Genomic DNA, 72,089 nt, shown 5'->3' on the forward strand with positions numbered 1-72,089 from the left:
GGCAAATGGAAGCGGTACCTGTGCTTTGTCTCCATAGCAGCAACTCAGAAAAGCCTTGATGGCATCCAGCTGAGACAGACCGAACCATTGTCATCCCCCCCCACCCCCCGCAAGATGAGGAGGCCATAAAGAGAAGCGTGGCTGTCATTTCAAGAGACTGCCGGGATCAGGGAGCCGGGGGTCCTGAGGCCCAGTGGCAAGAAGGACTCAGTGTATCGTTGATGGCTAGTTGGATGCACTTCCTTCATCCTCTCCCAGCTCAAAGCCAAAGAGAACTTGGCACGAGGGAGAAGGGTCCCAGAACGTTCAGAAAAAGACCTCAAGAAATCACTACAGATGTGGAATCTAATTCAGTCCCCCCAAACTTCCTACCTGCCACTTAATCTCTTTAAATTCTGTCTGCTCATCTATAAAAGAGAGATAACAGTATTACCTACTGCATCCATAGGGTTGTTTTGAGAATTTGGTGAGTTCTGCACAAACAAGGTTTACAGAGTGGCTTATAAAAGTTCTCAGTAACTGTTAGGGACTGTTATTCTAGCTGATGTTTTGTTATTCTATCCTTCCCAGCTTTCTCATATGTTTGCTTGTCACAAAGCACATAACAGAGTAGCAGGTGGTAAAATTATTGTTTTCTCTTAGATTTAGTTCATTTTTAAAGGCTTGGAATGACCCACAAGAGCTTTGACACTTGAATGTCTCTGGGTTTTAGAATGTCAGAAAACATTTCTCCCCACTTCTCTGATCTCTCCCTTCTTCTTTCCTTTCTTCAGCAAATACATTTTGGTGCTATCTCTGGGGCAGGCACTTTGTTCGACATTTCTAGCATTTCTGGGCTCTGGACATGAAGGCCTAAACAAGGCTGACAATGCATTCTTGGTTTCTGGGGGGGGGGCAGTAAATGATCACACGCAGGTGTGAATTAAGAGAAAGTTCTCTCAGCAGATAGAAAAAGATTTCACTTTAAGAAGGAAGAAGACGAAAATATGTGGCAAATGTGTACAGTTTGGAAGTGAATTCCAGTTGTGTGTCTGGAGCGGCAGGGGGGCAGCTGCGGGAGTCCAGGGGCGGCTGGCTGGCAGGCAGGCAGCACAGGGCTTGGGACCAAGGCCCCCTGACGCAGGGCAGACATGTAGGCAGCAAACAGCACCTCAGTGCCACAGCCAGGGACCTCATTTCTGCACCTGGTCTGGCCTCTCAACCCCATGGGCTCCTAAGTTTTAGGGGGGAGGGTGCTGCAATGGCAATGGGGCCCATCTTCTTCTAATTATTATTCTGTGGTATTATGGGCACGACTCCTATTTAATGTATTCTGACTGGCAACAATGTGCTAAGTGTTCTGCAGACCACAGGATTAAGCATGGCTATTGGCTGTGATGCAATGGGCTGAAATCTTAGTTCTATAGACACAAGATCCTCAGAGGGCAAAGAGAAGGCTCGAAAGGCCCAAGGGTAAACAGCAGGATGGTAGCAACTGAGTCTAGGACTGAGTGGCCTTGGCCTCGGGCTCTGTCCAGAGGTCCCTCTCTCAGGGTGCCCTGAAGGACACTGATTTCTCACACCTCAGGAAAGTCCTCTCGCATGAGTGAACATCCAGAAGTTACCCAAAAGATTTTAAGGAGTTAATATGTTTCAGATAGCCAAGCTGGGCAGACTGCAGGGAGAAGGGACCCCACAACAAATCATGACCAATAATAACTGGAAATATCGCCTTCCCTATTTTGCTAATAAGCAAGTGACTGGGAGGCTAACAGCTGACATGAACTCGGTTCAGACTTCCTTGGCATTTTTGGCATTTCAAATTAGCAACAAGTGTCATCTAATATATTAAATGGTAGGAATTCCAGAGGAACCAAGTCATTGCTCTCCAAATAGATGGAGAGAGGATGTAGTGAGGGGTCAGAAGTGGAGAGGACAGGCACAGGAAACCTTTGTGGTGTCATTTCTGTCCCAGAACAGGATGCCGGAAGGAGAGGGGTCAAAGCAAAGGGAAGTCTAGCATCACAGTACAGAACGTTATCAGGACTGATTGGATTTTAATTGTTTCATTCTTTAGGGCAAGTGCTGCGTGATCACTTAGCCATTGAATCTCTATTGTGTTAAATTTTTTAAAGTTTATTTTTAATTTAGCGTCAATAAATGGAAAGGTTGAACAAACAAAGGTAGATGTGGGGGTGAAGTTGAGGAGGGGCTTGGTAAAGTAAACGATCCAAAACAGCTACAAAAACTGAGGGACTTTTCGGTAGGGCTCTCTCAAGCGAATTCTCCCACTGGACATCTGGCTTATAACTCAGAGCCGCAGTTTCTGGATTTGGCCCTACTCAGATTCTCTGGGCCTCCAGTCTCACCAAGTCATCTTGCCCAGAGGAGCTTATTTAATAAGCTCTACCCACTCTCTGGTGGTACATAAAGAGGAAGGACCTTTCAGTCAGCCAAAAGGAGGGAGTTGAAACTCCCAGCATTCTCTGGACTGCCTGAAATTCCCCTCACCACTGATTCTTAGCACCAAGGGACAATTGATAGCGTCACCCCTCAAATCTACGAAGAAACCACAGAATGATACACCCCTTTAGAAAATGAATTTCCCATGGAAGATCCCAGTCTATATAGACTAGGCAGAAAGAGCTTATGGTTCAGACAATACCACCCAGAATCCTGTGACCCCATGCGCAAGAGTGCTGGGGATTAGAAAGAACAGTTCACAAATGTGTCCTTGGAAAATGGAAAGTTCTTAGAACCTGAAAGTGTTCTCCTCGGTTAATGCAGCAGAGTGTTCCAAATTCTTCCAGTAGCTCCCAAACTCAGTCTGAGGAGTTCAGGGGTGTACCCACCTACCATTGTTCTGACTGTTTGCATTTGAGTTGTTGAACTTTAGTCCAGAGAACCTACTCTAAACCACCCTCCACTCCCTCATGGAGCACGGGAAACTCCACCTCAGGCCTATCCTGTCCTCACTTTCTCCCATTACTTCCGGACTATGTTGAGAGCAGGACAACAAAGAGTTGAGTGTAGTTATGACACAAGATGGGACATGATGGACTCGATGTATTTGTTGGGACCCTCACCTCCTCCTTTGGGAAAACAGATCTAACCATTCAGCCCCAGAAGCGAGCATGGGCATTTTCTGAATATAAGAAAGATAAAGATATCTAGACTATCTTTGGAAAATTCATCTATTGCATCCTCAGCTTTCAGATTGGTTGATGGCAAAGATTTGAGAAGGGAAAATGTCATTTATTCATTCAGCAAATACTTGTTGGATACCTACTGAGGGCCAGGCACCCTGTTAGATTCTGGGAATATAAAAATCAACAAGACAGACATTTGTCAGCCCCTCTAGATAAAACACAATAAACCAAAAGAATAATTACAAATTGTGATAAGTGTCATGAAGGTAACCAGCAAGGGACTGAGGTGTGGGGAGGTAATCCTTTAGCTAGGTGGTCATGTCCTTTTTGAAGAGGTGACATTTAAGTTGAAAAGGATGAAAAAGAATGTTCTAGGCAAAAAGAAGGGAGGGATGGGAGAGAGCATTGCAGGGAGAGCAAACAGCATTACCACTGCCTTGAGGTGAGGAAGAGCATGTGTTTTAGGAACTGAATGAAAGAAACCCAGGGGAAGAGGAACAGGGGTCAGATGAAGGATGGATTTAAAAGCCAGAGTGGGAAGTTCAAGTTTTTATTCTTAAGACGGTGGGAAGCTACTGGAGAGTTGTGATTAGGACTTATTAAATGCATGAAGGGGAGTGATGTGATACAATTAATATCTCTTCATTTGTGCTTCTTTGTTGAGAATAGATTGGAGGAGTGAGAGGAGAAGCAGATAAACCAGATGGAAGTATCCAGGTGATGGGAATGGGAGCCTAGACTAGTACTTGGCAGTGGATTGGAGACAAGTGATATAACTGGTTTAAATCAACCAGGTGCTTGATCCAAATAATGCCAAATTCATTTTACTGTCATCTCTTCACATATTACATTCAAATCATTACTGCATAAAACCACATGGAAAAGTTAGAATAAATAATTAAGGGGTAAAATTTGATAAAAAAGTAAAATTCTCTATCAATTGGATTTCCAAATATATCCTGAAATCCATCAAGAATTTTTGCAGATTAATTTTGTATGTAGAAATATCTCCGGACTGAAACGACCAGTATTTGTCTTTGGGGAGGTGCTGCTTCAGTCAAAGTGGTCAACAGGCTACGCAAGAATCTGAGGGTTAAGTTGACCAAATGTGGAGAAAATCTGGAGCCCTGATATAGACATCTTTCCAAAATGTTACTAGTTTGATTACAAATTGATTTACAAATGACATTGTGTAGTATGGTAGTTTAAAAGAATCATCATTTTTAAAACATCTGCCAAATTTTAAATGATATTTTTCATGAACGTACAAAGACAGTTTCATCTGTGATCATAAAATTGTCCAATTCACATATCCTGATGCAGACCGGGGCACCTGTTGGACTGCACCTGACCTTGGTTCTTGTGCTGTTTGCCCTTCTCTAGTTTGGCTTCTCTGTCACTAAGATATGCAGAATATTATTACAAAATGTTGTCACAGATCCTTCAGTGAATTTGAAAATATTACTGAAAATATTGAAGACTTTTATAAATATCTGTCATGATGTGTGCCTTGCCTGGGAAGGAAAGGTGTCTTTGATTAAAGTTTGAAACCCTTGATAAAATGGAACATAACACAAATCACACTTTTCTAAATTAGAAATTTTAAGATATAAGGATATCTACTGGTTTATGTTTCTAGACATTTTTTGATGTTATTCTTTCTTTGTTGAGATATCTGGACCAAAGCTTTAAGATAATGTATTTCAAGTTTACGGCTCCATGTTTTTTATGACCCTGTTGTATGTTTCCACTCATATCACCATCATCATGGCTAATGAAGTAACGACTCTTTTTTTGTTTTCAAAAAAACAAAAAACTTGTTTTTTCAGCTTTCATATAGAATAGTCTAGCACTTGTTAGCAACTAATCGGTTCTTCTTCCCCCTGAAACAGAATAATTGGTTCCATTATTCTTCATCTTTTTTGGTTAAAACATCCATCACAGGCCCCTTTATAGGATGCTGACAAACCAATGAATTGTTTGCCTTTGGTCAGGTGGTCCACCCTTTGTCCAATGAGCTGAGGCCAGGATGTAGTAGAGAACCACGGCCAGAGAATGAGTAAAGAATCTCCCAGGGCAGCCTTGCTCAGGAGAGGTTATAGACATGAATCCTTAGAAGAGTTTGTGGTTGTGATAGGTGTTGGAAGTCTTGGTCCATGCCGAGGATGATCTAAGAATAGTTTATTGCAAAAGTATCTATTGCAAATAATCTGACACATGTGTTTTCATTGGCATATATGCTGAAGATAGCAGCACAATGAAGCTCCAAGAACTGAAAGGATTCAATGAATTAGTAATAAAAAGTTCAAACAAAAGATTTTTAGGACTGTCTTACAAATAATTTTAGGCAAAGTAGCCTTGAAATAAGTTCTGCTGATTAATAGAAGAAACCATTAAATATTGTTTCATGGAGAGATCTCTGGTCTGGGAATTGGGGACATGATTGGTTTTGGCTCTGAGATTCTCCATGTGATCTTGGGAAAAGCCCTTCAGTTTTCTGGCCCCCAGTGTCTTCCCTAGTCTATAAAATAAGTGTCGTAATAGATTATTTCCACCACTGAACCATCTTTTATCTGAAATTTGAGTAACAGAGAATGAAAATTAGATAGCAGATGAGTTCATAGAAAAAAAGTTAAAGGGAAATTAACAGTTATTACGAAGTATTTATTATGATCTTCCATGTGATATATATATCACATCGGAGTCTCTGACAACAGACCCCCGATGGGGAGCTTGAACTCATGAACTGTAAGATCATGACCTGAGCCGAAGCCAGACACTTAATGGACTGAGCCATCTAGGCGCCCCTGTATGTATGTGTGTATATACATATATATGTGTATACACACACACACACACACACACACACACATACATACATATATCTTCTCATTCCTCAAAAAAGCACTGTGAGTTGATCCACATTTTACAGAAGAAGACAGGAGGGAATTTAAGATACATTGACCCCAGCCATATAAATTGTAAACAATGGAGACAGCCCAAATTTATCTAGAATCCACCTCCCCCCCCCCAACAAATGCTTTCCATCATACCTAATCTTTTCTTAAATGCAGGGAGAAATGAATGCTTGTGGAAAGATAAGGCAGGTAAAAACAATGTTTTACAGAAAAGTAACGTTAGCATTTTTACTATAATGATATGGAGACTGGGTTGAGATTTTTGAAGTGTGACTCAGAATTTGAACCTTTGTACTGATTGTTTTCACTCAGATTTTATGAAATCTGTAGGTGTGTGGGTTAACGAGGAATGCTTCAGCACTTCCCTGGCCATGCATAAACATCTACATGCAAAACAGCAAGGAGCTCTCTGTTTATCACAGCTGCAGTCAAGCCAACAAAACTGTTTCTACCATTGAGGATAAAATGTGTACAACTCTCTCTCCCAAATAACATAGCATAAAATGAAATAAACCTCATGTGTGATTGCCATCCTTTTGGGTGACCTGCTCAAAGGCCGTATTTTTGTTAGGTTTCCTTTGAAATTTCTCAAAGGGTAGGGACACTAAAGGAGAGTCAGGTTCAAGGTTTTAAGTGTGAAAGTTGCTTTAAACAACCAATCAGCCAACCGACCAAATAAACAAAAACACCAGATTAAAGCAGCCTAAGAAGTGTTTGCCTCCTGTTTATAATATGCACCCCTTTGCGAACACAAGGCAAATAAGAACGCTAAGTGTGATGGAAATAAACCAACTGAGATATTTATATAGACCAGTGTTGTGCATCTTTTCAAAACCCTATCTCTTTTGGAAAAACCAAAATATTTGTCACAGCCTTATCTGCACATGAGGAGCTGCCACAAGGTGAAAATCAACACTGAAGTTTTTATTGAACTTGCTTTCCTAAATAAAAGTGTAGTTTCGATCCTTTTTCAAACTGCCCACAAATTTGGATATACTCTTTCCAGGAGGGCTTGCCCCTCTGCGTTGACAACAGAGATTGCTGGCAATCATGAAGTGCTTTAACCAAGTCATCATATTAGTTTTCTTACAACCCTGTGAAGTTGGGAAGTAGAATATATGTTGTCAAATTCATTTGAACACATGGAAACTGAGGCTCAGAAAAATACAATTACTTTCCCAAATGACCTGCTTGTACTAAGCAGTGCAGCCAGAACCTACTCACAGGTTAAGACTTTTTCCATTATGCTCTTACCACTCTGGCATACTGCATGGTTAACCAAAGCAAGGATTATGTGAGTGAAGGTGGCATTTGTTCTGGGAATGGGACTTTGTAGATGAGCACACTAAGGAATCTGATAATTCCTCTGATGCCAATATGCTACTTCTTTGAAGAATAATGGTCCATGTTTGCTTCCTTTCACTCTCAGAAAGTAAAAAAAAAACCGAAAAACCAAAAATCACTGCAAAGATGACTGGGTAGTTCCCTGATGTGCTTCTGGGGCAGTCTATCTAGAATTTATCTGTGTGTTATTCTGAGACAAGGTTTATATGTGAATAAGTAAAGCTGAAGATTCACTGTGACCTAAGAGAGCTGGCAAAGGTGGGTCATGTGAAAATTCTATTTTTTGTTTGTTTGTGTTTTTAGTATTTCAAACACAAGCAGAGAAAACACCTTGCCCACTGGGGTAATCTCAGGGGACCTGATCATTTTTTCTGCCATGTTCATTCTCAGTTCTCCACCGATCTATGTACGAATGAGCTGTACCTGTACACCAAGATCTATCTCCATTCTGGAGTTAGTCCTGATCAGGGCAAAAGTTAACTTACAGTCCCAGTCTTCCAAATGGTAGGGTTTGGAATGAAAAATTTTTCCCAATAGGTTTGATTTTTGATAAGCCAGGGCAGACCAGCTGCCTTTGTTGCTGTGGGCCAACCTTAAAGGTTGGCTCCTGCTTCTTCCCGTGTCCATGCTATCATTGCTCTAGTCCTTGGAATACTCTACCCAGTCTTGCCTTTCTGGCATTTGAGCTATAAGCTTTTTGTTTGGGGCCAAGACCCTTCCCTTCACTCCCCTTCTTGCCTGAGTTGGTACAATTTTCCTACAATAGCACCACCTACTGGAAGGCATCTGTTCTAAGGGCATTGATAACACCTCAGAATCACCTGGCTCCAGGTCATCTATCCTCTGTCCTCCGTGCCCTTTGGCTCTCAAACTCCTGCTTGTCTTATGTTCAGCCCTTGACATTGATAATTAGCTGCACCACAGCTAAGCTTGAACCCTGTGCTGGATACTGTCGATTTGTTCTCATCAGAGGCAGCTTCTGTATGTGAGCTCATTTACCCAGTCCCCATCTGGCCGGGCACTAATATCCTGCTCCTAACAAGCCTGGATTGGGAGGGTCCGGCATGTCTTAGAACAACTGAAAGATTCTTATATTCTCAACCTCCCCCCCCCCCGCAATCAAAAAAACCCAAACCCAATTAAAACAATACACCTCTTTCACCCTAAGTTTTGCCTACAATTCTACCTATCACAGTTTTTAACCTTTAAAGAAGAACTTACAAACGCAAGATGTAGTCTATAAAAGTGTTTGCTCTGGCCTACATAGTGTTTACATTTAAAAAAATTGTTTTTAGCATTTACAAATCAATTATGGATTTCTTGATTCTCTTGAAGATTGAAAGTTCAGGCACTACTGAGCCAACAGGTCCCTGGCTCCCATGGGCTGGAGCAGAGTAAAAGTGATTCCTTAGCAGGGACCATTAGGAGGGTCATGAGCTCTCTGGTTCCCACGAGGCCTCGCCTCTCTATTGTCTGCCTTCCATGTTGGCCCCCCTGTAGATATTTGGATTTGTTGCTGCTGCTCTACCTTCTTGCTATCTTTTCAATAATGCGATTTTTTCCTTCTTCCTCTCTCAACCCACCTAAATAGACACACTTCACCAACGTCAACCATTTTCACCTTATTTTTAGATGTCAATCTCTATGTAGGTATAAATAGCGGAATATAAAGCTGGAGGAAGAAGGAAAGGTGACAGAAAGAGAACGTGGTAACAGAAGTGGTAAGGATAGTAAAAACCACATCCCTGTCCTAAAGTATCTGTAAACTGTTTGTGATCTTCACGGTATGTCCCACAAGCCAAATACTCGAGTTTTTGTGTAAGTCATTAGTCAAGATGATAACATATCAGACAGGCACAGACCACAGAGGTTTGAAGAAAGGATGCAAAGTACTTACTGTAGTCTTATCTACCCATGGCCAGAATTCCTTTAGATGTGAGATAATAGTTTCCAGGACCTGGTTTTGTTGACTCATCTTGTTTAAATAATAATTACTGATAAGCCTTAGGAGGTTAGAATTTAGAGATCATCTAGATCAGTGGTTCTCAACCCTGGCTACCTGTTAACACCACTCTGGGGAGCTTTAAAACAATCTGGATGCCTGCTCTGCATCCTAAAGGAGTTAAATCAGGATGTCTGAGAGTGGGACCAGGTACCAGCATTAAAAAAAAAAAAAAAAGAAGACAGCAAAATTCTTGGAGATTTTTTCAAAGCCTAGGCAAGTAGAAGCATTACTGATAAAAAAAAAAAAAATTATTGATCTAGATATTAGATCTTTCATGAAAGGACCTGAATTTACAGGTGGGGAATCTGAAGTCAGTGATTACCCAAGATTCCAGGCCCAAGAATGGAATAATTACCCAAGAATCCCAGTTTCCATACTTCCCATCCAGAATTCTCTACTTCACAAAGCTCCGCCATATTCCGCCAACCGTGCAAGGTAGTAGAGAACCATTGTTACTCATTGAAGACACAGACACAGCATTGAGTAAGCTCTGTCCCAAGACCACAAAGGAGAGAAAGGTAGAGGTGGCATTCTTTAGGGAAGCTTCTTCAGGGCATGGTCAGCACCAAATGGAAGGGGAGACTCCAAAGAGTGGGTAATTAACTGGTAAGATTCTCTATTGTGTCCATACAATGACTTTTAGTGCTGTGAGACCTGAAGAACTTGAAAGCTAATTGGTAATCGCCATGGTTATTAACAGAGAAACTAACAACTGGACAAGAAAATAATTAATATCACTTAATATCATTTTTGTCTAGAATGCGAGAATACATCAAGATTATTTCAATTAGAAATCTCCATTTCTTTAAAAAAATATTTTCATCCTATTTTAGACTTAGAGAAGAGTTGCAAAAATAACAGCTCCTATATACCTCTCCCCCAGCTCCCCTCATGTTAACATGACTACGGTGTAAATTTTAAAACCAGCACAATAGTATTGGTACAGTCCTGTTAATTAAACTATAGACTATATTTGGATTTCACCAGTTTTTTCCACTAATATCCTTTTTTTATTCAAGAATCCAATCTGGGATCCCACATTGCATTTAATTGTTATTTCTCCTTCATCTTCTCCAATCAGTGACAGTTCCTCTCAGTCTTTCTTTGTCTTTTATGACCTGATACTTTTGACAAGTATTTGTTAATATCGGAGAATGTTCCTCAGTTTGGGTCCATCTGATTTTTTCTCATGATTAGGATGAGTTTCCACATTTTTTGATAAGAATATCACAGAAATTACTTTGTACCTTTCTCAGTGCATCATATTGGGGGGTTCACATTATTAATGTGATTAGTAATCCTGGTTAATCTTGATTACTTGGTTAACATAAAATCTCAATTTCTGATGATTCAACTGAACAATTTAGTTAGAAAACTTCGTGAAGAGAAACTTATAAGTGGAACCTGATGCTTTGGTGGAAAAAATGACTATGTGGTATGATTTCAAGGAGGCTGAGATTGCTCTAGTCTCTCTCCTCTCCTCTCCTCCCACAACCAAATCCTTTCCTTGCATGGGCTATTGCCTAAAATTCTACCATTAGAATTTCATCCATTTAGCCTAGGCTTTGATTTCTATTAAAATACAGATGCTGTGGGAAGAATTCTAGGAACTGTATTCGCTGTCCCTGGGAACACTTTTTGGAGAGGAGATGAAGGAAAGGAACAGTAAAGCATTTTCTGTTTCATTTGGATATGGAGGCAGTGAGGTTGCTGAAAAGATCCTGAAATTATTTGCTATACAAGTGTCAAAGTGATCTCTCAGAAGTATGTGCCCGATCTCTGACTTTTTGTTCAAACTTTTATTGGCTCCCGTTTCCCCCTGGGTGAACCTCTTTATGCTGTGCCTTGACTCCAGCTTCCCTTCATCTTTCCTATCCTTGCTCTCTCCAACCAGGGATCCAGAACTTTCAGTTCCCCGCTCTGGATTGTGGATTGTGCTTTCACCTCTGAGTTGTAACATATGCCATTGCCTTGCCTTGAAACATTCTTCCCCAGTCCTCTTCACTGGATTGACTCTTACGAACCCAGCAGGTCTTAACTTAGCTATTGTTATTGCTTGCGCCACCCTCCCCCCAGGCCTTCTATGAACTCTCTAATTAGGCATATTGCCCTTCTCTGACTTTGCCTAGTTTTCTGTACTTCCTCTTCATTGCAGTTTTCTCCAAACTTAAAGGTATCCCCCTCTAGACAGAGGGTTAGAACATTAGAGCCCAGGGGCCATATCTGGCCCCCTTCCTATGTTTTTAAATAAAGTTGATTGGGTCACAGTTATGCTCTTTATGTATTGTTTATGGCTGGTTTCATGCTATAAAGGCAGAGTCAAGAAGTCATGATAGAGATCCTATAGCCTGCAGAGCCTAAAATATTTATTATCTGGCAACTTAGGAAAAAGTTTGCCAACCCAGCTCTAGACTAGGCATTTGTCTAGAGCCTCCGCTCTAGTGTACCATAAGCAATATGTGCATTAATCTGTTCTTGAATTCATAGCTGTCATCACTCCAGGATCTAGCCCAGAGTAGATTTTCAGTAAATATTTGTTGAACAAAGACAAACCTCACGATACTCCTCCAGCCCCATTTTGTCTACATGCTACAGCCAATTAGAGTGGCTGACATAACAAAATTGAATGAATAAAAATGTCTTATTTTGTATTTGTTTCTGAGGAAGACTTTACCAGTAAAGAATATCTATAGCGTAGTCTTAGCTTTCTCTTATCACATATCATATCCCAAAGTAAAAAGAGAATGATTTCCGGTTCAATTGAACCCACAAACCTCATTAGAAAGATATTATAGTCACGTGGTCTAGCCATAGGTTAGACTGATACCGACCAGTCTTACCAATACTGGGATTTCTGTGGACTCAGTGGCACATCCCAGCCCAAGACAAATTAAAAAAATAATTTTGGATTCCCAGAGAATTTCCTCCTGGTGAAAATGCCAAACCTAACCAGATTAACTACTATTCAATAAGGTCACAGAGGAATTAAGATTTCCCATGCAAGTGAATAGCCAAAATTAAATTAAAAAAAAATTAGGAGGTGGACAGAGAGAAGCATGTTTATTCTGCTTGCTCTGATGACTTGGAAATGTACTTCACATTTACTGCAGGAGGCCCTAACATACACCTGCCTCTTCATGGGGGTTGTGGATTTTATTATTCCTCTGAATATGAAAATATAGACTTCGTTTTCAGACTCTTGACTTCCTCTGGGAGAGGGTTTAACATCAAAGCAACTATTTCTACAAACATTTAAAACATCTTTTCTCTTCCTGCTTTCCTTTCCTCTACTGCTTTGCTTTTGGAAATGCTAAACACACCCAGCTTTCCAGACTCTGATCGCCCAGCAATACTCCTTTTCCTTAGCAAGGACCACATTACTGCCATGATTTATGGCTGGTGAATAATTAGGAGGCTGTTGCTATGGTCTGGGGTTGAGATCAAAAGAACCATGTGTCAAAGTGAAGGGAGGGGTGGCTGGAGCAAAGGCAAAGGGTAGTGGTGTTTGTTTGTAATCCTAACCAGAGAGAAGCTGGGGCATCGCTTAATTGGGAAAAGGCTCAGCGTCTGAAGACAGCCATGAAAGCAGAGCCTGTTCTATGAAAAGAATCCGTGTGTTTTGCAAATCAACAACATTTAGTGATAGGTGAACCCCTAGGGGGTCTGGAGGCTGGACGGTTTGAATTAGTACTCAAAGGTTTGGAGAAAAATGTGAAATATATGAATGCTGAGTATAAAAAAAATTGCCCAAATGGGCTCGCTTATGAGATTTCTGGTATTTCCTTCTTCTGGTCAAGAGGAAATGCCAAGGGAAGGACTGCAGTATTTCAGTACTTCTGTATCTGTCATCCAATTTCCCAATGAATATCGATTCTCTGTTTCTCTTTGTCCCACCCCCTTCCTGCCCATGGAGAAGGAGACCCTGGGGGCAGAGAGATCCGGTGTCCAGGCCGGGCTGGGCTGGGGTGTACAGAGTTGCCAGGTACGGGGAGGGGAGGAAAACCAGCTCAGAGGCTTCTGAGGTTTCATCTGCTGTGTATTTATGACTCTCTATAAGTCACACAAGGAGCGATGGAAAAGGTGCTGGACAGGGTGTCCGGAAACCAGTTTTATAGTCCTGGCATGGCTTCTACCAAGCTGTGTGGCCTTGGGGAAATCCAGATTTCTGGACCTCAGTTTTCTTATCTGTCAAATGGGGTTGACTGACTTGGATGAACTCTAAGCTCCTATTCGTGTCCAAGATGCCAAGGTCAGACTCCCCTCCCTCGGCCCTTGAAATTGTAGTATGAACTCCTGATCTGAGCAGAGGTCCCCTTTGACTTTCAGCTCCTCTTGAGTCAGGGATGTTGAATCACTGTGCAACTGGGTGGGGGTTGTTTTTCAACGGAATCATCAGTTCTGCAAAGAAAGCCTGCAGAGCCAAACACGTCCAGCGTGCACGTTGCACGCACTGAACCCAAAGGAGCCTGTCGGCGTTCACAAAGTGAACGTAGAGCAACTGCAGACCTCGTTCACCTTGTAAAAGCACAGGCATCCGGGGACGAGATGGGGAACAGGGCTGCAGAGAGTAAAAGTCCATTCACGATGCTTGAGGGAAACCCACGGTTCAGTAGAGAGGGCGGCTGCAGTCCTGGGGTGGGTTTTCCGGCACTCAGACCCACGTTGCCAGGTGAAGTAGAGTCACAGATGACACTGGAGAAGCGGGGACCCTTTAGAAGTCGTGTGTGTGTGTGTGTGTGTGCGCGCGCGCGCGCGCGTGTGTGTTCTGTGACTGAGCCCTGTAGGCTCTGGCTGCTAGGGCCTCAGCTCTTCCCACATGACCTGTATACCATGCTGCCACCTAGTGTGGACTCAGGAACTTCATGATGTGCTGAAGAGATGCTGATGAACATAGAGAACCCAGGGCAGGAGTTCCCACTGGAAGCGACACCACTCCTGTTAAGTGGTGGCAGCACCATGGCCGCCTTTCTCCTCATGACAGCCCCACTTCTGGTTATAGACATGGTCGGTTCTCCCACTTGCCTCCTCACCACTTAGGACAGAATCCTGAAGTCCACGCGAAGCTTCCAGCTTTACCGCGCTCGCCATCCATACTCAGGCACTCTCCCTCTAAGAAGCGGAAGGTTGAAATCAGAGGTGGTGAGAAAGGAAGAGAGCTTGGTGGAGGGTCAGAGGAAGAACACACAGGTCATCACTCACTATGCTGCTCTTCGGCAGGGGAACGTGTGAACCTCGAAAAGTTTACTTCGCCAATTATGCCAGGGAGTTGCCTCGCGAAGTTCACCATGAAATCGGTGGAAGGTGGGTACCTCAGGATTGACATGAATATGTACCCCTGATGTCTCTTCAAATGTCTCTTCAAAACACGTGCCCACAATGGAAACGTATTCTTGATAAGGCACGGAATGGGTAGAATTATGCTAATCGAGGAAAACCTTACAGGGTGAGTAATTTAGTAACCTCTTTCTGAGCATAAGAGCCTATTTTAAAGTTCTAAATGGCACCATAAATGTAGTCAGGCATATATTTCCATACTGATACTGGATAATAAACACAGTCGGAGTCTAAAATACCTTGAGGGACACCCTGCTGTGCTTATTATCCTGTGCTTCCCTACTAATCACTAGAGCCTAAACTTTAATACTCATGGCTTTGTTTACCTAACGCTTCAAGTCCAACACATTGTGCTTCTTTAGCTTTCCTGGAAAGGCAACCACAAGCACGGAACTGTTGTCATTTTCCCCCCTGAACGCTGCCTTTGAGATCTTCTGTTATAATCAAAGTCCATAGTTTTAAAATGGAGGCGTTGCTTCAAAACTTTTTCAAAACTTTATTATACTCACATGGATACTGAGTCAGAGATAAGTCTTAAATTGCTACCCACAAACTTTACTGCAAAACTAAAAATATTTATGTTGTTAGAAACTCTCTCATGGCCCCTTTGACTGACTTTATAAGCAGCCAATGTCAGAGTTCTAAAACTTTGAAATAATAAGTTTATATTACTCAAATACTGGTATATACATCAGTATATGTGTATATGTGTATATGTTCATTTCCTCAAAAGCATCTAGTGGTGAGGATTTTAAAGAACACCCTGCCATCTCTACCCCTTTTTATCTGGAGTGATTTTTTCTTAGAAATGCTGACGGATCCCATCTTAGCCTCATTCTGCAAATCCTATTGCTGGTGATCTGTCTTACTCTTTGTTGTGCTTTTGAACACTTTTAATACATTTTATCAAACTGTCTTCCAAAAAAGCCTTGACCTATTTGCATTCTTTTTTTTAATTGTAATATATTTAAGATGTACGGCTAGATGATTTGATAGATGTATAAATTGTGAAATAATCACTACACTCAAGCCAATTAACATATCCATTGCCTCACATAGTTACCGTGTGTGTGTGTGTGTGTGTGTGTGTGTGTGTGTGGTAAAAACACTCAGAATCTACCTTCTCAGCAAACTTCGAGTATACAGTATGACATGGTTACCTGTAGTCACCATGCCATACGTTAGGATCTCCAGGACTTATTTGCCTTGCACGATTGAAACTTTGTACCCCTTGGCCAACATCTTCCCCTTCCCCAGGCCCCAAGGATCTGCTAACCACTATCCTACTTTCTGTTTCTATGGGTTTGACTAATTTATTTTCCACATGTAAGTGTGATTGCCCTTACTTTAACTCTCTGAGAAATGGGGGAAGTTGGGAGAAAATAGTAAGTGTACAACTCTCAGAGAACAGTGACCACATGTGCAATCCCATGCTTAAATGCAAATCTCGACCTTTCTGGAAGAGAACTAAAAGTTTTGACGACACTCAAAGGTGTGAGGAGGGGACAGGGAGAAGAGGAGGGGACAGGACCATAGGGTAGGGACCATAGTCCACTCATACTCCATCTCAATGATCTTACTCCATGTCACATGGGAGAGACGTGTTCTCCAATTCAGGACATTTTAGTGGTTTATGGATCCCTAAACCCACACATAGGATATCTTCCACAATTCCTTTGGAGAAGAATGTTTTCCTCCTTCCCTGCATTGAAGGAGCTGTGTCCAGAGCAGATATCTGGTGATAGGCTGTGTGTTAGGTATATGGGGACAAAGGTAAGAAAAATCTCCGTGACTGTGAACCCAGAGAATGAAGATGACCGAGCAGTGTGTTTAATTTCAACAACTCTGAAGACAGACTATCTGGGTTTGAGCCTGAGCTTTCCCCCTTACTAATTGTGTGACCCTGAGTAAGTTGTTACCACATTTTGCCTCCATTTGCTCATTTTAAAGAATAGTGATAATGATACCTACTCACGGGATTGTTGTAGTGGTTAAACGAATTAGTAGGTGGAAAGTGCATCGAAAGTGTCTTGCACATAGTAATCGGTCAATACACATTAGCAATTATTATGTCATTGTTCAAATTAGTGGGAAAATGGGGTCTGGCTGCTCTTAAGGTAACAAAAGATAAGACAAAACACTCAATTTTTTTCACCATATTCATATTCAGAGGTTGGTAGATCATCTAAGTTATATAGCAATCAGTTTTCCTTTGGGCCAATTGGGAGATACAAAGGCCCAGAGCTGGCTCCATAATGTGCAAAGCTCCATGTAGAATAAAAAATGTGACCTTCCCAAAACTTATTAAGAATTTCAAGATGACAGGGCACCTGAACAGCTCGGTTAGTTAAGCGTCCGACTCTTCAGTTCAGGTCATGATGTCACAGTTTGTGAATTTGAGCCCCATGTCGGACTCTGTGCTGACAGTGCAGAGCCTGCTTGGGATTCTCTGTCTCGCTCTCTTCCCCTCCCCTGCTTTCACTCTCTCTCTCTCTCAAAATAAATAAATAAGCATTAAAAAAAAGAATTTCAAGATGAAAACAGTAAAACATTAAATGGAGTGTGGGGGCCCTTCTAAGCATGTGGCCCTGTGTGACCACACAGGTTACCTGCCTATGAGGCTGGCCCTGCAAAAGGCCACATGGTACATGGTCTCTGGGCCCAAAGAGCTTGCCCTCTAACCCGCAGCTTCTGTGGGATCTTTTCCTTTTCATTCAATTCCTATTGTTTTACCCTTTCACGATAGTGTTGTGGTGATTGAATCCGTGGTTCAAAACACAAGCTTCTTGGAAATCATCTAAGAGCATTCAGACCCTCTGTCTCTATTTTCCCACATTCCCCACACTGTTCAATTTACTGCAGTTGGGCTCCTACCCCCTCAAATACCCCTCCCACTCAACCACCACAATCATTTACTCTGAATGTTTTTTGGATGGAGTACCCAGCTACTTAATTTTCTCTTTACAGTACGTGTCATACTTAAACTGTATTTATCAATCATGGCTTGACACTGATAACATTATCCTAAAACTCTCTCAGAGTTCAGAAATACCACTCCAGGGTTGTGTCTCTCTCTCTTTTTCCACTTCCTATAGATCTTCTGCCTGTTACTCAAAGTTTGATAATCCCTATGGATTTATTTGTGACCTTTGGTTCTGTTTTCATTCTTTCTGTGAACGTATTCTTTGATGATCACATTCATTATGATGGCTTTGACCACCATGAAATAACATCAACTCTCAAATAAATATATTTACCCCCTTCTCTGCTGATATAGACTTATATTTCTAATGAACACCTAGACAGTGCAGACCAGACATCGCTAAGAAAACACACTGCAACATATCTCAAACCAACTCATGTTTTTCTCATTTCTCTTTCTTCTACTGTCCACTTTTACTGGGGTGCAATTTATTAACCCCAGCTAGAAACTCTGGTGATCCTCAGCCATACTCTGCCTCCCCACCAAGTGTCCAATGTTTCCCCAAATTCAATTAACCTTATCATTTAAGTCTCTCTTGAATCTATCCTTCCCTTCAATTTTCATTACTAGTTTTGTGCCCATTACCAAACTAATTTATCAGTCGCCATCAATACCATGCACTCTCCTTCTAAAAAGCGAAAGGTTGAAAAAAAAGATGGTGAGAAAGGAAAAGTGCTTGGTGGAGAGCCAGAGGAAGAACACACAGGTCATCACTCACTATGCTGCTCTTCAGCAGGGGAAGGTCTGAGCCTTAAAAAGTTTACTTCGCCAATTATGCCAGGGAGTTGCATCCCGACGTTCACCGTGAAAAAGATACCCATACTGTGCTGTCTTCTCATTGGACTCCGTCTCCAGGTTTTCTAGCTTCCAGTTATATTCATACATTAAAAGATGTTTCCTACAATGTAAATTTGTTCAAGGTACAGCCCTGCTTTGGGAGACCTATTGTCTAGTGGATAAAGTTAAAATTTCTTTGGAAAATAACAAAGATTTTTGTTTTTCTGTCTGATCTCAGTCTATCTGCGGTTGGTTTTAGCTTGTGGTTTTCCTTAATCACATATTTTAGCGCAAACAACTCCAAACTGCTGATCTTTCCTTGATCATGTTGCCCTCTCTTATATCTCCATGGTCTTGCCCATGATGTTCCTCAGGTCAAGAAACGCCTTTCCCTACATTCTCTACCCAATAGATTTTGAGTTGACTTTCAAGATGCAGTTCATCTGAGACTTCTTCCAGGAAAACTTTTCTACTCTCTGTGTCCCAATAGTACTCACACATACTTCTATTGACTGGAATTATTTATTTGCCTTCTCAAAAATTAGCTGTGAACTCTTAGGAGTCAGGTAGTAAGCTATCTTCTTGTTCATATCCTCAGCACCCAGCACAGTCCCTGGCTCTGAGTAGAAACTGACACAATGCTTCATGAATGACTATCCCATGTATGAAGACAAAGGTTTACTAGAACCTTTGACTCAAATACATTAAAAGGGTTTATTTTGGTTTTCTCTTAGTTATAAATGATAGAAATACAACCAAAGAGGGAAAAAACAACAACCAACCTTCATAACAAACTTCCCATGATGCCTTGGGAAGTGGTCAAATAAAGGTTTGTTACTACTTGTTGGAGGGTAAATCTGCATTGGGATTGAATGCCATCTTAAATTTTTTACACATAAACCTGTCCAGCAATACAGTAAATACCCTTTGGTAGAGAAGATACAGCAAAAATATCTCATAAATAATAGAGCCTATGATGTGACTAGAGCACCAGGAGCCCCATTCTGTATTTACTCCTTTGCCCCTACTCACTCAGTGTTTTTTTTTTGAAAAAAATTTTTTAACATTTGTTTATTTTTGAAACAGAGAGAGACAGAGCATGAATGGGGGAGGGTCAGAGAGAGAGGGAGACACAGAATCTGAAACAGGCTCCAGGCTCTGAGCTGTCAGCACAGAGCCCAACATGGGGCTCGAAACCATGAGCGAGATCATGACCTGAGCTGAAGTCGGACGCTTAACCGACTGACCCACCCAGGCGCCCCCCACTCAGTGTTTTTTTAAATGAATTTTATGCCTACTATTGAGTAGTTATTACACTTGTACTTTTAAGAATCTTTGAACGAGAAAGTAAAAAACAAAACCAAAAAACCAGACATTTCTTATCATTAAATTTTTGTGTTAGGCAATCATGCAATTTCTTTAAGCTCCTTCTGATCACAATCGCCAAGATACAGAATCAATCCTCATTATAGATCAGTTATGTTCCCAAAGAGAACTATCACCTACTGCAGTCTAAGTCAACATGCCTTTCTCCCTTTGAAGAACCACTCCATTAATGGAAATACAGCTTGAGCTATAGAAGTCAGTCGTTTTGGGGTGTGTCTTTGTATTTTCATTAATATTTGTGAAATTTCAAGTGTCCCCAGCATCAGAGCTAATTGTATAAGGGCCGAATTAAGCATATTGGGGAAGAGCAAGGTGTTTCTTGCATATGTGTCTTTGCATCAAGACAGACTAGGCTAACAATGGGATACAATATGATGGCAAATTATTTTTCATATTGCATTTCTATTCTTCTGCAATGTTTTAAAAAAATTCACTTGCCTCCTTTTATCAAACTTAAAGCTGCGATGAGTCATGCTTTCATTGCCAGGTTACATATGATAATAGATGTTACCAAACTTCCTAGTGAAGAGCACAAGCCGGCTCCCAAGCTCAAATTTCTTCATTTGTCAATTGAGAACAAGGCTCTTTCATGGACTTGCATACAACCACCATTCTGTAAAGTTCTGTAAAAAGAATTACACCAATTTTTTGAAGCAACAAATTCAAATGTGTTAGAATTGTGTTTGCTTAGAAATGGAAATGCTTGTGGATAGGCCAAGTTTGGGGGTCAATAAGAGAATTCACGGAGAAGAATTGTTCACAACAGAAAATAAAAGTAATTTACATAGCATTGTAAACACTGGCAGCTCAAGGCAGTTCTGTGTATATGAGGTAACAAACAAAGGACCTAGTCTCTGACCCTGAACAATTTTCAATCTATCACTACAAATGCCCTAAGAACTCAGAACAATGCAGCACAGACTAAGGACGCATTAACTACCAGGCATTGTCATTAAAATCCTTCTCCAGTGCCAACTTTCTAAGAGGGTTTTAAAGGTTTTAAAGGGAGGAATGTTGGCTGATATTAAATTGGCAAATGAGTCTAGGTCAAAAGAAAGGATTGTATGAACACACAAAGCATGACCTTAGAATGAACAGAAAGACAAGGAGAACTGGGATAAAAATACTAGGAAGGGTTGGGACATTAATGAGGTCAAAGATGTTGGTTAGATGAGAAGCCAAAGTCCAAGAAAAATAAAAGAAACCAGCATACATTGCAATGGAAAAACAGTGCATATAGAGTTAAGTGTGTAGAATAGGGCTGGCAAACTTTTTCTGCAAAGGACCAGATGGTAAATATTTTTGGCTTTGCAGGCCATATAGTCTCTATCACAACCATTCAACTCTGCTATAGTTGAGTTGTGGGAAAGCAGCCACAGACAATCCATAAAGAAAGAGTGTGGCTGTGTTCCAATAAAACTTTATTGACTAAAACAGGAAGTAGACTGATTTGGCCCATAGATCAAAGGTGTAGAAGAATAAGGGAGGATATAATCCAAATTGATTCATCACTGCTCTAACTTCCTTGGCCATGGCATGATAACTCTGCAGTATCATTGAAATCATAGCCTTATGCAGGATTCTTGATAATTACGTGAATGATAGCAATGGTCTTGTTCACAAGTGGCCTAAAATTGTGCAGTAGGCAAATTGCCTACTTTTTCCTTACTTGTGCTTCTTCTTTTGTGAGTACCTCTCACCACCCTCCACCTCAAATACCTCTTAAATGCATCTTCCAAGATGCCAACAACCTACTCCTCACCATCGCTGGCCCAGGGCATGCTTCATTCTGTATTTTGACTACCTCCCACAGAAATTAAATAGAACAAAACTGGGAAGGACTTCCTAAACATGATAGTGGTAGGAATCTAGCAATATGACAATGGACACAAAAAGTTACTTCAGTTAAGCCTAGAGTTATCATTATAAAGACTTTAGGAATGTCTTCATATCATACCTAGAGACTTCCAGGTAAAGGGGTTTAATCAGAGAAATTACGTAAAACTTGGGGCAGAGCACAACTAGAACCCAGGTCAATAGATTCCTAATTAGAGGGCTTTTGTCCCATTTGATGCTACTTTATTTATGTTGCTATTTTCCAAAGACATGAAAGCAGTTTTAAATAAATGCAGATTAATGATCCCATGAGATCTGGGATGCAATCTCCATTCTTTCTGTATTGTGGATTCTTTAAGTAGGATGGATTCAGTCTTCCTTAGCCTCGGGGACATGGACCAAACAATCTCTTCTTCCATTCAAATAGTATACTATCTTCATGAAAGGTACATTGCACTCTGGCCTGGGAGTCTTCCATGTGTGAAGATAGACGTGCATCAATTCATTCACCATCTCTCACTCCCTTATCATCAGCGACTACATTTATGCAGTGACTGGTCAGACTGGGAATACAGGGCATCAAAATGAAAGACTTCAACCTCTTTATCACCAACTGTGCTAGCTAGCCACAAACATGAAAAGGTAGAACAATGTGTGTTTTTAAGATGAAAATCATTCTGTTCACAAGCGGTCAACACTGCAGGGCCAGTTTTCGCTAGACATCATTTTGCCAAGCCCTAGCGCTGCTAGTTTAGCTGATGAAATCTAAAGCATTCAAGTCAAATAAATTGGATTACCACCTTTGGATTAAGATAAATCATTTCCCCAATTTTTGGTCTGTTTGCTTTGGCTGAACTTGAATCCTGCAAACTCTGCTTTTGATAACCACACCAAAGCAGCAGGGAGTGAGCTAGCAGGAGATGTGACAAAGATTGAAATAGAAAATACCTAATCAACAAATAACCTTTTAGATTTTTTTTTCTAGATGCTTTAGAACTTGGAATCTGCCTGTAATTGCAGTCATTACCGATGACCCAGGAACGCCATCCTGAATCAAATAGATTTGGAGATTAATGACAGATTTGTGAGGAAGGGAAGATATTACCAGTAATTCCTCTGTCTGGCCTTCACAAATTCAATAAGCTTTCCCGTGAGGTGGATAGGATCATAAGGTGTACGTGCTTCTAACCTAGCCAAGTGTGGGTGTGCCCCGCTCCCATTCAGCTTCCCTTGTTAGGGGAGAAACTCTGGTCTGGCACCACACAGGCAGTTAGAAAGCTACTCAGTGATTTGACTTGGGGCCTCTGGTGACTCACTTTTATAATCTGTGGTGTTGCAGTCATTCAAATATTGTAAATTAGCTAGCAAATATAGCCTCAGTTCTTTGGTGGCTTTCAAACTCTGTGGTTATCATCATTGCAATCATAGCCTTCCACAGATTTTCCGGTAGTTAAGTGAATGACACCAATGGTCTTGTTCAGGGGTGACCTAAAGTAGCGCATTCTGCAATTGTGCAAATTGCTGACTTTCTTCTTATTTGTGCTTCTTTTTTTGCTTCAACCCCCATCCTGAACATCACTTAGATGCATCTTTGAAGAGACCAACACACTTGTCCTCACGACTTCTGGGCCAGTGCCTTACGATGACCCATTCTCTTTTTCTGTCCTATGCCTGATTTTCTCTCAATTATGCCCTCAATTAATTCATTAAGTTATTAATGATGGCAAATAGTTTAATCGCTCCTGAGAGTAGTTGCACTTACAAAACTGTTTTCTGCAAAGAAGTAAACCTCCGTTCATGCAAGTTGGGGGTGACGTAGAGAGGGAATCATTTGGGGTGGGGAAGGAGTTTCCATTATCCCTCGAATCGTGTCATTTACTACCCTTTACTCAGTACTTAATTGCCTCTTGGAGCACGTGGCTGCTGAGGTCAGGAAACCATTTGGAGAACATATTGCCACGTTGGCTTTTATGAGGTCCTTGTTTAAATTGGATAAAATATCACGTTCTTTAACTCAGGGAATACAGGCAAACCTATCCTTGCGAAGTTTAACAGAGCGAATCTCAAAAGGAAATTGAAGCCAGTAAGGTGCTCAATGCTGTTGTAGAACAGACTGATCTGGGTGCTTTATACTCCCCTTCATGTTCTGAACCCAAAAAACACAGGCACAGAGCCATGTACGGCCATGACAGGAGTTGGGTTTTTTTTTTTTCTAGGAACTCTTGAAAGTCTTTTTCACTCAGGAAAAAAAAAAAAAAAAAAAAAAGCATAGGCTAAAGAATTTAATAAGATGGAGCCTTTATTTAGAAACAACATGTTTTCCTGTGAACACAGCGCTCCCTCAGAAAGAAGCTAAGAATGGACCTGCACAATTATTTTCTGGCAAAGAACCAATCACATTTGGAGACCTGAACAGCTGAACGCAGAGTGACAGCTGAAAACGACAACATGTTACAAAGATCAGAGACATTGCTGAATGCTCCATTTTGAAGTTTGATCCAAAGACCCAATTTATGTCATGTTGATTTTATTGAAGAGAGGAGGTTTTCTCCAAAGGCCCTTTCAGCCCTAACCCCTTCCCCTGCTCTTTTGCCCCTTCAGTCCCACAGGATTTTCAATATCCCTGAAAGGTATTTGCCCTTCAGAAATAAGCCCAGCAGTGCTTAGGAAGGCATTAGGTACTTCTCCAAGCTTCCTGCCCCAGAACTGTAGTTACGAGCAGGCGGTCGCCTCCACCTTCTAATAAGAGGATATATTTCTCATTGTGCCTGATGGCTGCTTGTCAGTTCTGGGTTTGTTTCAAATATTTATGGCTTGTCCAACATGAAAGAGAAAGCAAGGACAAAGGAGATAAAAGTTTTTTTTTTTAACTGCTATTTCAATGGAAAAAAAACATATTAAATACATGGAATAATGACATGAGAGACAGTTTGGGGTTAGGGTTCTGGGCTACGGAGGCTGACTGCTAGGATCTAAGTAGTGCCCATTTTGTGACTGTGGGCAATTCATTTCTTGAAGTCTTTGTCCTCATCTAATTTTTTTAAGTATAATAATCTCTACCTCATAGGGCTATTATAAGGATTAAATAAGTTTAAAATGCCCTCTGAATGGAAACACTTAATACATATGAGGTAATAATATTAAATGTAAGCTGGCATTGTTCAAAGTATAACTACTAAAATAGGAGATGAGAGGCTCTCAAAGGATACAGAGAAAGGGTGATGCAGCCAAGGATAATTAAACAGAGGTGTAGATTTCGTCTTTTCCAGATCTCTGTCCAGAACCAAGGTGTGAATTTGCTGCCATCAGTAAGGAACGAATGAATAGTTTTCTGTTCCCCTTTTGTATTCTCAGGTTAATTATTTTACATATGTATACTTTCAGAGCCCTTTGAAACCACGAATGAATATTTTGGCATAACCAGGCCTTCACCCTATTCTCCTTGTTCCCTCCTTCCCCACAGTTGGCGGGTTAGCATCCCCTGTTGTGCGTGTGGACCGCCGGCCAACTTTCTGCTTCTGTGGCTGGCCTCCATCCGACCCAGTTCAATCCAATTCTTCAAATAACATTGGAGGAAAACACTTTACTTTCGGGTGTTTTATTAAATTCAGATGCATCGTGTTTACTGAGTTTCCTATTCTAATTCTAGGATCCAGTTTAAAAGATCCAACTGGTATACCATGACACATTCTCACATTTTCAAAATAGCCCAGAGAATGTAGTGGAAACCCCTAATTAAAATGACTGCATCACAGTTTATAGCCTCTTACAATTGACACCTTTCCTCCCTTGCTCATTACATTTCCTCTGCAGTTCTGTGCCCCACAATTTGTAGCCTACACACTTCTGGAGTTTACATCCATTTTGAAGGCATATTTGATGAGTAGCTTTCCTTTGCTCTGACCCTAAACCTGAAGTGCATAACTATTTTGTATCTGCCATAGAAAACACGAGCCCCACCATCACCCAGCAATTCTACCGGACAACCTGAAGTCTCCATCCTAACCGAGCAGCCTTCCAGATAACGACGACATGTGATCATTTGACTAAGGAGAATCTGAAATGCTTCACTATCAATTGCTTCTCTGTTGTTTTAATCAACAAAGCCTGCATTCACTTACTTATCTTCTGGAACCCCTAATTGTCCAATATGTGCAACCCAACTTTCGAGCTTCCATTGTCACTGGTTTCCCTAACCAGCGGTTCTAAAGAATCATTCAATTATGGAGAAATCACTAGCTCTTTGGGACTTCTGTCCCATGGCGACAATCTACATCACTTTGACTCTGAGGCAAGTTTTCAAGATGTTTTATCTTTGTTTTCAACAGGTTTCCTGTGGGAAAGGCTGCTGAGCTATGGAATGTATTCACCCCAAGTGAGAGTCCTACTTGAGGGACATAGCAGTAAACCCAATTTGCAAATAAGCCATGGCCATACACGTATCTTTCACACAGATCGTTTTTTAAATAATAACCAGTTATTTGCAAAACAAGCTGGTACAATTTCCTGGTAAGATCAGTTTACAGAATTCTATCAGCTGTTGCAAGAAAAGAACTGAGCAGCAAAAGGGGTTTAAGATGTATCTTATTACTCTTTGTTAGGGAGGGTATTGAATTTGGTTAAAAATCAGTCAACTCATTTAGAAATTACATTGCAGACAGATAAATGCAAAATGCCAGACGGTGGAATTGAGACTTCATTTGACTCAATGAAAAGTCCACTCTGACTTAGTATTCTTGTCCTATTAAATGTTACATACTTGTATTTTTTTTTCTCTCACTTAACAGAGTTTTGCTGTTTTATGAAACATAAAAGTTCATAAGGCTCTTTAACCTTAATCTTATTTAGAGGATTATTTTATATAGATCTATTCTAGATTCTCACAGCCTCTATAATAACAAAGTGTTCTCAGTTGAGTAATTTCCTGGTATCACTAGTCCTAGGACATAATGAAGATATACGGCCGTCCACTTGTCATTTAAATTAATTCCACTTTTTATTTATATAATGTCTTGTATAGGAAACTGATTATACCTCAAAAAGGTTCCTAGCTTGTATCTCTTCCTTCCAAGACCATAGAGAAACTCGAGTGATTGTATTAAGCTAAATAATACTTCATTATTCTGCTATTATAGAAATCACAAGGCAGAGATAGAAACACATCAATAATCCAGTTTCGTCAGCAAATGAGCTATTCCTTGTAAGTGGTTTTGTCAAGAAACAAAGTGTACCATATTATGAGTTTAAAAATATTAGTATTAATCATTTGGCATAGAAATCTCCTTTAAAAAAAAGCACTGTAAACTTCTAGGCTAGTCTGGCAGGAGATTGCCACTTAAAAATCCCATTCTTAGGATGGTTAGAGAAAACCAGATGTTTCGGGAAAGAAGAAGAGAGTAGCTCTGGGACGGGCTGGCCCATGGCCATGTGTCACTCTGTCCTCATGTGCTCCTGTTTGGGACACCCTCTTTACTTGAAGCCTCTTTTGAGCTTTGCCCCTGTGTCCAGGTGATTCAGCTCAGTTGTTTGGGTCCCTTGAGTCTCTTGCCTCTGAACTAGAGCTTTCCTTGACTCATGGTGCCCTATCTCCTAGATTCGTATTGATCATGCTGAGGCGGTACCTTGCCAAGTTGACCTAAGGAAATTCTGTCATGAATTGTCTTCTGGGAATTCTGGCTCTGACAGCTCATGATGAATCATTGTTATCCTCAAAAACATACATATTCATATACATAGGTATGCATTTATATTTTTCCCCAGAAAATAAAAACTCCATGCTGAAAATAATATTATCTGCCATTATTGAATTAGCAAGGTCATCAGCACCGTGCCTTCTCTGTACTAGAGCATACCAATGGCCGTAGGCACGTGGAAATGTGTCCTCTGGATGTTAGTCTTCCCTTAGCCCCAGATTGCTGTAGCAACCTCGCCCTCAGTTGGCCTGTCAGCTATCAACTACTACTGATACAATCATATCTTCAGCTTCTCAGTGACCTTTTCTAAAACCTCATCTATTAAAATAACTTAGATGCTTTTTTCGGCATGCAATTCTACACATTTCCACATGGGTACGTTGGCTAACCAGCATCACAGTTAGGGTACTCCAATAGAATCCTTTGTGCTCTTTGTAGTCAGACCTTCCTTTTACCCCTAAAGCCCAACACCCCAGATCCGTTCTCTGTCCTCACAGTTTTATCTGTTGGAGAATATCATATAAATGGAATCATACAGTCTGTCCGCTTTCGGAGTCATACCCTTTCGCCTAGCATGTTGCCTTGGAGATTCATCCGAGCTGGTGCATGTAACAAGTCATTTTTCTTTATTACTGAGTAGTATTCCATCAGAGGAATTCCATCAGTTTGTTATTCATTCCTCCATTGAAGGGTACTGTGTGTAGGGGTTTATATGAAGTAAATTTGCTTTCTCCTGGGATTGGGGGTCATATGGGAAGCATGTGTATGTTTCAACTTTTTACAGAACTGCCTGTTTTCCGGAGTTGCTATCCTGCTTTACATTTTTACCTGCAGTGAATGAGAGATCTAGTTGCTCTGTAACCTCCCCATGGCTCTGTATTGTTGCTACTTTTTATTTTAGCCATTCTGATGAGTGTGAGGTAGTATCTCGTGGCAGTTTTAATTTGCATTTCCCAGCGACTAATGGTGATGAGCATGTTTTTATGTGCTTACCTGCTATCCATGTACCTTTAAAAAAATTCTTTTAAGTTTTGTTTATTTTATTTTGAGAGAGAGAAAGAGAGCATGAGCAGGGGAGGAGCGGAGAGAGAGAGAGAGAGAGAGAGAGAGAGAGAGAGAGAGAGAGAGAATCCCAAGCAGGCTCCACATTGTCAGGGCAGAGATAGACACTGGGCTTGAATTCATGAGCTGTGAGATTTTGACCTGAGCTGAAATCAAGAGTTGGACACTGAACCCACGGAGACACCCAGGTGCCCCCATGTACCTTTTTTTGCGAAGTGTTTCTTCAAATAATTTTGTCCATTTTAAAGATGATGTTGTATATTTTATTATTTCTGAGCTTTAAGTTTCGTTATGTATTCTGGATAGAAGCCCTTTGTGAATATGTGATTTGCAAATATTTTTTTCTCAATCTGTGCCTTGTTTTATCATTCTCTTTACAATGACCTTCACAGAGTTTTTAATTTTGTGGAATTGTAATTTATTACTTTCTTCTTTGTAGATTATGTTTTTGGTACTGTATCTAAGAAACGCTTGCCAAACTCAATGCTATAAAATTTTTCTTTTATGTTTTCTTCTAAAATGCTAATAGCTTTGTGTTTTGTGGTTAGGTCTTTGATCTGTTAATTTTTGTATAAGATGTGAGGTTGTAGTTTGAGATTTTTTTTTACGTATGGATGTCCATTTGGTCTGATGTTATCATGGCCCTCTTATTTTAATATTTGCATTCTCTTGAGATACAGAAAAACAGATAGCCAACCTTATTAGAATAGCTCATAAGGACAGAAGCTCTGTAATATGTGTTATGGTAACTCCATGGTATTTCTGTTTTGCTGCTCTTTTTAGATTGAACTCTGGATGGTCAAGGGTGACCTATTAAATGATATCTGGGTAAGGTATCACTGTTAAGTAAAACCAAATCACGTAAGCTGAAGTACTATTTCAATGCAACCCAAAATACATGACTGCTGATATGTGGATGGTGTTTACAGACTGATACAAAATTAGTGACTTATTCGCACTTCTTTTCTACGATCGTCCATAGGACCTATGTGTTATTGGCCCATCCATTAATTCACTTAACAAGTAATTGTTAAACACCTACTGTGTACATGGTACTAGTCCAGATGCTTGTGAATCATTAGTGAGTAAAAGTAGACACAAATCACCCCATTTGAGGCTTATATTCATATGGGTAACAAGTATGTACTTATGTATGTGGGGGCGAGTGACCATATATCATTAATTTGTATTAACAACTTAATTAAAGATGTATAAACTAATATAAAATAAGGTACTATAGTGATAACAGTGAAAGGTCTAAATCATACATTGTAAATAAGACAGTTTTGCTATTTTCAAGGGCTTAATAAAACAAATGAGCTCTAGGCAATGTCTTTTAATTAATTAAGTAATTAATTAATTAATATTTGTTCTTAGTAATACATGCAAATCACCATGCTGGTCAATAAATAGTCATATATATTTACAATTGTATAGTAAGTATATTGTTTCTCTATTCTTTTTCAGACTTGCCTGTGTGTGTGTGTGTGTGTGTGTGTGTGTGTGTGTGTTGGGAGTTGATATTGATGGAAAATAGAGTACACATATAAGTATGATGCTCTACATGAGTGGTCCAGACAGGAGCAAGGAGAGTTCAGAAGTAAACCTCTGGATGCTGACATCCAAGGCCCTGCCTGTTAGGTTCCATGCAGTGGTTAATAGCAAGGCTTTCATTCTTTGTTTCTGAAATATTTTCAGTACAAACACTTTCAAATGTGAAGTATTAGAACAGGGTTAAAATCCCCAGGTAGCTGCCATTCAACTTCAACAGGTTCTAGCGTTAACAGCAAGGATTGGGGAGTGAGATGCATGTAAGAATAAGTCTTCACTTGCTGACTGGGAGACTGAGTCTAGTCACTGACTCTCTCATAGCTTTAGATTTCTTATCTGCAGAATGGAGTTACTAATGCCACCCACAGTGTGTGTGTGAGGATGAGAAGAGATAATGAAAGCAATGTGTCTGGCCCAGGGTCTGTTATGTGAGAGAGGGACTCGGTGCATACAGTCAGCTTTTGCCTCCTCCATGGTCCTGGAAGCTGGTTTCTAGCACCACAATTGTTTCGTGTGTTCTCCACTGGACTGGGGACACCTGGAAGGAAGGGTGTGTGCTTTCCATCGGCCCCCACCCTGCCTGGCACATAGTATATAGTCAATAGATATTTATAAGCCAAAAACTGAGCAGTTGGGTAAGATTTCACAGGAGAGATATTGAGAGATGTTGGTGTATGGGAAAAGTATTCCCAGCAGGGTGCATCAGGAGTGGCAAACTCTCACATGTGCTCACAAAAATGATGGCTCTCATACTGGCAAGGACTAGAAGAGCAGAAAGATGGGTTGGATCTATTGCTTAGACCCAGGTATTTCAACATTATGTAGATAATGGGAAACCACTGAGGTTTTCAGAACCAAGTTATTTTTAGTTTGTGTGGCTATTGTCAATATTTAAACGTATGTTTTGGAAGTATCTAAAGAGAATTTTACTTTTAAACAGCTTTATGGGTTGAATTGTGCCCCCCCCCAAAGATATATTTATGTCTTAAGCCCCGGTACCTATGCATGTGACCTTATTTGGAAATAGGGTAAATGCAGGTGTAATCAAGCTACGATGATGTCATCAGGGTGGTCCTAATCCAATATGACTAATGTCCTTATAAGAAGAGGGTCATTTGGACACAAAGACACTCAGAGAGAGAAGAGAATGCCATGTGACAACAGGCAGAGATTGGAGAGGTGTAGCTGCAGGACAAGGAATGCCAAAGATTGATGGCCACCAGCAGAAACTGGAAAGAGGTAAGGAAGGATCCTTCCCTATTGGTTTCAGAGAAAGGAAGTCCCAGCACATGCCTTGATTTCAGACTTCTAGCCTCCAGAACCACGAAAGAATAAGTTTCTATTGTTTTAAGCTACTCAGTTTGTGGTACTTTGTTAATGGTAGTTCTGGGGGGGAAAAACAGTTTAAAAGTTCTCCCTGGAAATATGGTTGGCATTATCAGTTTGCATAATGAATATTTTACATAAAATCTAAAGATAAACTTTGGTTCCATTCCCTGTTGAACGGCCTCAAATGTAAAATTAAGAGAGGTCTTAATTAAACGTCAATAGGAACCCATGACCAAGAGTTGTAGATCCGTCACTCCCTGCACTGGGTATAGCTGTAGACATGCAGTGAGAGAATTGCACACAGCAGTAGAAATATTAATATATGCACTTTTGGGCCCAAAGACAAAAGTAAAATGTAGGAACATCCTTTCTGGCTCTCCTGCCTGCCAGATCCTCTGGACTTTAGGAAGCACATCTAGATGCTGTACTTTGGAGTGAGAAGTGAGCTCTGTGTTATGACAGCAGGGCTGGGGACGATTTTGGAAGTGAATGTGATAGCTCAGAGAGCAGGAGAGGGTGGGGCATGCACTGCCAGAGGGCTTGGACCCCAACCAAGTCCATCGTCTCACAGCCCAGGTGCCTCCCCCAGCTCTGCTTAGAAGCAACCAAAAGGATCACTCCAGAAGGAATTCACAGAATGCAAGTGGGAATTCCAACAGCTTCCGAGTAGTTAGGGGCATGTAAGTGAAGAAGAGAATTCACTTCGAAATGGCTAAAATAATTTGTGTAGTGACTAGAGACCAATCTTTTGCAACCCACTATGGAAGGTCTTATCCATTCTCCTAAGACTAACACTCAACGTCAGAGATGTGCGTATAGTGGAGTTGACAAAAATAAACAGAATGCAGGTTGATGTGTATAGCTCTTGTCAACTGACCACCACAGGGAATGGCACACTGGCCATATCAGCAATTAGTAGAGGCACTCATGTCCCCTTCACAGGTTTGTTATGGGCACGGGAGCTGTCCACGCTCAAGGTGAAAGTGGGGAGGCGAGGGAGGCCAAGGAATTTTATGAGCAGGGACAGTTCTGGCATTGCATGATCAAGTGGCTCTCAGCCTTGGAGACTGCCAGTGCCCCTGGGTTGCAGGGAGGCGCTGGGGAGCTTCTGGATTGTTTCCAGCTTCTAGACATTTGTAATTTTCCCCATGAACAGCAGAGAACAGGTTTGGATCTCAACCCAACTCAGTCTTCTTGGGGTTGCAACTTCTATTTTGTCTCTAGCAACTGGGGGAGACCCCTTCCATATAACGGGTGTGTCCCCAAATTCATATAGTGAAGTCTCTGTACCTCAGGATGTGACTTTATTTAGAAATATGGGCTGTCGAAGATGTAATTAGTTAAATTAAGATGAAGTCATTAGGGTCCTTGGGTGGCTCAGTCGGTTAAGCGTCCGACTTAGGCTTAGGTCACAATCTAACGGTTCATGAGTTGGAGCCCCACATTGGGCTCTATGCTGACAGCTCAGCGCCTGGAACCTGTTTCTGATTCTGTGTGTGTGTCTCTCTCTACCCTTCCCCAACTCATGCTCTCTCTCTCTCTGTCTCTCTGTCTCTTTCCCTTGAAAATAAATAAACATTAAAAAAGAAAAAAAGATAAAGTCATTAAGGTGGGCCCTAATCTAATAGGATGATATCCTAGTGAAAAGGAAAAAGTTGGCCACAGAGACATGAGCAGAGGGAGAAGGCCATGTGGACTTGAAGCAGAGATTGGGGCACCGATTCCACACATCAAGGAACACCAATGATTGTCAGCGAGGCACCAGAAGCTACGAGACAGGCACGGAACACATTCTCTCCCACAGCCCTCAGAAGAGACCGATCCTGCCAACACCTTGATTTTGGACTAGTAGCCTCCAGAACAGTGAGACAATAGCTGTCTGTGGTTTAGGCCTCCCGGTTTGGGGTACTTCGTTCCAGCAGCCTGGAAAATGAATGCACTCCCCATTATTAAGTATGAAATCAGACTTGGGGAACAATAGGCAGAGAGTGGGCTGGCAGCGTGGAGGCACAGATCTTGGGTCCTCCCCAGCGGGGTTGCAATGGAGAAGTCTGGAAGGCTGGCACATGCCCCACCCCCTCCAGGGAACTGACACCACCAACTGCCCTCGACTGTTGTTTGCAAGCACTCCCTTCCAGTGCATGTCGTCACAGCCCTGTGGGGCAGCGGTGACGGGCGAGAGACCGAGGGGGCGAGAACGCCGGGTCACACACACACAGATGAGACCTGTCGACCAGCTCCTTTGAAATTTAATCAGCGACTTGAAGCCAGGAAGCTGCAGACTTTAATTCCCTAAGGGATGATACATTAGGATTCCAAGTATATCAGTTATTCTAAAAATAAAAGCAAACATGTGAAGGAAATAAATTAATAAACAAACTAGCCAAGTTTTCAGGAAGAGGCTGCCGCTTTGCCTGCCTTAGAAATCTCGTGTCCTCACCAGAGCGCCCCTTCTCCCCTAGCACAGAGTGGGGCATCAAAGCCTTTTCTTCTTTCCTTTCTTCCCTCTTTTGTTTTTCAACCTCCATTCTCAGTTGCTTCCTTCTACAGATGCGATAACGCAGAGCCTGACACTAATGTGGTGCTTAACAAATGGAAGCTTCAGAAAGGAGGATTCCTTCTTCCAGCTTCCTCTTAAGGGCCCTCTTTTTTTAAAAAAAAAATATTTTTATATTTACTTTGAGAGAGAAAGAGAGCATGAGCTGGGGAAGGGCAGAGAGAGGGGGAGAGAGAGAACCCCAAGCAGGCTCTGTGTTGCCAGCTCAGAGCCCGACCTGGGGCTTGAACTCACGAACCAGGAGCTCATGATCCGAACTGAAATCAAGAGGTGGATGCTTAACTGACTGAGCCACCCAGGTGCCCCAAGGTCCTCTTATTTTAAATATATATAGGTGTCTTAAATCTCAAGGAAGTCAGAAAATCAGAGGTGACAGGCCCAGTTTTTTTTTTTTTTAATTTTTTTTTAACGTTTATTTTATTTTTGAGACAGAGAGAGACAAAGCATGAACGGGGGAGGGTCAGGGAGAGGGAGACACAGAATCTGAGACAGGCTCCAGGCTCTGAGCAGTCAGCACAGAGCCCGACGCGGGGCTCGAACTCACACACCGCGAGATCGTGACCTGAGCCGAAGTCGGACGCTTAACCGACTGAGCCACCCAGGCGCCCCCAGTTTTATTTGTTTTAATGAAATGTGGTTCGTTGTCAACATTCAAAGAGCAAGATTATATATATATATATATATACACACACACACACATATATATATAATTTCTACATTATATATAATTTCTATATATAATATATATATTATATATAAAATTTGTGTGTATATATATGTAAATATGTATATGTATATTTCCGACTCTAACTTCTCTGGAAAAATTGGAAAGTCTGGCCATGCCGGACCCACATTTCAGCCCAGTCACTTCTGGCTGGAGCTCAGCAGATGTTACCCTCTTTGGACAAGGCATGTGTGTTCTGTCATCTTGCTGTGGCCCATCCTGTCTTTTTTCCTCTGGACATCACAAAACTCTGTTATGGCTGGGGACAGCTGGCTCGGGGGACAGCAGGGATGAGTCCTTGCTGTGAATTTGTGCTTCCTTCCAACTCTGCTTCCTCTTTCCCGTCTTCACATTATTTCCCACATAGCTTTATAATTATCAAATTCAATCTAAAACTGTTCGTGTTGAAGAATAAACCTGGCTAACATTTACATTAACTGGGTATTAGTAGCGTTAGCCAGAAATGGCTGCTTATGTCGAATTTGGCACAATAAACCAGAAATCTGCAACACTGGTATTGCTTAATTAGAATCACGACAGACCCGTGCCTATTAATACTTTGAGCTTGTGGTTGATGCTTTCCTAACACTAATTAATAAGTCAATATTTCCTTTTAAATTACATTTTCTCAGCCAGGTCTCTAGTGACAGAATTGGACTGTGACTGATGCCATAAAAGAAAAGAATTAATTTTTATTAGCACTTCACAGTTTGCAAAGCTTGCAAAGTTCCTCTGTGTGAGTATTGCACTTGGTGTTAGCTGCCTGTCATCAACAACTTGGCTTTGGCAATGATGTGTGTTGGAACCTCAGCAGCAGCAAAAAGAAATAGGCAGGAATTGAGGAATGATTGGTTCTAATACTGTTCTGGAAGAGGGGAAGCAGAAGAACATATGTCCCAAAGAGGGGATGAGTAGTAAAATGCAGCTCAATCCACGGTGATTGAAAGTGTCAAAGGCAGTAGATGGGTTTCAGCCATGGTGATGCTCATAGGTGAATGGAATTTAGCGTCCTCCCTAGAGAGATGTTCATCTGGTTTGAAGCGGGATTCACAGGGGGTGAAAGTGGACAGAGACACGGAAAGCTAGGAAGATTGTCAGACTTCCAACCAAATGGTCTTCTGGGGGCTAAAAAGAAAGGCTCTCTTCCAAGTGTAGAACTGGAAAAGTTTAGGTATTCAGTAAATATTTGTTACAAGAGCAGATTCATAGATGTAGCCTTGCTACTTACCAGCTGTGTGATTTGGGGAAAGTCATTTAAATTCGTAGGCAGCGTTTGGTCAGGAAAACAAAAGCCAACTTAGGTACTTCAAAAAAGTTTCATACGGGGAATTAGAGGCTGGGAAAACAAATATCAGTAAATACCGGGGTTGTGGAGAAGCTGACTCCAGCTGACTCATCTGAAGGGGGTGGGGAGATTCTTTGGAAGCCGCCTGGAAGCCACAGGCAGAACCTCCCACCTGCAGCCTGCAGCCTGTGCCTTGGCTGGGTTGCAGCTGTAGGACAAGGCTTCTTTTTCATCTTCAGACCCCGCACAAAGGCCTGTCCTGCGTAGAATCTAGTGTGGGACCTGTTGGCTCAGAACACTGGGAAACTGGGTTTTTACTTTGTGAACCTGGCTACGGGGTGGAGGGGGGGACCTTAGAAAAGCAGAGACTATTCTATCAAAAAATAGTATCTGGTAAACCTCTCTGGGCTTTAGTTTCTTCATCTGTAAAATGGGAATGAGGCTCCCAAAGGAGTAAAATGGTTGCAGAGATTTTTTATTTGTGCTTAGAACAAAGTAGGTTCTCAGTTATTGATAACCTCTACTCTGGAGCCTAGAGCACTGAGGAAAAAAACAAAATAATGTCCCTAAGAACCACATGGCCTTGCCTGAAGAGGCTAAGCACACAGATTCTGGAGTCAGGAGCCTGGGTTTCAATCCTGGCCTTATTACTTAATAGCCAGGACCAGTTATGTTTCAGTTTTATCAGGTATAACATGGGTACAATACAGGTACCTCCCTCTTAGTGTTGTTGTATAAATTAAGGAGTTCATATATGTAAGTAAAGTGCTTAGCTACTTTCCTTGAGTTCTCACTACTTGTTTTCCTAAAACTTTTTTTTTAAATTTTGAAATAATTTTAGACTTAAAAAGGAGTTGCAGATATGTTATAGAGACTTCCTATGCGTCTTCCTTTCGGTTGCCCCTAATGGCATCCTGCACAATCATGGCGCAGTGATTCAACCTGAGACAGTAGTTTTGGAACAGCACTATGAACTCACAACAGACTTCACTGGAATTTCACCCATGTCCTTTGTATCCCGCCCACCCCCAAGATCTAATCAAAAGACCCTATTATGTTTATTTCTCATGTCTCCTTAATTTTCTCCAATCTGTGATGGTTCCTTAATCTTTTGCTTTTCATAGCCTTGATCTTTTTCAAGAGAACTGGTCAAGTATTTTGGAGAAAGTCCCTCAATTAGGGTTTGTCTGATTTTTTTCTTGTGAACAGATTCGAGTTATGTATTTGAGGAAAGAATATGGCAGAGGTGACACGCCTTTCTCCGTGTATCCTACCAGGGGTGCGTGATGTCACTATGTCTTGCTACTGGTGAAGGTGCCGTTGATCACATAGGTGAGGTGGTATCTGCTCGGTTTCTCCACCTTAAGCCATCATTTTCCCTTTGTGTGTAACAAATGGCTTGGGGGAGGTACTTGGAGACTATGCCAGAATTCTGGTTCTCCTTAAACAGTTGCATGCTGGTATTAGCATTATTACTGTGGCGTTCTGAGAACGATCATTCTTTCTACATTATTAATCAGAATTTTCTTATAAGAAAGAGTTGTCCCTTCTTTCCCTTGTGTTGGTTTATTCAATCATTGATTTCTATCGATATGGACTCATGGATATTTCTTTTAGATTTTGGGTTATAATACAATATTATTGTTTTTTACTTGTTCAAATTGTTCTGGCTGTGGCCATTGGAGCTCCTTGACTTGACTCTTGAGTCCTTCCAACATGCCCCCATCCTTTCTGAGCACTTCTTTGCCTTCTGACACCACTGGATATTCCAGGTGCATCTAAGACTGTCCCTGCCCCAGGCCTGGAACCAGCCGTTTCTCCAAGGGGTTCTAGTTTCTTTTATTATAGAACGGTGTTTAGAAATCAAGATCCGAAAGGGCGGTGGTTGGTTTTAATATATCTTTATAGTTTTTTTCCTTGGATTTCAACATTTTTCTCTCCCTTGGTCATTTTGGTTTATCTGACATGCACATGAGCTTACACGAGACACAGAGCTGCACACAGGCCTTCTAGTCTGGAGGAGAGTCAGACACACATGCAACTAATGCCCAAACAAGAAGTGAATGTTGCACATAATCTGAGCTGTAGGAGAAGCATCCTTTAGAGATGGGAAGAGGAATCAGGGAAGGCTTCATTGGGTGGGGGTCGGGGGGAGAGATCTCTGCAGAGATGCTTGAGGAAGGATCACTTTCCTTGGGTAGAAGTTTGGGGGACAGTGTGTCCTGGGATCCAGGTGCACAGACTGTCTGCAGGGCAGAGCCCTGAGGCCCGCACACCTGGAGGTGGTTGGGGTAAGAGCGAGAGGGCTGGCAATTCAACCCAGGTCCTGGAAGTCTGGCTCATCCTTGCTGAGAATGCCAAGAAGGCGAGGTGCCGACCACCTCTGACGCAGACCCCCCGGGCAACTCGAAGCGTTTGCAATGTGCATTCTTGAGGTATGGGGTCAGAGCAGGCTTGTGGCTGCTTGCCATACAAGAGGTGAATCCTCCAATCTCTGTTCCTGTCCTCTACTGTGGCCCACTGCCCGTGCGGCCATCCACAGTGGGCCCTTGCACTACCGTGTGGGACATGGGGTGCATGGGGTATCTGTGAGAACAGGAACACATGGAACAGGAACAGGAACAGGAACAGGAACTGCTTTTGCCAGAAATGATAAAGTCCTTTGTCTCTGTCCCTGGGGACTTGATTCTTCTACCAACAGCCATGAAATGATAACAAGTACTTATAAGCTTAGAATGGGGTAAAATCCCAGACCCTGCCCGGTTCTTGATAAGAAAGGGAGCTCAAGTTGAGAAGACAGGTTGCGTTGAGAAAGCAGGAAGGCTCTGGAACCTGTTTGGCTCTCAGGTGTGCTCTGAGTGGAGAATTGCACTCCTGTGGTTCCTCTCTTCCCTTTTCTCCAAATGAACCACTTTTGTTCACGGCTCAGGTAGGATGGCACACATTCATTATGTGTAGTTTTTTATGAAGCGTCTTATACCTGAAGATTTTATTGCTCTTTCCACATCTCTGTAGTGTTTGTGGGTTGAGGACAACAACTGGCAAGAAGGTTCTGTGTCAGTCAAATCTTCGTTACTAATTTTAGGTTGAATAAAACTGAGGGCATGACACAGGGCATGGGTGCCCACCAACTGGATGCAGCTCGAAGAATCAGAAGTAACTTTGCTGATGCAAGAAGTTGGCACCATAAAGCCCCGAGAGCACGGTGAGTCACCGAGAGGTCCACAGGTCAAACGAGGCGGCCAGGAAGTGTGACATTTAAAGCCAGGAACAGGTCAGAGGCCGGGCATACAGATAAGAACCAGGACACAAATGCCAGGTTATAAGGCTAGATGCAAATCCCAGAGCTGCGTAACCCTGGAGAGCCAGGAGACCTGAAAGGGCAAGACAGGTTCAGGGCAGGGTGAGCAGGGCTTGGGGGGGACCTTGGTAGCAGAGGTGAGTGCCCAGCCAGCAGGAGGGTAGATGCTGTGTTTTTTCCCCAGGCAGAGCCAGTCCCCACGTGCGACTTGAGCAGGGCTACAAATGGCGGCAAGTTGGGAGTGAGGAGACGGAGCCCGCATTTTGCAAGTTAGTCCTGGGTTAACTCACGCATGCGAAGACAAGATAGAAAAGATGCTTTGAGGATGACATCTTATTTTTGAGATGCTATAATAGATTTTCCTAGAGGAGAATAAAAATATAGTGCGTCTTTCTTAGTGTGTCCTCATTAAACCCTGGGTCTACTGACATTTATACTTTTCAGCAAATGCATTTGCCAGCAGATCAGATCCTGATGATCTTTAAAAAAAAAAGATGCTATTGTTGAGAACAGTGTTGTTCAACATCATAGCACTCGATACCAATTACATCCTCCAGATACACATGATAGTCTCTCTGAAATGTGAATCAGGCAATGGAATTAAAGATATGTTTATAATTCAAAATGTGAGATAATGGTTTCAGGGAAGCTGACAATGTAGAAATCCGCTTCTAAAAAAGGTGCAGTCTCGAAATAGACACATGCTCCCTCTGTCCCCTCTGTCCTGGCACACATAACCCAAAATTTGGACCGTCACATTTGTAGCTCATTTGCATATGTAAGTGCCAGTTGGCAGTATTTTGAACACTTCAGCAGCTCTCCGTGCATCCGTTTTGAGTTGGGACTGCTACTGAAGCCCTGTTTCAATGTGTTTTGTTTTTCCTGCCATTTCAAAATGAAGTCATGAGCATGGGACCTCTTCCAAGAAGGTCCCGAAAGTAACTTTCTTCCACCCTCTTCCTGTCCTATGTCTCATATCATTCCATATCTCCGTCAAACTCTCACTAAAGGTCTTGTGGCCACTTCGGTGAATTCCAAAATGTCCAACAGTGATTTGGGGCAACGTTTGGGAATTCACCCAAGGAAGATGAGTCTCAGGTGACTCTGAACATTTTTGCTCCTGTGAGCATCATGCAGAGATTTTAGAAGAAGGTGAACACGGGCTAGCTGGGGCGAGAAGAAAGGAAGACCATACGCATTGCACTTTCCCTAAACCTCCAGCTTTTCCCCTAATTTTCCAGCTAATTCCTTTGTCCTGAGATAAGTTTCATTTCTTCTCTTCTCTTTCTTTCTTTCTCCCTCCACTGTCTTCAGCTTTCTTTTCTCCTCCAAGAATGCATCCATTAATCGATACACACATTTGGCTGATTGGCATGTGAGCACTGTTGGTTTGCCACCAGAAACAGTCACAACTATGTAGCCTTTGCACAGGATAATTAAAGGACAGGATGATTTTTCAGCTTCATGTTTACTTTAAATTTTTTTTTCTTTTCTTTGTAAAGCTTCATACCCTAACAGTTACAAATGGGAATACAGGGAGACGCCACTCACCCCTGTTTCCAAAGCCACCCGCTTCCTCCCTCCTTCCCTGGAGGGAATCATCGGTTTTCTATCATTTCATACAGATATTTTATCCGTATGTAAGTGTTGCAACGGAAGGTTAGCATGAGGCACCAAGAAACAACACTGGCTGCATTCAAAAGGAGGTGCCAGATAGTTATGTCAGTACATGAAGCTCGGTGCCTTGTTCTAGGCAACAATTCTATTCGTGCTTTAATAAAAGGTGCTTTGTGCTTTGAAAGTCAGAAAATGTGAAGACCAAAGGTAATTTCAGGATGCAGGGAGGGGAGATATGATACTGACTCTTTAGGGGCTAGAGAACCTTTATTGTAGTCTCTGATTATTTTATCCAGATAAAATAAGAGGGAGATGGAAATTAAGGGCAACTGGCTAAAGTGCTTCTTCTTGAATTATTGTCCTGCTACTAATACCAAAAGTCAGGCAGGAAACCCAAATCTGGCTATGAAAGAGTCAGATCAATGAATAGGCCTCTGAGCATTAATGTGCATAAATGTGTCTGCGATTCACCCTGGGGAGTCTTGATAGAATGAAATTGCTAATTTAGTTGGTCCTGAGTATAGCCAGAGAGTCTGACTTTCTAACAAGGCGCTAGGTGCTGCTGGTGCTCCTGGTCCTTGGACCATCCTTTAAGTACCTAGGACCTAAACAGAACCCCACGTCCAAAGACTCTGTTTCCATGAGTTTAAGATAGAGCTGAGATCTCTGCCTTTTGATTTCCTTCCCCACCTAGAAAGGTAATTCTGATATAAGGCGACCTCAGAACATACTTTGGTAAACCTAGCTCCCGTATCAGGGATTTTCTTGGCCTTGTGTGAAAAGAGAGGACATGATCTTAGAGGAGAATAGAAAAGGCACGGGGAGGGGTAGGATAGAGCTGTGGGAGGATGTCCATCGACATGGGGGTGGGGGTTGAATCAAGTGTATAGTCTGCAACTGAAATGTACATTTGCTTGTCACTAGTGAGAAGACTTTTTTGGAAGCAGGATCATGGGCCTTTACTTCATTGGGCTTTGAGATAGTAGCCCCAGAGAACGTCACTCAATACATTATTCCTTGAATAATCCTCAACTAATTCCTCAACTAATCCTCAACTAATTCCAATGAATCCCGAGTGAGTTCTGGTCCCAGTGTGCAGAGTTCTATGGGCTTCCTGGCATAATCCCATCCCAGGCCACTTGAGATGCCCTCACTAAGGCTGAGTTTGTTCCTATGGTCAGATTTGGCTTTCAGATGTAGAAGCACAAATGCTTAAAGAGAAATGATTTTCAACACAGTCCGCACCTCTACTCGGGCTTTCAGTAGACACTGGTTCAGAATCGACCTGGCCTTTGCAAAATGAGTAAGTCATGTATGTCTCTATTTTCTGGAAAACTGGGCTTTTTCTGTAAACTCAGGCCCCTCTGAGAAGGCTTCCCAAGACATTTCCCCACTGGCAGCCATGGACACAATGCAGATGTTGGGACTCTGTGAGGCACTGGGTCAAGCGTCCACTGGGCGTGAGGGGAGAAGGACGGATGAGGCTATAGATGACGAATTTGGGCAGGCATCTCTGCCTTCTGGGTACTGAGACCCCTGCCTTAGGGCCTCTGTGTAGAAGTGGCTGCTCGTTTCTCATCATGACTTGCCAAGCCCCAGCTGAATAGGGCAAGGGAAGTAGCCTGGGTTGAATTCTTTGCTGCTTTGTGCCCCCTTGTGTTCAGCATGCTGCTTTTAATCACAACAACTTGACCACACACAAACCCCCTATGCAGACAAGGAGGGATGAAGTTCTCCATAATTGTGCACCTGCCTTTGCTAATGTAGGAAGTGAAAATAACACAAATGCGCTCCAGCCCACGCAGCACAGAAACACCAGCCAAAAAAATCCCCTCACAAAATGCCACCGAGACTCCCATTCAGCCCACACCCTCACACAGGCACAGCAGCTGAGCACCTGGCATGTGGGACATCACACTGCACACCTCACAAACCGCCTTGCTCAGGACAAGAGCAGGAAGACTGAGGCATCGACACCCAGCACATAGTCCTTCGAGTTTGCCTACTTTATTTAAATCTTACAGCATCTCTTTGGAGGGGTAGTCAAGGCATTAGTACTTTCCATTATAGTCAAGAATATATAGTCCAGCTGTGGCTTGAGTTGTGTGCCTATCCCCCAAATTCGTATGTTGAAGTTCTATCACGTAGTACCTCAGAATGTGACTTTACTTGGCAATAAAGTCATTGTAGATGTGATTAGTTAAGATGAGGTTATTAGGGGTGCCTGGGTGGCTCAGTCGGTTGAGCGTCCGACTTCAGCTCAGGTCATGATCTTGCAGTTGATGAGTTCGAGCCCTGCGTTGGGCTCTGTGCTGACAGTTCAGAGCCTGGAGCCTGCTTTAGATTCTGTGTCTCCCTCTCTCTGCCTCTCCCCTGCTCATGCTCTGTCTCTCTCTGTCTCAAAAATAAAGGTAAACATTTTAAAAATTAAAAAAAAGATGAGGTTATTCGAAGGGGTCTCAATTCAATCTGCCTAGTGTCCGTACAGAAAGGAGAAATTTGGACATAGACATGCATGTGAGGGGGATGCCGTGTGAGGACGGAGGCAGAGATCATGGTACTCAGCAACATCAACTTACACACAATCTTCCCTCCCTACTCCCAGAGCACCCTTAACCCCACTTTTGGCACTTATCCCCAGACTGCATACATTTCTGTGCTGGTTACAATCACTGTGTAGCAAACTATCCCCAAACACAGAAGCTTAATATAGCATGCATTTTATTATATCTCCTGGATTCTATAGTTCAGGAATTCAAGCAGGGCTTACCTGAGGGATTCTTTTGTTCCTTTTGGCATTTACCAAGGTCCGTAAGTGGTTCTCGCTGGCAGAAGGCCTGGTCTGGAGGAACCAGAACAACCATATGTATCTGGCGTTTTGGTGGCTTGACTGGAAAGTGGGGCTCAGCTGGGAGTGATAGTTGAAGTCCTTTCATGTAGCATCTGCAGCACGATGGCTGCCTGTTACTCAGACTTGCATGGACACTGGCTTCCCTCAGAATAAGTGTCCCATGAGAATGAGGTAGAAGTCTCACGGTCTTTTAGGACCTGACCTTGAAAGTATCATTTCCATCATAGTCCAAATGGTCAAAGCAACCACAGAGGTCTACCTAGATTCCAGGGGAGGCTTCAAAGACCTCAGCTCTTGACGTGAGGTTAATCAAATAACGTGTGGCCAAAAACCCAGCAACTAACACTCTACCTTTCCGCCTCTTGAGTGATAGAGAAAATAAGGAAAATCTCAACTTTTTGCCACCCTCTACTCCTGTGTTTCTAGGGCTCAGACAGAGATGGCAGGTGTGAGGTATCCCCTGAGAAACACTCACAACCGCCTATTTGCCTGTTCTAAGGTTGAAACCACATTCATAGAGATCAAAGTCCTGGCCCATGCAGTGTCCAGCTCCATGCCAGGAACCTCTCAGGAGGCCTAAATGGAGATGAGAAGGGGTCGACAGGACCCCTTTACAAGTCAGCAAGCTGGCAGATGTTTTTTGTCTTAGCCGTCATCTTCATGCTTCAGCAATTAGCAGCCTCCCAAAGATGCTCACCTTCAGTATCTCCTAAAGGCAGCCCTGAAGGAAGCCCTCACCTGCTGTATTTGCTGCCTACACGAGACTCAATGACAGGCTGAGTAGTCTGGAAGAACAAAAATTCTGGAAGAATTGGTGCCCTTCAGAGCACACTTCTCCTAAAGCATCAGCTCTATGAACAAAAGGCGTGAGAAAAGGGAGCTGTATTTTCTGTTTGCTCTTTTGGCCCTTCCATTTGCTATTCCCATCTCTCTCTTCTCCTAACCTCCTCCCCCTTGCTTAGTCCCCAGGCTGTGTGGATTACCTGTGAAAGTGACTCTACTTGCAGAAGTTTAAGTTTAATGAGGCCTGTTATACCCAAAGCATTCTGCCACTTACTTAACCCTATAATACAAGGTACACTAGACAAACAGATCACATGCAATTGTTACTTAACCCCAATATCATAATTGTGTGTGTGTGTGTGTGTGTGTGTGTGTGTGCATATGCTCCTATGAGCATGAATGAGTGAGAGAAAGAAAGGAAGAAAGAGAGAGAGAGAGAGAGAGAGTCTTAAGTCATCACCTAGCAGGTCAGTTCCTTGAAGATAGGAACTATATGACGTTTAATTTTGCCTTCACAAAAATCCATAGTAATGTGGCAGAAAGTAGGTCCTCACCTTATATTTGTAGGAAAACAGAAGAAGGAAGTGAAGGATTGGTCAAGCCAGCCTGAATTTTACATCCCTTGCAGGATTCCTAGTAGAGTCCTGTGAATACGCTTGTGTACATATGGTGGAATATGGCACAGGAGTGAAAAAGACAGAAGTTGAAGCTGGGAATCTTGAACTATAAAGAGACTGACCAGAAGTGAGTGGGTTGGGGGTTAGGTCGCCTATGTGAGCTTTGGCCATAAGTGATAGGAACAGGAAGGGGAATGAGTTCAACTGGCCATTTCCAGCATGGAGAGATTTATTAGGTGCTCAAGCTCATGTGCTATTTAAGGAGATGCAGGGAGAGACTGTCCATTTTGGGCTTCCCATGGGGGAAAATTTTGTTTTTTCTGCATTATTAAAAACTCACCAGCCACGTGTCCTCACAAGCCTGCATTCCAGCTGTCCACAAGGTATCTCTGTTCTCTCACCTCACCGCCATCTGCCTGGGCCTTCAGCTGCAATGTTCTACTGTGACTGTTCTCAAAAGTGCACTGATCAATTGGAAGTCGAAAATGGGATAAGTTTTCCTAGTTTTGATTCTTCTAGACTCCATCATTCAACAGCACCCCATCTATATTTTTTTGAAAAAAAAAACTATTTGATTATGTAAATTATAGCTGCTCATTTTCAGTTGAAAAGCCCATTACTCCAGGGTAGTCAGCTAAGTAACGTCAGGACATCATCGTTTTAGGAAGATGGATGTTAAGGTGGTGGCAAAGCTGGGTGGGGTAGTAGACTGAGCTGGGAAAATAGTCAGGAGGCCTTGGTAATAATTCAGTTGGGAGGTGCTAACAGCCAATATCAAGTGGACACAAAAGGCGTTTTGAGGAAGAATGGACAGTTTTAATGAAGAAGAAAAAATGTATGTTGACTGACTAGATAAAGGAAAAGAATCTGAGATGGTTTCTAAGGTTTTGAGCAGCATGATTATGATATTACAGCTGACAGAAACTGAGAAGTCTGAAAGGGAATTTGGTTTGGGGGAAAAGATAAGGGTTTGTTTTTGCATATGTTAGATTAAAGGTGTTCCGGATAAGAACTATTACACGTGGACTCCGGGTTGGTGGAACACACGAAACTTGAGCTTCCCTCCCCTCCTTCTGTATCCAAGGAGGAGCCCGGATATGGTCAAAATCATAAGCAGACTCAGGCATTTGGCGTAAGCATGCTAAGGGAGGAGTGAGGTGGTTAGTGCTCTCTCTTCTGCATGCAAGGACCGTTTCCTCTTTGAATCGTCTCTGTCTTGGAACTGTCTCTCATGCAGCTGGTGTGGTGAGGCAGGCGTTGGAACTTTCCCTGCTATGGAGGCATTCCATTCTATCTTTAAACCCTTCCCACTTTAGAAACCCAGAGAGGAACCAGGGCAGGGCCTTCCAGAAAGTGGGGAAGGTGGGGGGAGTCTCACCCTGGCTTTTTTTTTCCCCTCCCAGGCCTTAAATAAATGGACAAAATTAATCTTTATATTTGACATATGGTCCAGAGGTGGGAGGCTAGGTGGGTGTCTGAGTTCAAACTTCCAGCTGTACATAATGCCCCTTTGCCTGGGGAGGCCATGGGAGGGTCAGTCCACAATGGCAGGGGGAAGGATGGTAGTCAAAGACTTGAACCTGGACTTTTTTATGACCAATGTATAATTCTGCTGGTGCATAAGAGAGCAGAAAGGTGGGGATACAAAACTGCAAGTTACTCATGTTTAGAGGATAATCCAATACATAAGTGTTAATGGAATAAAGCAAAATATATTGAAATAGGGTACACAAATGCAGAAGCATTGTACAAGCCCGCAATTCCGCTGCTAGAGTTACCTGACCACGATGGACATGTAGGCTCACAGAGGATGTCTATAAGATTGTTTTTAACAGGCCCATACGTGACAGTGAGAAGTGGAAGCAACCCAAGAGTTGACCAATGGTGGACGGATTAATGAATCATGGCTTATTGTTCAAGAGGATACTAGTAGGCAGAGAGCATTGGTAGGCGATAACTCCAAACAGCATGGCTGAATCTCGCTGGGGTAACACTGAGTAGATGAGATCAGACTCAAAGAAGTGCATCCTTGTGTGATTATTTAGGTCAAAGACAGGCCAGGTTATGTATACTGTTAGAAGTCAGCAAAGTGGTTGCCTTTGGAATGGGGACACAAGGGGCTTCTGGCATCCTGGGTTTTCTTTCATTTCTTGATCTAGGTGCTTGCTCCGTAAGTGTGTTCACTTTAACATGTTTTGAGCTGAATGCTTACGATTCAAATGTGTATATATGCTATACTGAGATAAAATTTGTAAAAAGAAAACAAGTCAGAGGGCAGATCTTTGGGCAAAGTTCTCTTTTAGAAGCTAATTATAGGAAGGTGTACTAGAGACATCATTATTAAAGTAGCAGAATTGCTTCATTCAGTTCCACGAAGGCTAAGAGGAAGCCTTGAGAAATAGGTAGCTACACAAAAATGTTTAACTTACTAAGTCCAAACACAGGATTAATGAGATCAAAAGTGAGGCACCAGTCTGGAAAATACATTTACAGTGATAAGGAATTGGATCACGCGATTTTGCGGGCTAAGTTCAGATCGAAGAGAGCTGATGTTATGGTTTCAGTCTGAGTCTGAGGCTAAAGGTGGAAGACAGATGTCCCACCCCAAAGAAAGTGAAGCAGAGAGAAGGAATTCTTGCTACTTGGCCTTTTCTTCTACTCTGGCTTCGATGAACAGGATGAGTCCCATCCACATCAGGAAGGGCAATCTGCTCTACCCAGACAACTGATTCAATCTCATCCAGAAACACCCTCATAGACATACTCAGAAATAATGTCTAACTAAACATTTGGGCACCCCAAGGCCCAGTCAAGTTGACACATAATATTAATCATCACAGCTATGTCTAAATATAAACGAGCAAAAGACATGAATGGGGGATATGAATAGCCGACATGGCAGATGCCATTGCAACCCTCGTGCACATTTGATGCCATTTAAATTCATGGCAAGTCAACAGAGTCGGAAATAGAATTTTTTCCAATGTCAGGGATGAGGAATTCAGGGTTAGAGGTATTAACGAACTTGGCCAAAGTTTGAATGTTCGAAGGGGCAGAGTTTCTTAGAAAGATAAACTAAGCACAGAAAAAGAAATCTGAAACTTGAGCTCGGAAACCATAGGCTCACAGGTGAGATGATTCAGGAATATAAAGCCATGGGTGAACACAGGCTTTCGACCAGATTTTGGAATCTGAGAATTGGGAATGGAGGAAAGCTTAAGGCAACTTGAGGGCGCAGGTGTCCAGAGAAGCAAGTCTCTTGGAAGTTGAGAACAAGCATAAGTAAATAAAATGTCAGGTGACTTTGCAGCAGGGAGCCTACCTTGGAGCTTCCTCTGCTAAGAGAAAACAGGAGCTGAGAAAAGTTGCACCTGTGATGGATGTAATGCATCAGGGAAACGGTTCACCTCTGGAAGTGGAGGGAAGAGAGGGGCAATGAGGCTGCTGGCCGAACATCCTTTGCTGGCTGAGTCAGCCAGTCCCTGGATTAGTGCAATAGTGCCTTGTATTCTGCAGAGGACTCTCTCTTTCAGCTTAACATCACTGCTGCCAACAGGTAATGCAGAGACAGCTCCAAGATCAAGAGTAATGATGACATAAATGGAGCAGATGTGACTCCTCGGGGCCACAATTGGCCCTCAAGTCTTTGGAAGGACAGGTTCGGCGATCTCAGCAGCCTCAAGGTAATGAAGGACCCATTGAACAGTGGGGATGGTGGCCATTTGAAGTTTACTCTGGCAAAGACAGTGCACAGTGGGGCCCATGTCGGCTCAGTCTGCCCAGTCTGCTATTCTATTTCTTAAGGCACTACTAGGCTTACACAAGTTTGGGGGCCATTGGCCTACGGCAGTGTCACGGCCAGAGTCAAGGTCAAAGACAGTGTGAATAAGTTGGGTTACACTGGCATAATATTAATACGTGCATTAGACTCTTATAGCTCCTAAAACATACCCATGTACACTTTTGGGTTTTTTTCGCTTTTCATCATTTATAAGTTTTCATGTAATAAGCAATGTAGTTTCTGTAAAAACATGTGAAAAGCCACAAAAATGGAATTGAATTCAGTTGGTCAAAACTTTTTCCTCTCCGTGCCATCACTCCACTGGATTGCAATATGCTTAAGCCAGGGGCCGTGTCTTTTGCACTTTGGCATCTCAGCACCTAATGCAATGCCTGGGCTCATGAATAAACCATTCACGACACAGGGTGTGTACTAAGTTTGGTTGGCTCAGTGGGTTAGAGTCCACCTGGCTGACTGTCATGCCAGGCCACCCCAGAGTGGGACTGCACAACTGTCACCTGAATGGCTGTCTTGATCCCATGGAAAAGCCCGAGATGATGTTGATACTTTTGTAAACATCACTGCTCATTGGGCCCTTCCTAACCAGGTCTTTTAGTGTGTAAATTTGTCTTACAGTCTTCAGACGATCTACCTCTCATTAAATTTAGATAGAAAATGGTATACCTTTAATTAGAAATCCTTAGTTCGTCTTAGGACTCAGAGTTATCTCTGGTAAGACAGAATGTATTATTTCCATCAAGTAGCAGGTAGATATTAATACAAATATTCTAAAACGGTAGCTCAGGGGAATTGCAAGAGAAAAGAAATCACTGTCGTTTGTATGGCATAGACATACGTGGGGAATACACATATTTTACATGTATTTATGCATATCATTTGTGTCGAAATTGCTTTGTCTATTGCAAGTATGTACCACAGGTATTTAGTTTGAGCTACTTTTACACTTTTTACTCTTGGGAGAGTTAATTACAAACAATTTAATTAAGATCTCTTACTCATTAATGTTCTCATAGCTTAGCAAGTTTAGGTTAGCTCAGCAGGTTGCAAAGGTTTAATTTTATCAGTTACCCTGCCATTAACTCATACACCATCAGTACTGAGCTTGTTTTTTATCCTTCTCTGCCCGGGGTACCGGCAGAATTTAAAATATCATTAAAACTAAGAATTCAGGAAAGACTCTGTTAGTTGCCACCTGTCCTGATGAGGCTCAGATTTCCATTTGAATCTTTACAATACAAGATCAAGGATGTCTCAATAACATTCTCTTCAATAAGACCAAACGAATCCCAAACATTTTATTTTGTTATTATAATTAGAGCCATACCATATTGTTTTCATTAGCTTTGTGAGAAATAGAGATTTCAAAGAGAAAAAAAACGTGTTCTATAATTTATTAAAAGCACAAACACTAAAGATATGTTTTGCCCAAGAGTATCACAAGGAATATACCATCATGGGGGAAACCCAAATCAGGTCTTGGGGAAATGTTTTCCTACTCATTCTTTCTGAGGATGTTATATATTTATACCTCGCTCTCAAGCATTAACTAATGCAGGCTGCCAAGAATGGAATATATAACCTGTGAGATGTAAACTCACTTGTTCAAAGTCAATGCAATTTTTGTATTTTTTAATGTCAACTAACCTGTTTTTCAGGTAAAACTGACTTAGAAAACATGGAGCTATTAACTTCCGGATTTCAATAGCAAATAAAGAACAGTTGGGGCGCCCCGGGGGGCTCAGTCGGTTAAGCATCCGACTTCAGCTCAGGTCCTGACCTCATGGCCTGTTAAGTTCGAGTCCACAGCGGTCTCTGTGCTGACAGCTCAGAGCCTGGAGCTGCTTTGTGTTCTGTGTCTCCCTCTCTCTCTGCCCTTTCCCCACTCGTGCTCTTTCTCTCTCTCTCTCTCTCTCTCTCTCTCAAAAGTAAATAAACATAAAAAATTAAAAAAATAAAAGAACAGTTAATGCTGTGCCAAGCTGGTTTTTCAAGACTCTGGCCATGGATCTTATGTTCTCTTAGTAACCATGACGTTTACAAGTAATTGTTGGGCTTGACTCTCCTTTCTGTTCACGGGAAGATGGTTGGCAGTCTTGCCACGTTTACCAAAGGGAAAATGGTTATAAAATGACAGGCAGAGTTTAGGTCTTTCTTTGGTTTCAGTTTGACAAAGCTTGAAATAACCTGAGAGCATTTGTTTTGAACTGCAAAGATTCTAATATTCTGAGATTGTATCCAAAAATGATGACGTATGCATAGGAAATATGATAAATTCAAAACACCTTTGGAAAATTAAATAAAGGAATAGAAATAATATTTCTTTAACAATTTAAAGATTAACAACTCAAAGATCAGTGAAATGCAAATTAGCAAAAATCTTGTCTTGTGAATGGATAAAGGAGGGCAGAAAGGAAAAGCTGAGACAGGAACCGTGGGCCTCTGAAGATAATGCGACCCAGGCTGAGCACAAGATTGAACAAATCAAAATATAGAAAATCTCAGCTGACTCTGAATTTCAGATAAGCAACAAATATTTTTTTAGGTTAGGTTTTCCAATGCAATAGTCGGGATACTTTTATCCTGAGAAAGTATTTATTGTTTTCTGAAATTCAAATTGAAGTTGTCCTATATTTTATCTGGCAACCCTAGACCCAGGGCATTCAGGTGGTAAGTTCAAGGTCACAGAGCTACTTTTGTGGCACATTCACCACTAGAACCTGGGTCTCACAAAATCAAATTATTTCCATTCTATGACACATTGCTCTACGTAATTGCCCTACGGGCAAACATCTTTAATCAGTGATTTTTTAAAAAATAAAAATATTTTTCTTTCTTTTTCCAGGTGTCTCAGGTCTGATGACAACTTTTTCTATTCCACAAAATGACACTATTAAAGACCTTAAGATAAAATCCACTTTTGGCTCTCCCGCTTCTTCTGTAAAATGGTTATTTTAACATGGAGTATCAAAATTGTTCTTCACTCTGTGATTTTATAGCCAAGTAATTTGACCGTGTATTAAAACTTAAGGAGGGTTATGACCAGGGAAATTACAATTAGAAATCAGACTTGCGATGTACAACTTTGAATACTCTCATAAAAACCATTTTTCCTCCTCTCTATTATTTTACCATCAAAAATGAAAGCAGAGGGTGGCTACTTACTGATGAAATGCACAAACACTGTCTGAAAAAAACAATGATTTTTGCAGCTGAGAAATCTAGATGGAAATGGGCAGCAGTTTGTTTCAGTGGCTGTGATTTTATAACCTAAAGCTGTGTTTTCTGGCAGGAAAATTCAGTGTCTGGATCAGAAGTGTGAAAACATGAGGTCCTCTGCAGGAAGTGGGGAAATGAAGCTGGTGATTCCCACAGCCTTTGAGGCCAGGCACCAAAATGATGGCTAGTTTAGGAAAAAAAAAAAAAAAAAAAAAAAAACCCTTAAGAACTAGTCTAAAAACCACACTGTCATTTGTCTCCTCACATATCTCGATGGTTTATCTCAAAGGGAAATAAGGGGGCTGTTTTGCTCCCTCCCCTCTGTGCCTACGAGGTTTAGGGGTTGGGAGGGTAGCCAGTGGTGGACAGAAGGGGTGCCGATCTATTCAACACAGTACAATTCAGCTAGCTTCTGTCTGCGAGGCCAGGATCTCAGGCTTCCACGATCCAGCAAAAGAGACAATCTGGAAACAGACTAGACAACAATTTTGTTCTAGTCGAGAGTGAGCAAAATATCACGGAAGCACAAAGGAGGGAGTCCAAAGCCGTGTGTGGTGGGCTGTGAGGTTTCTCAGAGATGCTACTCGGTTTCCTTTTAAAGATATGTCCCCGAATTATTTATAGATAATATGACATGAGATCTGGGTCTTGCTTCGCAATGGTGTGAGAGGTGTGAGAGGGAAAATGGATGGAGTAAGTTGGCCTTGAGCTGATATTACCTGAAGCTGTGTTGGAGTACATGGTGTTCAATGATACACCCTGTCTACTTGGTATATTTGAAATTGTCCAAAATAAAGAGGTGTGCGTGTGTGTGTGCGTGTGTGCACATCTGTTGTGTGTATGCGTATATGTAGGTCGAGATAGAAAGAGAGAGATTGAGATCATAAGGCAAGGTAAAGGTGCCTGGGAGAGAGCAGTGGAGTAGCCAAGAGAGGACAGCTTGTTTCAAGGCATCAATTTGCAAACCGGAGGAGATTCGGTTCTTGCTTGGTGACCCCAGGGATGCGAAGGAGGCAGGCGAGGGAACAGGGGAAGCTCCTGGCATTGCCCCTGGCAATCTCCGAGAAGGTCTTTGAAGGGTGGAATGGAGTACAGCCACTCTACTCACCAAGGCGGCCAGCACTGCCCACTCCGGTTCACCTGTAAGGTTGGCATACCTTGACTGTCCACTTCAGGGATCTCCTGCCTGGGACTTGGCAAAGACAGCTTGGACAATCGATGCCAAGCAGACCGGATGAATTCATTCCGCAGACACTATCTAGAGCGTTGGAGCCCGGAGGACGGCCTCCTCCTAGAAAGTCGCAGGCCCACCAGCTCCTGGGACAGTTTCCTTTGTCCTCTGTAGTGCCAGCACCCCTTGGTCAGTATGGCCAGGATCTGCCAGCCCTCAACTGTTTGTGGAGCACCGTGTTGGGTGTGTGCGGAGGGACGCAGTCATCACCGTCCCTGTCTCTGGGGACTTTAAAAGTTTGCTGGTGACCTTACCGTCCTGCATGGAGTGAGCGAAGAAGCCGATGGGCATGACCTCTCAGGGCGCAAATCATGTACTCATTTTCAAACGTAGCCAATTAGTCACAAAAGAAAGCCTGGTTTGAAACCGGTCCCTCTCCGTCCTTCCTCGGCTGGGTAATCTAATTTGAATGCAAGGAAGTCTGGCAGTTGCAAATGCTAGCTGGCAATAGAAGCGCATTTTCATTGACTTCCTGGGATTCTTTGCCTCCCTCAAATATTTTGGATACAGAGAACATGGCACAGATTCTTCAGTCGGTGCTAATGATGAGAACTGCATAATGGAGAGCGCGCCTCATCCAGACAGAGAGAAGTCGTGCAGATGAACGCAGCCCGCCCAAAATGGAGGCCGCTTGCAAGGCTGCCAGGCTGGCGACCACGGGCGGCAACGACTGTGACATCCAAGTGTCGCAGTCCCGTCAAAGTCGGCGGAGTCTGCCAATTGAAGACAATTAGCAAGCGCGACTTCTCAATTGTGTTGACAGATGAGGGAGAAAAATCAAATAGATGTGAGAGCTGTGTTTATCCTGCTGCAGTGTTTTGCAATATTATGTCTATTGATTTGCTTTTTGTTCCTGAGTTATTGGGTGGATGATGCTCTGCTCTGCCTGTCAACCCGGCGAGCTTGCTTTCACAGCTGCTTGTCAAGTGAGAATTTCTACACAAATCACCCCAACCCGTCTCACAGGGGACATTAGGCCAAAGATACTCTGTTATGATTTAATGGAAAGGGGGGGGGGAACCAGCAACCCGTAGCATGTGGCTCAATTTTCTTTTTATAACAATTGGTTATAGCTTTTGAATTCTGTAATGCGGCGCCGCCCGCCGTAATTGGTTTTGCCAGTGTGCTTTGCAACCCGGGAAGGTAGGCTGGGCTGTGTGTGGCTGTTATTTGCTGTCACGGCTGACCCTCCTACTCCCATGTGATGTGAATTCCCATCGCTTCACCGTACGTTGCAGCACCGCTCAAATTAAGATACGATGGGTCAGTCCTCCAAAGGGTGTATCGTTCTTTCTAAAAGGCGAATCCCCCTGAGCCAGCTACGGTGGTTAAAGAAATAGAATTGTCTTTGTTGTTTTGACTTTCTCCCTCTTGTTGTACTCCCCCCTCACCCCCCACCCTTGCACACCTGGGCACAGAGAAGCTGGATGTGCGGCCAGGGTGGGATGCTGTCCCCAACTGGGTTGGTCTCCTTGAGCATGGCCCCCTGATCCCACATCATTTTTAATTTTCAACTTTGGTGTAAAAATGTATGGGAATCTTAGATGTATGGGATTCAAATGTATGGGATTCAAAGAGCCTTGTGGGATACTATAGAGGAAGCAGATTCAGGATAACTAGGGACTAACACTGATAAAATCTTCACTCAGCCCTTTGTGTCCCTTGTGTTTGGCAAGAGGACCTTATATAAAGGCATGACATTCCTGGCAGGAGATTTGGAAGCCATGGCAAGAGCATAGAGAGAGGATTTGGGGTCCCAGGACTTGGGGGCATCCCCCAAATCAAATTTCATGCCCAGCTCCCCTCTTTCACATGGGGTCCCAGACGTGCAATTCATCAGAATTACGAAACAAATCTTTACTCCCTGCCTCCGTATGCATGAATCTGAGTCAAAGCGTTCCACACATGGGAACCGTTGGGGAGTCTCTGGGGTGTTCAGCATCCTCGTCCCTGCACCCAGACTTGAAAGCACCCTCTCTGTGGAATGGGTGTTAAGCTGGGTGGAGGGGCTCTAGAAGGAAAAAGCACATACATCTTGTCTATAAAAAAAAAAAAAAATCTGCAATGTCGGCATATGTTTCGTGTGTACAGATTTCTTCTCGGTATCATACATCGAGGCCCCTGTGTCCGACTCACTCGCTGGTACAGAGTTAGGTGCATTTAGGGAGATGTATTGTTTTCCCGCAAACAACACAGGGACTGTTAAGCAAACAGCAGGAAGACGGCTCAATTTTAAATAAAATTTACAGGCCCAGAATGAATGCCCCTCCCTAAATAACTAACTTACTACCGGAGAATTTCTTAGGCACTGGGGATTAGAAACGCCGATTCTAAAGTTAATTACAATACATAAACATGTATTTAAGAAGATACTTATTTGACATTATTTTGGAACTTGACTGGAAATTGCTTTCTAAGGACAGAAGCTCCTTCTACAGGGTCTCATATGACTTAGTACACAATGAAAAGGCGTGTATCACACAGCAAGTGGGACTCTTTCACGGCCACGCATTCTGTAAAAAAAAAAAAAAAAAAATCGGCTCTTCCAACTCTTTGTTCTGTCTCATGTGCCGATATTTCCTCTCTCCAGAGTCTTCTTCTCCTGCTACCTAAAATGTCATAAACATCATCATGGGAGAGAATGTGGTCTAGTGCAGTTTTATTAAAAAGTCTCACACTTTTTGCAGCCAAATCGTCACCAACATATGCTGTTCCCAGCCTATCCTCTGTTTCAACAGGTTCACAGGGAGTAACATCAGTAGCATTGAACACTTCACAACTTTTCAAATGCTTTTTTATTCCTTTAGACAAATATCCATTCAGTGCCAGCTATGTGCACGGGATGCTATAAATGTTCAAATAGATCCCAACGACAAATCCCTGTCCTCAAAATGCTGACCATCTAGTTGCCGTTGTATGTGCACAGAAACCCGGAAAACATCTCCGGCTGTGCTCTGACAAAAGGCAGGCATTTCGAGAACTGCCATGGGGAAGAGGCTAATTCACGGCAAGGAGGATGCCTGCCATGTCTACAGATTTGGAAGCTTGTGAAGTCTGGCCACATTTAATCCTCCTGGCAAGTCGGTGAAATAGCTGGTGTTTTTACAGAAGTAGAAACAGAAACTTGTGCAAGCTAAATGATTTGTCCAAGACTGGTAAGTGGCAGACCCCAAACCCCATAAAGACCACTTGGGATAACGAAAAGGCAAGACTATGGGGTCTAATTTCTTCCAGCTGAGCAGTCTCTGCTGCTTCTAAAAGAGAACAATGAGAACAATAAAACTACTTCATAGGCTTAGTGTGAGACATAGGGGAGGAGCATTGTTATTTCCCCAAATCTAAGATATAACTTACTGTAAATGGCAATATTATTTAATGTTTCACTAAAAAGAGAAAAATATTGCCAATTAATCTACAATCTTTCTTATTACTTAGAATATTTATTTATTTACTTATTTATTTATTTATTTATTCAAAGAGCTCTTTCAAACTTATTTAGATATAGGCTTTCTTTTTAAAAATCAAACACGGGGCGCCTGCATGGCTCAGTCGGTTAAGCGTCTGACTCTGGATTTTGGCTCAGGTCATGATCTTCCGGTTTGTGGGATTGAGCCCCACATTGGGCTTTGCGCTGACAGCACCGAGCTTACTTGGGATTCTCTCTCTCTCTCTCTCTCTCTCTCTCTGCCCCTCCCCTGCTTCAACTCTTTCTCTCTCAAAATAAATAAATAAATGTTAAAAATCAAATATGACTCTTGGGCATACATGAAAGGGGAAATATGAGAGAAATAAATGAGCTACATATTTCTAGACTTCTTCACATCTGACCTTCCCGTAGTTAAGGATAAGCAGAGAGATTCTGGAAATACAGAGGCACTAAGAGGTTGATTCAGTGGTACTCTGAATCAGAGATCTTGATATCTATGCTTTTCCTACAATATCCTTCTCCGGGCCTGCAGGAGCAATGCTGATGCAGCCTATGTCCTATAAGAGCGAATGACTCTTATATCTGGGATTTCAGCCGTGATGCTCTCACTCAAGGGCAAGCTTAGACACTGGGCATCAGGTTTTCAAACACCAGCTGAAATGGTCATCCATGTTCAAATGGTCCTTAAGTGTTTTGCTGACTAAAGTGTCAACAAAGGGTTGGAGTTGTCTAGTCATTCCTTCAAGGGGCTCCTGGGTGGCTCAGTTGGTTGCTTAACCAGGACATGATCTCACTGTCTGTGAGTTCCAGCCCCGCATCAGGCTCTATGCTTACAGCTCAGAGCCTGGAGTCTGCTTCAGACTCTGTATCTCCCTCTCTCTCTCTGCCCTTCTCCTGCTTATGTTCTCTCTTCTCTCAAAAATAAAGAAATAAAACATATTAACAAAAGAATAATAACTGAACAATGATAATTGTGTCATGACTGCTGGCTGGCCAGCAGTGATGATCAGACACAGTGAATTGTGAGGAGCATCCCAATTTTGGAGCATTAATATGTGAATAATATTGTATGTTTCAGAATCCATGAGATACAGATCTATAGAGTACAGTGCTGTCACCAAAACTTAGTGATTTTAAAATAATGGTTCTTTCTCCTCTGTTTTAAATGTTTATTTTATTTTTGAGAGAGAGAGAGAGAGCAAGTGCAAGCAAAGCAGGGGAGGGGCAGAGAGAGGGAGAGAGAGAATCCCAAGCAGGCTCTGTGCTGACAGCAGCAAGTCTGACGTGGGGCTCGAACACACAAACCTTGAGCCCCATGACCTGAGCCGAAGTCCAACACTCAACCGAGCCACACAGGTGCCCCTCTTTATTCTTTTTTTGCATACATGATAGCTATCAAAATGGTGGAGGAGGAGGAAGAGTAGAGAGATCGAAATTGCTTCATGGGAGAAATGCCCTCAACTGGAAAAAAAGGATAAGCAAAGAGATTCTGGAAATAGTGTCACTAACAGATCACTTAACCTCCACCCTTCATAATCACCTCCAGCTCAGCCAAACACAATGGGTTTGCTATACAAATACGACTTTAAGAAAAATTCTTAGCACCCCCCCTTCCATTTATATTGCCAACTATAGCTCTAAGAATCCTACTAAAATTTGTAAAAGTAAGAATATGTATGGCCAAAGTATATATTGGGGGAGGGTTAGTAAGTGGGTAATGATTGGGAGAACCGAGAAATTGGCTTGAGCTGCAGGACTGGGAATCAGGCTGACCTTGGTCCTAAATCTGGCTCTTGTCCTTAATAATCGTGTGATCTTGGGATCATCTCTTTATCTTACTGTACCTCAGTTTCCTCTTTTACAAAATAGAACATTTACCCATCTTTGAGGAGTATTACATTTAAAGAGAACGTGAAATAATGTATCTAAAATGTTTAAAACAGTGATTAGTTCATAAAAGCACTCATTCCTCTATGATGTAATCCTAATTAAGGTTCTAGTGGCAAGTGTTGGGTCTATATAAGGTCTTGGCATAGTGAAAGCTGCCTGCCTTCAGGTATCAGCTTCAACGTGTACTAGCTGTATGACTTTTGACAAATTACTTAATCTCTCTGTGCTTCAATTTACTCATCTGGAAAATAGAGTTACTGAAAAAACCTATTCCAAAGTAAAAGACTAAACGAGTATATTGTTTTTAATAATGTAGACATAGGAAGAAATAGTAAGTACCAAATAAATGCTAGATATTACCATCTATCATAGAGGTACATCCTGTTTGCAGGGGATTTCCGGAAATGGTAATAGGTTAACCCAATCACTTAATCGATATTATAAAATACATTATGTAACATGGTAAAAGGCTAGGCAACAGAGCAGGGAATTCAAGGCTTTTGGGGAATTCTTTGTGCAGAGAGGGTTATATAAGTGATTACCTGCTCTACCCATGGGTCAAACTAGCCTTGAACCTTAATCAGCTTTTATAGCTAGTTTGATGGGTCTCTCAAGGGCCATGTACAAGTGTTAGAGCTAACACTGGATTTTTAACCTGACCTTAGAACAGGATTTGCTACAGGACCTCTCTTTAAAGTTATAAATGAGAGTTTTGGATGCAAGAACCTCTCCCTCAGTCTCACTATGCTCAGACCACACATGTTTCCTGCAGTCAAGAAGACAAGAAAACAGGATCTTCCCCAACAATCAAAATCAATATGGAGACTTCCCTCTTCTTCTGTGCTGGGCAGCAACTCAGATCTCCATAATATAGCACTAAACCTTTATTAGCTTTTCTAAAATCCTAAACTGAAAACCAGGGAATTGTATTGCCCTCTGCTGTGGTGCAAAATTAAAATATGGCTCAGAACAGTTGCCATGCCACATTTACCAAAATGTTGCATGCTCAGTCATTTTCAATGAGTCATTTATTTAATTCATCAATATTTTTTCCCCTTCAGTTTGGGTGAAAAGAAGCTAATCAGTGATGTGGCTCAGATGTTCTGATCCTCCAATATATTTTGTTGGTTGCACTCCAGAGTCACATTTGAATTAAAAAAAACCACACACACAAAACAGAGCAAGTCACTTCTTTTTAAGTAGTGTTTGTTCTTTTTTGCATTCAGTCTGCTTTTTTCAGGAAGTACAGATCTAAAGGATTTAATTTTACCATCTTCAATTCCCCACGAAGACAAATGGAAATAATAATTTCTCTAAACAACAAAACCGTTTCAGGAAATGGAGAAAGGATAACCTTTAAAGTCAAGTTTTAATTTTTTTTTTTTTTTTTTTTTTTTTTTTTTTTTAGAAGGCCTTCCATCTGGCTTTTAGCTACCTTGGCAGTTTCTAGCATCCTGGAAACACTGGCCCTTCAGTCAGTAAGTCGTTATTTTTAGGACCTTGACCCTTTGCACATTCTGTACCCTCAGAGGGAGGACCTTTCACTTCCTGTCTTCCTGGAAAACTCCCAGTCATCTTTCAAGATGCAAATAAGATGCCACCTTCTCTTCAGAACCGTAACCACCCTCAATCCTCTCTTCTCCAGGGCCCACTTAGCTTCTCCTCTGTGCTGCTTGGTCATCGGGCATCTATACCTCTGGTAGAGTGCTCAGCCCATTGCATCCAACCCCTGATTCATTTACTCTTCAAGTGTACGATCTTTTATGGCTTGGATTATAATTTTTTTTGTCTTTTCCTCCTGATTTTTGAGAACACAGCACTCACCAAGGGCACTCGGTAAGTACTTGTTGAATGAATGGTTACAAAAAGGCTTCCAGGTAGATTTATGGTGTTGCATGGAGAAATGGACAATTATGAAATTTGCAACCGTGACGAAGAGCCACGGCACACTGAAGGCATACTCACAAACACCGAGTGTGCTAGTGCTGATGTATTACCTCTTAGCTCAAAATATGCCCTTCTTAGCCTGCTGCTCTGTAATAACGGAGGCGGCCTTTGTGAATACTTCTTCTTTGCCAACTGGCACAGTATTAAATGTTGTCGTTCTAGACAGTGTTGGAGGGACACTGGAGGAGATACGGATTTCTCTTCCATGTTCTGGTGTGCTTCACCCGCCAGGTTCCTACAGAGCACAATTTCTCTGGTACCTACCTGCTCCCGTCTCGGAAGGCTGCTGTAGGTCCCAGTTCCGAAAGCTCAATGGGATCGACAGCAGCCAGCAGCTTCCCCGGAACCTCCTCGGAAGGCTTCAGAGTGGAGTGCTGCCAGGAAGGCACGGGCCCATGAATACGCTCTCCCACTCCTCTCCTGGGTGACCTGGCAGTGAGTTCTGAGGCACAGCACCTGCCTGTGGATGGCTTTCCCCAGCATCCCAGAGGACAGATCTCCAGCATGTCCTCACTGCATGACCCCTCAGCTGCTTCTTGCTGTCCAGTGAGCTACAGTCATGCCTTTTTTAATGAAGTCTATATCTCAGCTCTGTTTAGGGAGGAAGATCTCTCTTTGGTGTTCTATTTCGGTCCGAGGCCTAGAGGCTGCTCCTCATATCTGCTATTCTATATTTTTGTGTTGTTTTCTTTAACTAACCCAGTACTTGTTACTCCAGCCCTAAGTTAATTGTTCTTTCTGTTGTCATCTATATAATCTGTTCAAGTTACTATGTGGCTTTTGTTTCTTGAGGGGTCCTCCACTGATACATCAAGTGCTAAATGAACAAAGGTGAAAGGAGAATTGCTTATTTTGGAACATTGGATTCAATGTCAGAATACAGTGAAGTCTGTAGAGCTATCTGTCTCTACATTTGACATTTCATGTTAATTATACTAAATTTTAAATATTGAATTTGGACGCAGCCTCTGCTCACACTTAATGCCAGTACAGGAACAATAAAAAAAACATGAATTTATGCATTCTCCATTTTGAATTCAGATGGGGGATAACTCAGAAATCCCCTTAACAAAAATTTCTTCTCACTATTACAAATGAATAGCATGATCATATCTGCAAAGATAAAAATTTTAAAGTATCATTCTGTACTCAGATATATACACCATTTTCCACATGGTAGGCCCTTATTAAATGTTGATTATGCTATAACTGATGGGGTGAATTCAACTAAATCTTTCAGTTTATTAAAAGAGTTTCCCTAATATCTTCTTCTAAGATACACCCAGCCTTCCCAGCTGGATTTACTACATCTATACAGAAGTCAAATTTCCAGTATCTCTAAAAATAACTCAGTCTTAGTTAACTAGTTCAAATTAGTGGAGTGCCTGTTACCTTTGTTGTTGCGGATGCTATTCTTAACAGTGCTTATATGGTGATTTTACGAATGCATTGCATGATTAAATATTTTTAAAATGTTGGTGAAATAACACACAGAAGAAAAACTAGTGGGAGTCACCTCCACACTATAGCCTCTTCTGAGAAATCAGAGTCACATTAGAAAACTAAATACCACTTAGATTACATTACTGAGCTTGGATTTCATATCTGAATCAATTAGTTGCATTAGTGAAGACATCCACCATTATTAAAACCTGCTTAAGGATCTCATTCACTGCCAACTGCTACTTTCAGACTTCCAAGGGAGATGCCCACGTGATTGAGAGCAATCTACCCTTATATTAGTTTGGATGATAGCATGTGTTTGTAATGGCCCATTCTGTTTGACTAAGGCATCATTCGTGGGCTTTTCTCCTTCATGTATAATTCTCTTGGCTATGAAATTTAACATGGGTCTGCTTATTGATGAGATGGACCCCTCACTCTTATCTTAGATACAGTGATAGCATGCTTTGTGCCAATTTTCATTGTCTTCACTTTTCTAAACCTTTTCCAGCTAAATAGCGTATTTTAGGCTGACTGCCCAAACTTAGAGCATGTGTGCACTCTGTCTGTCTGTCTGTCTGTAATCTGACTATTTACAGCAGTTTTATAATATCTAGAATGTGAATGAGCCAACTTTTCTGTAAAGGTCCAGATAGTCAATATTTTAAAATTTGAGCACCATACAATCTGTTATAACTACTCAGTCCTGCCGTTATCGTGTAAATGCAGTCATAGACAATATGTTAGCCAATGAACGTGGCTGTATTCCAACAAAATTTTATTTACAAAAGCAGGCAGCAGGACAGATTTTGGTCCATAGGCTTGCTGATCCCTTATCTAAACAACAGTCTTCAATTTGGGGGATACACAAAGACTTTCCAGAGGGTGCCCAGGCATGGATAGCTTTAAGGGAATTGTTTTCCCAATTATGATCTTCAGTCATATTTTCCCCTGCAATAAATCTGCCTGAGGTCTGTGGTGGGTCAATGCTCCGTCCCAGCCTCCTTTTTAAAAATTGTTCCATTTTACCAAAGAAATCACACCTTTCATCATTCTTGCCCCACAATGTAAAATCCTCAAGGGCATAAAAATCATTGCAAAGGATATAAAAACACTTGTCACATAAAACAAAGAGTTCCTTAGGAAAAAACTCACTCCTAAGGGACAGTTCTTTGAGATCCAAGCCAAAAAAAAAAAAAAAAAAAGAAAAAAGAAAAACTACTGTAAGAAATCTTGAAGGATGCTGTACCTTATTTCCTCAAGGTGAAAAACTCAGAGCAAAATTATTATTATCTCATTATCTCATTATATATCTCATTATCTATCTATCATCTATCTATCATCTATTCTATCAATCATTTATCTATCATTTATCTACCCATATAGATATAATTAAAAATAGAATTCAGAAACGAAAAGATTGCCATGAGGACATTCACTAGCATGTTCATTTGAATTAAAAAAAAAATAAAGTCAGATTTTATTTTTCTAGCATAGAATAAGTTTGATTTCTTTGAGAATGAGGACTGACTCGGGGCGCCTGGGTGGCTCGGTCGGTTGAGCGGCCGACTTCGGCTCAGGTCACGATCTCGCGGTCCATGGGTTCGAGCCCCACGTCGGGCTCTGTGCTGATAGCTCAGAGCCTGGAGCCTGTTTCGGATTCTGTGTTTCCTTCTCTCTGACCCTCCCCCATTCATGCTCTGTCTCAAAAATAAATAAATGTTAAAAAAAATTAAAAAAAAAAAAAAAAGAGAGAATGAGGACTGACTCAGCCCTCCTGGTTATGTGACAATTTTCCACAAATTAAGTGAGCTAAATTTGCAATTCAATATATTTTGACAGGTCAAAATATACTGATAAAAGTATATTCAAAACACTTACAGTATATGTAATATACAGCAAAACACAGTTTTGGAGCTATAAATATACAATAAAATTTGTGTATGTATATTTAAATGTTTAAGGGGATGCATAATTCAAAAATGTATCAGGCATATAAACAAAAATTTTAAATTTCTGGACTAGAAAAATCTTTGACAAGTAATCATTCAGTACTTCATCAGGCTCATATTTTAGTCTTGAAGCTTATTGAAGTCTTATATTGCTATGTAATTTTTCATGTATGTTGGGTATTTCTCCTAAATGGATTAGAAGCTTCTTAAGGGCAGTGTCTACAGCAATTCTCTGCACCTCCCGCCGCTTTGAGTACATGTATGTATATATGAAAAGTGGTCCATTTGCTGGTTTAATCTGATTTGACTGTAGCCTATCCATATGGGAAGGTACTGTCCTTGGCTTTTCAAAAAAGACTGATAAGGTGCAAGAATGTGTTAAGATGCACAGATCAATCATTGAGCAAACATTTAACAAAATCCTGGTGCTAAGGAATTTAGCTGGAATCAGAGTTTGATGGTAAGAAAAAATATACTTTGACTCTGCCTTCGAGTTTGCCTTTACTGGATGGAGACAGACATTAATGAAATGATCCAACAAGTAAATACAACTGTGATAATGTAAATATTTGTTCCTCAGAGAGGTTTATCAACTAGGAATAGAATGACTTGTATCTTTTTTCAAGTTATATGCAATACTTTGAACAAATCTGAAGTATTCAGAGAACAAAGTAACAAAGTCCATTTTGGGAATTTTAAATTAATTTTTACTCTCTGTTTTCAGAAGATGATATTCTGCCACTTTGTTTTCATTGTTTTTCCTTTGTTAATGCATTGTCACAATTCAAATTTTTAAAAGTCACTTGAGACTTCATTTTCACTCTCTCCTTTCGTTTGGTTACTGACATCATGGCTTTTGGTCCTGAAATCCCTCATCTTCCCCATTTTTCTACCCATCACCATACAATCTCTAGCATCTTTTAATTTCCATTTATCTTTCTTCTCTGTCCTCTTTTTCACCTCTCCCTTCTCTCAGGACAAATTTCCTCCCTTCTAAAGGAGCTCTTGTATGTTCACTCCATGTTCCATCATTGTTCCTTCTTCTTGGGGACTTTCCCCATCAAATTATCTCCTCTCTGGCTAGCGTCTTCATCATCCTCCTTCTCTTGTCTCTTTCACTCTTTTGTTGAAACCACTTCTCTACCACTTTCTTGAACTGTGATCTTGTCTCTTCGTTTCCATCTAGTAACAAGTATCTATAGTGCCCATGACCACCACGATCAATCTGGTATCTGGTCCCAAACTTCACTGAAATGGTTTCCGGAAGTCCCCAGTGTTCTCTTGTCCCATGGATCTAGTAATCTTTGTCCATATCCCTTCCAACACTTTTGAAGCATTTGATAGTCTCACCTCCTTTATGAAAGTCTTTTCTCTTGTCATGGTAATTATGCTCCACTAGCCCTAGTTGATCAACAAGACTTTGAACACCTCATTCTCTTTACTCCGTCTTCTGACATCTGTCTTAGTGTCTTGCCTTTTGCTCAACTTCTCCACTTCAACTAAGCCTTGACTATAAATGATAGAATTTTCTATCCATATTAGAAACGAACAAACGAAAATCAGCAGCAGCAGCAACAGCAACAGCAACAACAAAACCCACACCAAAACCCCAACATCTTGAGAAAGCTCAGAGTAGTCCTTATTTTCAATTCATGATAAAATATTTAAATAAGTGTAAACCAGAATCTAAGCTCCTCACTCTTCTGAAAATGACCACAGCATATTTTTAAAGTTTATTTTCTCCACTCAAGTAATCTGCCGTTCCTTGGAGTTCCAGTTTCCTTTGGAAGAATTGTGAGGCAGAGATAGGAGAGGGATATAAAAATCACAGGACTCACAGTGTGCTTAGAATTTGGGACGGATGATTTATTTAGTTCTGAGATCAAGATAGATATTATAATATGGTGCAAATTAGAATGAAGATACTAAATAATTTACGCTAATGCTCTCAGTTATAAAGATAACTGCCTCACTTTGCAACTGATATAAATTAAGGGAATATATTTAAATGTATATTTTAATCAATCAAGAAGGCTCGTCTGCCAGCCGGTGTCAGATGCTAATGCGCGCTCTCAATGAAACGGTCTGTTTATTAACTAATTAAGTGCCAACTGAGGCTTCACTGAATTCAGACACGGAAATGCTGGCAATGGACTGTTCTGGTCATCGGGTATGCTTCACCTTATGAAGTCCAGCCTCCCGTTCACCGTGAAGCATAGTTTGTTGCTAAATGACCTAAGCTGCCATTTCTCCAAAATGTGAGGTCCCTGCTGGGATTAAGAGAAACGAAGTGTCAGAATGAGAACAGCAGAAAGTGGCAGTAAGGACAACCTGTCCGTGTACTGACATCCGTGCTTCCCCGCTTTGCTGCCCGGCTGCCCAGCACATAGTAGGTTGCTCGGCGAAGGCCTGTGGAACTGAACTGAATGAAGCTAAATGTGCTATTAGATATGCGGATGAGCTGGAAGAAAGGCGTCCTTTCAGGGAATCTTGGGGACTTGATAAAAAGCATATCCAGACAACTGTGAGCATCAAAAGATGTCGAGTAATAAGAGAGCTGGAGAAGTACAGGTATAGGTAGTGAATGCCGGAGTTAAAAACAGAACCAACAAATGAGGGTACATTAACAGCTCCGGGAGCATAAAACATGGAAGAAAAGGCTTTTGAAAGGAAAGCCAGAAGAATGAGATGAACTGCAAATTCACAATCAGTACCATTTCCTTACTAATCAAAATCCATTTTTTCAGCTTTTGATTTTTTTTTTTTTTTCTGCGCTGGCATTTTTCTCTCACATCATGGGCATAGAAAAGAAAATCAGCCGGGAAAACGGCAACTCTGCCACAGCGCCAATGAGTTGCTGTCAAACTTCTCTCATTTTCAGGTTCCTTCTTGTTTTTAAATTTGCCTGCTTTATTTTTTGAAATTAAACAGGAAAACCTGAGGGTGATTCATCCTGAATCTAGCCTGCTCAAATAATGTCTTTACTAAAGAAAATTCTCCTATCCAAATTTCATCCTCAACTGAATTGCCCTTTTCATGATATGTTAATTTTTTTTTTTTTTTTTTTTTTTTGCATCTTGAGGACTCACAAAACACTTTAAAAATGAAGATTAGTGCACGGACTAGAACGCCGTGATGTGAAACATCGCAGTTGCTGAACCTAAAGCAACTGTAAATATCGTTTTGATTGAAAGTCGTTAATATCTTTTTCGACTATAAATTTGAAAGCGAACTTGAAGCAGAAAACCTTAAGTGGCAGATACTCTACAGAATTCTTAGTATCTATAATTTTTGAAGTTCTATTTTTGTCTTTTTATCTAGCAACGTTTTGACTCTTTACACATCTTGAAAAAGCTTCCACAAAAGGATCACACCAAACCGGGGAGCTTACGTAGGAGGACAGCCTTTTTCCATGGACTCTGGGTGTAGGGGAATGATTTAATGGTCTTCTTTTCACTAGACCATTTGCCCTACTTTCCTTCAGGAGTCTGGTTTGAATGATGCATATCTCCAGAATCCTAAAATGGCTGCTGATTTGGTTTTTTATATTACAGGGTTAAAAAAATTTTTTTATTCAGTGAGAATCATAAAAAATAGGACAAAGTGACAGTGCCTGAGACAAGGTCCTTAATTCTTCTAAACTTAGGTAAATACCCAACAGGAGTTTGGATTTGTGCTGCTAGTGAAGTTAACCAGGAGTTATTTCCTATGCGAAAGACCCACCCCTGGATTCCTGAAAGTCTAAGTGAATTACGCACTTCAGTTAAGATGCTCTGTACTCAAATTTACTTCTCTAGATAAATGGGTGATAAAACCCCTCTCCCCAAACCCACATTTCAGCTCTGGAAAACCACGGACTTTCCAGGAGATGTAAACTCTTCCTTTGTGTCGTGTTGGTATCAGCAGGGATGATGATATTTATGTTGACCAGAGGAGGAATTTCAGCAATGCATAATCGCACGTAGCCAGATTAAGATCACCTACACTTCCACCAAGAGATCCTGTGACGGTCACACCAGCCAGAACCACAGTAGTTTTGCTTCGGGGATTGAGTCCCAGGGCATTGCTATTAGTTATTCAACTTCTCCTCGTCCCACTCCAAGAACGCTGAAACGATTGGTATCTCTTGGCAGGCTATAGATTGCACCAATGATGGCCAATAGCATATTGCTGATGAAGTGCCAGCCAATAAGGAGCTGAGTTCCAATTACATTGGAAGTTTTTCTCTCTTTTCTTTCGATTTCAGGTTTTTTCTCACAAGAATAAAATTGTGTAAGGTTGGAAAGGAAGGTTTGGTAAGAGGAAATCACGGTCATTTTAATTTTAGTTATATGACATCAAAACTTTATGTCACATTTATTTAGTTTTCCATTCTAACCTTGTTGTAACCTGTTATTGCCCATTTATCAAGTTAATATAACATCATATCATTGATATATTGAATAAAATATTAATATATTGGGTACCTTGAGTTGCATTAGATACTTCATGTTCAAATGTTTCCTCTTGAAGGTAATAAACACTTCCTTTTATTTTGAACTTTAGGAAGAGGGGAATATATCTAGTAAGTTCTTCCTATTTATAAAATCTAGTGGGAGGTATTATAGAGCCATATTGGGGAAAATGCAGTTGAGAGTTGGAAGTGTCTTTAGAAATTGGATCTCTAATCTTCTCATTTTATAGATGAAGAAACTGAGGCCAAAGGAGGGCAAGTAATTTGCTAAAGATCACACCACCTAATTAGAGGTAAAGCAGGAATTTGAACCTAATCTCCAAGTGCTTGAACAGTATATGTCCCTTTGGTCTCATTGTCTCCTGTATTGGTTATTTGAGTATACACGGGATCCTTTACTACCTTAGTCCCATGATATGAGAAAGTATTCAAATGAATGAGGTCCGCTTTGAGCGGCAGTTCCCCTTTCTACAGTTGTATTTAAGATCGGCACTTTATTTTGCCCTGAAATAAAAAGAACAAATGTACAATATTACATGATAACATTTCTAAAGCTCCATGAATCACTGGAAATGATATAGACGCGACAACATCGATATCGTCTACGCCAATTATCGCGCCTCTCTTATGGGATAATTAGGAGATGTTCACTGAAATACGCTTTTCATTTCCATTCACTGGTAATGACCATGCACTCCTTCAGAGATTTATTTTCCCTCCATCTCTGCTTCTAAGCTAAGCACTTATTCTGAACTCATGCAAATGAAAGGTGTATATTCCATGCAAGAGAGTATGTGTGTGTTTGTGTAATTAAGACGTACATATTAACTTTTTAGCTGACACAAGAAGACACAGCTTCAAAATATTGGAAATTTGCTCCAGATAGAACACATCTTCATGTCCTCCATGCTATATAAAACAAGCGATATTTACAGGAATAATTCTCTATGTAATTACACAATTATTAAAAACATAGTAGTGAAGTAGGAGCTTTTAACAAGTCATTCAAATTAGTGCTATTTCATACTAATCACTATCTACTTGAATGTGTATTGCTTGGATGTGACTGTAGAAAGCTCATTAAATAAATTTTCTTTAAAATTTAATTACTAGGAACTTCTTCAGATAATAATGATTATGGGTATAATTAGGATCTTTGTTCCTCTTTGTTGTTAGACTAAAAGGTACAAAGACTCAGAAAAAGAGATCGAAATTGCGTCTCCAACACTCAGAGAGTAGTTGTCACAGGCATTGGAGAATATTAAAGAGCCCAATCCCATAGAAGAGCGTCAAGATCGAAGTATGGAAATTGTAATTTGGCATTTGGTTATTTAATCTTTCATCTTCCTCAATTGCCTGGGTTGTTGTGTTCGGGAACTATCAGTGAGAAACAATGAAAGGCCATTTCCTTTTATGTCTGACTGTAGAAGATGTTAGAAATGTATAATGGCTTCACTGATACGGACCGTAGACCCAGATCCTGGACTTCGGTCATTGAATAAGCTTACATGGGAGGTGCTGTGTTTCCCTTGCCATGCTGAATAAAGCTAGCATATATGCTTACTGGAGTGGATGGATGCCTTCTGATCCTTGTAATTCCAAAAAGGGCATCGGCACCGGTACTTGTGAAGTTTTTCAGACTCTCTTTCCAAAATGGTGATTGAATTTTTGCATAAGCTGAAGGTATTTCCTAAGATTACTTCATTTAGAAAGGATATACACTTTGAGAAGAACTGCTACCTATAATTTCTGGATTCAAATGCTATAACAATTCCCCTGACTCCCTAGTTAAAGGCAGTTCAAAAGCAGTATTTTAGTACCTAGAAACATTCTCTGCTATGAAGCTCTGAGCTAAGAAATGAATTGTGAGTATTTTGTCAAAGACTTCTGACAAATGTAAAAAGTGAATATGCTTTGGCTCATCTAAACCTGACACAAATTTGGGGCACCTGGGTGACTCAGTTGGTTAAGTGTCCGACTTCAGCTCAGGTCAGGATCCCAAGGGTTCGTGGGTTTGAGCCCTGCATAGGGTTCTGCACTGACAGCTCAGAGCCTGGAGCCTACTTTGGATTCTGTGTCTCCCTCTCTCTCTCCACCTCTCCCTACCTTGTGCTCTCTCTCTTTCAAAAATAAAGAAAACAAACCTGACATAAATTATATTTGTAAAGTATTCAACAGAAGAGGTTAGAAAATACTATAGTTAAGAAAGCCACTTACAAGAGTGAAGAGGAACGCCAGACTCTTGTTCTTACATTAGTACTAGAGTACAGGATGGAAGGGGTTCCACACATTAGCAAAAACTATGACTTCAGGTAGCAACCTTCTGACCTGGAGCCTTCACATTATCAGTCAGTGAGAGCTTTGTGTGTAAGCTGTTGTGTTGGGCATCCCATAAGGCATCCTAAACCTCCTTGCCATCAGAAGGGTATTGAGAATCAAAAGTATCACCTAGCATATCAATGCATGTCCAGAAAAATAAAATTGACTGTGTGAGAGGGAAACAAAATGATATTTACATTGTTTTGGGGTTGCTTTTGGCATTGAGAGTTACATAGGGTCCCTGAAATGTAGGTTGAATAACATCCCCTTGTTTTCACTTAAATGAGAGAGGCATATGGAGACATATGGGGAAGAGGAGGAGGAGGTGGAGGAGGAGGAGAGGGAGGAGGGGGAGGAGGAGGGGGAGGAGATGGAGAAGTACCACTATCACTACCAAACAGTAACAATCAAAACAACCACAACTGCAACTCAGAAAGTTGGGGCGGGGCTGTGAGTGATTTTTTTGTTTGTTTTCCCTGTTTTTGTTTTTTTTTTTAAAGCCATTTTCTATCAAGGATGCTGGAATTTCCTTCACAGGAGATAGAAGACATGGACATGACTGTCTTTTCTTGGGCTCCTTTAGGTTTCTACAGTTTCCACAAACACAGAAATCTTCTGTCCCATCCCAACACTCAGTCAGTATGAAATGTATAACTGCTACATTTATTGATTAAATTTTAAGTTTGCCCCAGCGGAGATTTTTTAGGCCATGCTCAGCAAAGGACAGAAATTAGAGGCACATTTGACACCCGAGAACCCTGAAGTTCCTTTTGTCAAAAGGAAAGAAATGAGATCATGAAAAGGTCCAGCCAGAAGTTTCTCTGTCCATGTTTGTGGCCAGGATACTACTAAGCCTGGCTTACTGACATATCAAGAACTCTAGCTCTGTGTCAATGTTTCAAGTCTCATATATGATCACTTGAGTATGTTTCTTGCTTCAGCAAGAAGGTCTATGTAAGATATGGCTTTGATAGGCAGTTCAAGTCTGATGTTTATGGGAGGAATAAGTGACTACTTACATCTCTGGGCATTTTAAAGAAGTTTGGGACAAGCGACACCATCATTAGTCTAAATTTTTTAGATTCCAATTCACCATGATGAAGCTAATACCCTTTCTCATACTCAGAGATTCACATATAAATAACGTTTCATTCTTTTTAGATGTCTGCTTGTTGTTATTGTTGTTGTTATTGTTAAGGCAGACTATTAAATATGCAGTGGGATATTTGCACCAATAGTTGTATGTTAAAAGATTAGGTAGATAACCAAAATAAAAGTTTTGAAGCTACAATCTTGTAAATGGAAGAAAGTGGGTGTGATTATCTCTA

At 41.5% G+C, this 72,089-nt stretch overlaps 1 long non-coding RNA gene across 3 annotated transcripts; it reads left to right on the forward strand.

The window, feature by feature from the left end:
- Positions 1-9,790: 9,790 nt before the first annotated feature.
- Positions 9,791-48,758, forward strand: LOC125914576 (uncharacterized). 3 transcript variants are annotated; one of them, XR_007455348.1, is made up of 3 exons: positions 9,791-10,001; positions 38,998-39,117; positions 48,615-48,758. It is a non-coding gene; the product is annotated as an uncharacterized LOC125914576 (long non-coding RNA). The 3 variants fall into 3 exon arrangements; XR_007455350.1 differs by having other exon boundaries at positions 48,638-48,758; XR_007455349.1 differs by lacking the exon at positions 48,615-48,758 and adding an exon at positions 39,398-39,575.
- The last annotated feature ends 23,331 nt before the right edge of the window (positions 48,759-72,089 follow it).

This window comes from Panthera uncia, assembly GCF_023721935.1.
Source record: "Panthera uncia isolate 11264 chromosome D3 unlocalized genomic scaffold, Puncia_PCG_1.0 HiC_scaffold_8, whole genome shotgun sequence".
Taxonomy (NCBI): domain Eukaryota; kingdom Metazoa; phylum Chordata; class Mammalia; order Carnivora; family Felidae; genus Panthera; species Panthera uncia.